At 44.0% G+C, this 72,089-nt stretch overlaps 2 protein-coding genes and 2 long non-coding RNA genes across 5 annotated transcripts; 1 reads left to right on the top strand and 3 right to left on the bottom strand.

The window, feature by feature from the left end:
- Window positions 1-11,575: 11,575 nt before the first annotated feature.
- LOC148095926 (uncharacterized) lies at window positions 11,576-16,281 on the bottom strand. 2 transcript variants are annotated; one of them, XR_015717377.1, is made up of 4 exons: window positions 16,082-16,281; window positions 13,095-14,631; window positions 12,582-12,704; window positions 11,576-12,427 (listed from the first exon to the last, which is right to left on the bottom strand). It is a non-coding gene; the product is annotated as an uncharacterized LOC148095926 (long non-coding RNA). The 2 variants fall into 2 exon arrangements; XR_015717376.1 differs by lacking the exon at window positions 16,082-16,281 and having other exon boundaries at window positions 13,095-15,318.
- Window positions 16,282-22,677: 6,396 nt separating this feature from the next.
- LOC148095927 (SCAN domain-containing protein 3-like) lies at window positions 22,678-24,561 on the bottom strand. The gene is made up of 2 exons (XM_087837026.1): window positions 23,437-24,561; window positions 22,678-23,280 (listed from the first exon to the last, which is right to left on the bottom strand). Exons 1-2 carry the CDS (start codon window positions 24,559-24,561, stop codon window positions 22,678-22,680), a joined length of 1,728 nt encoding a protein of 575 aa, XP_087693152.1.
- A 2,203-nt stretch (window positions 24,562-26,764) lies between these two features.
- LOC148095928 (sterile alpha motif domain-containing protein 3-like) lies at window positions 26,765-35,344 on the top strand. The gene is made up of 10 exons (XM_087837027.1): window positions 26,765-26,836; window positions 27,123-27,132; window positions 28,359-28,473; window positions 28,811-28,999; window positions 29,084-29,171; window positions 30,091-30,255; window positions 30,363-30,572; window positions 31,044-31,209; window positions 34,815-34,894; window positions 35,042-35,344. Exons 1-10 carry the CDS (start codon window positions 26,765-26,767, stop codon window positions 35,342-35,344), a joined length of 1,398 nt encoding a protein of 465 aa, XP_087693153.1.
- Window positions 35,345-38,210: 2,866 nt separating this feature from the next.
- Window positions 38,211-38,774, bottom strand: LOC148095929 (uncharacterized). The gene is made up of 3 exons (XR_015717374.1): window positions 38,564-38,774; window positions 38,432-38,479; window positions 38,211-38,336 (listed from the first exon to the last, which is right to left on the bottom strand). It is a non-coding gene; the product is annotated as an uncharacterized LOC148095929 (long non-coding RNA).
- Between the last annotated feature and the right edge of the window lie 33,315 nt (window positions 38,775-72,089).

A 72,089-nucleotide genomic window follows, 5' to 3' on the forward strand; every position in this document is an offset into this window, starting at 1 on the left:
GGAAGACACAAAGGAGAACTGTTTGCCTTTCCTGGACTGCACTGTGCACATTGAAGAGAATGGCAACTTCAACATCGAAGTTTACCGGAAGCCCACACACGGACCAGTACCTCCTGTTTGACTCCCATCACCCTCTGGAACACAAACTTGGAGTAATTAGGACCCTACACCACCGGGCAGAACATGTTCCCTCTAAGCCTGAAGGGAAAAAGAAGGAACACACACGTGTAAAGGAAGCACTCAAAACGTGCGGCTATCCTAAATGGGCGTTCTTAAAGTCAGCAAAGAGGCACAGAAAAGAAGATCAGACACCAGCGAGGGAGGATAAGAAGGACAGACGCAACAACATTGTCATCCCCTATGTAGCCGGTGTATCAGAAAAACTCAGGAGAGTTTTCTCCAAGCATGACATCCCGGTGTACTTCAGACCCAGCAACACGCTCAGACACAAACTGGTTCACCCGAAAGACAAAACTCAAAACACAGACTTAACAATGTGGTGTACGCTGTACAGTGCAGCGAGGAATGCCAAGACCTCTACATTGGAGAGACAAACAGCCACTTCACAAGCGCATGGCACAACACAGAAGAGCCACTCCACAGGACAAGACTCAGCTGTCCATCTGCATCTTAAGGATAAAGGACACTCTTTCGAGGATGCCAATGTTCACATTTTGGACAGAGAGGACAGATGGTTTGAAAGAGAAGTGAAAGAAGCCATCTATGTCCACTGTGAGCGACCATGTTTGAACAGAGGCGGTGGTTTATGACACTAACTCTCTGTCATCTATAATCCAGTTTTGACATCCCTTCCCAGACGCCTTAACGCCCACTCAAGTCCTGGGCCATCTGACCTCAGGAATTTGCATGATAAGGTGGGGCCAGGTTTCACAATGAGCTCACCTGAAACTCTGGCTGATTGGGACCCACACCCAGTTTCACACCTTGGCTCAGGCGATTAGAGGATCATCAGGGGGTCCTTTTGTCCCTCCGTGGGGGGATACTCCCACTAGGTTTATATCTGGGACTCTCCACCATTTGACCTTAGAACTGAAGAAGCTTCTCGGATGAGAGGTGAAACGTCTTCAAGCAACTTATAGAAGTCCAGACGCTTTTTCTTTGCAAGCTCCTTTGGCCTATCAAATTGAGTTCTATGTTTCATATCAAGATCACTTTGAATGGAGACACTGATGGTGGTTTTATTCCTAAGTGCACCCACACAAAGTGACCTTGCATATGAGTTTACAACAATTAGACACTTTGAAGCAAACTTTAGATAACATGGTTCACTTACAGAACATTTCAAGTAGAGACCCCTTAAATGGAAACACTTGTGGTTTTCCTCTTTACTTAGTGCTCCAATTTTGGGAATTCTTTATTTTGAATAGTTCAGGGAATCATTAATTTATGTGTTAATAAGATGCCTCTGATTGAAATCGCACGAAACCTTCAACAGCTACTGGAGACAAAAGAGGAAACCAAAATACAATGGGCCATTACTAAAGTCGTTAGCCAACCATTAGTCTCATGACTGAATGTCATTGACTTAAATGTGGGTGGGACCACAAGAGGAGTCTTGAGTTCATATAAAAGGAGACTCGTGTTCAAGCATCTCTCATGGATTTGGAAACACAGACAACACAGGATATTCCAAAAGAGCTTCGGGACTCACTGGTAAGGAAGAGCATTCATTACAAGTCTGTATTATTGGTCCAACTCATGCAAGAACTTGTCTCTTGAATTCAGTAAGTGCATCTGCTTGGACCAGTTGTACACAACAACTGGTACAAATTCTACCTGACACTTCAAGTTATGTCTATCAAATTGAGTTCTATGTTTCATATCAAGATCACTTTGAATGGAGACACTGATGTGGTTTTATTCTTAAGTGCACCCACTCAAAGTGACCTTGCATATGAGTTTACAACAATTATACACTTTGAAGCAAACTTTAGATAACACGGTTCACTTACAGAACATCTCAAATAGAAACCCCTCAAATGGAAAGACTTGTGGTTTTCCTTTTGCCTTAGTGCTCCTATTTGGGGAAGTCTTTATTTTAAATAGTTCAGGGAATCGTTGATTTATGTGTTAATAAGATGCCTCTGATTGAAGCAAGAACTGAAGAACTTCAGGACTCACTGGTAAGGAAGAGCATTCATTACAAGTCTGTATTATTGGTCCAATTCATGCAAGAACTTGAATCTTAAAAGAAGAGTATGATGTCATGTAGGCATTCAGTAGGATGTCATATAGGCATACAGTATGATGTCATATAAGGCATACACTATGATGTCATATAGGCATCCAGTATGATGTCATATAGGCATACAGTATTTTAGCCGAGTGGTAAATTAATAATAATATTTTCCATTTCAGTTAACCAAATGTCCATTTAAGGTTCAAAAATGGGTCTTAAAATGTTGTGTCTTTGTTTCCATGTAAGGTAAGACAAGAATGTTATTGGGTAATTTCATGTTATTGCTTGTGCTATTTCTTTGGCTATCTGCATGTTGCGTGCACTTGAAGCTGTTAATTTTATAGGTTTGTGTAGTTGCATATTGTGGTCACTTGGGGGGGGGTGCAGTTCTTAAGGGTTAACTGCAGATTTCCAAGAAAAGACTTAACAAGAACTGCATCTCGGGACTTTTCTCTTTGTTGTGGATGTGGAACGGGAATGTTGTGAAGGAGTTAAATTGTTGGTAAGGAATTGTTAAATACGCACATAGTTCATTGAAACATATTGGTATAATTGTAGTGCAGTGGCAAAACGTCAGTATTTTAACAAGATGATGTATTTCTGAAATGTATGATGCAAAGGACCTGTATGTGCAGCGTGGAGTGGCCATTTTCTCCATGCAAGGGATGAGTTGCGAGATCGTCTGTGTGCTCCAGTATCCGAGTGAGCTGAGATTTCTGTGGAATGTAAGTGTTTATAAAAATGTGTGTAACACTTCCACAGTTTTTAAAGGAGCCTTGTGTGATTTAGCTCTTTGTATTTTGTTCTGCACAGACAGAGGTCACTGCCGTATTTTTGTGTTTTGTATTTCATTTCCTTTATTCCTCGTATTGTATTGGCGCAACTTTTTTTAGTCGGTTATTCTTTTACTTTGCCACGTTACCTCTCGTGCTGTCGATGTTCAGTACAAGTCCATATGGCTGCTGTTTGACAAAAGTAAAGGTCAAAGGACATTTTTTTTGTTTATTCAGTCGGCATTGACAATAAAACTGCACATTAAGAACCCAGTAATTGTGTCCTGTGTGGCTAACCATTTCCCAGGCTACAGTATGATGTCATATAGGCATACAGTATGATGTCATATAAAGGCATAAAGTATGATGTCATGTATGACATGCAACCTTGATACGTTTGTATCTCAAACCTATTCACTAGAACTTTCAAGACAATTTAACTACACAGCAAAGCAAGACACGAGTAGGCAAAGTTCTTCATGTTTCTTGTGCACGGGAGAGAACTGGACAAACGCCGTTCCTTCGCTTGACCCCAGTCACTCTCTCATCCGCTCCCTCGTAACACTGCTCTTTTATTTTATTTATTTATGTGTGTGAAGACTTCCCTAAACCTGCTGGTCTGGAAGTCCAGCAGTTCATCTAAACAAAAGGCACTTAGACTAAAACAGATATAGATACGTTCATCCTACCACAAAACAATAAGAGCAGGTACGACCTCTCCCATGCTCCCAGGATGTGGGTGTGAATGCCAGAACACTCTGGAATGCACACAAAGTCTTTGCAGACTCCTAAGGATCAACCCTCTACCAACATGACATTGACTATAAAACTCTAAGCATATATGACAATCAACAATATAACCCTGACAAGCTTCATGTCTTATAAGTCTTACAGATTAATGTCATTTGTGTCATACAGCCTGATCTCATGTATGCCCTCAGCTTGAAGTCCTGGATCGAGACAGCTTGATGTCATAAGTCTTAAAGTATGATGTCATGTCTGCATACAGCTTCATGTCATGTATGGTATCCAGCTTGATGTTGTCATGGTCTGGGTGCGTACCTGTAGGTTTCCAACAGCGGTCCTCCTCCTTTGGGCCCCACCTGTCCCCTTCACCTGAAACCAATGCCCTGGTCTCTTCACAGTATTTTTCCCAGCCCAGCTTCCACCTCCCCACTGCCACAGCTGTCCCGCTGTATTCTAGAGCTGTCTAGTTTTCATTTAGCTGCCTTAGTTTTGACAGCGCACCCACTAGTGTAATGGCTTCGTTTAAATTTGGCTTGTGTGTTTAATTTGTGGGGGAAGAAATGAACCTTCTTGATCACTCACTGTCTTGCTTCCGGTTTGGATCTTGCACTTGTGTCCATCCCATTTACCTCGTGCCGCTGGGCTGTGACAGATGTCATATAAGCATACAGTATGATGTCATATGGGCATACAGTATGATGTCATATAGGCATACAGTATGATGTCATATAGGCATACAGTATGATGTCATCCTGTGTCCTCTGACCTGTTTGCCACTGAAAGGCAGTGTTAGAGGGACACTTTGTGAAGTAGCGTGACATAAGCAGCATGGAAGGTGATAGGAAGACAGCATCTGCAGACTGTTCAAGTTTCTTTTAAGTATTCTTTATTTTCTGGCGTCGCCTTTCAACAATTATTTCACAAAACATAAGAACCTCTCAGTCAAAATCTCACCTGCTTTATATAAAATTCTACTCACACCTGGATCTCATTAACCTCCACCATGTTTTCTGGATACACTGCTGCTTTTTCAGCGCCCAGAGATTGATGGCTGTGTGTCAGAGCTGGCTATGAATTTCAGAAGGATCAGGCCTTAACTTTAAAAGTTATCAGTAGTTCTTTCCACCTTTTTACCCACAGCTACATCCACTTCTGTCGGGCCTAGGCTGCTCACTACGGCTGGGTATCATCACTGATTTCTGTAATCCATTCGATTCACGAGGTCCTGATTCCATTCAATTTGATTTTGCCTCAGACAGTCAGAAATATTATAATTCTGATGATTTATCAGCACTGACACATGTGAGACTTCATCAGAGGTGTGAGCATCACAGCAGAGGCCTTTGTGTCAAAGTAACTGAGGATAAAACAGAAAAACATGAAGGAGATTTTCCTGCCCTGTTTTCTGTAGCAGATACACTTTATTGCATCGTTTTAAAAAGTTTACATTTCTTCAGTATTGAACAGCAGAAATTAGGCTTTCTTGTCCGAGCGGCCGACAGCGCTGTAAACAACGGTAGACTGGTGGGTGATAAGCGAATGAATGATGCAGGAAACAGAGATTTGAGACGGGAAACTGTTCTTGAAGTACAGAGAGAGAGAGCTGTGCAGGAAGTGTGATTTTATCGTGCTGAAGCAAAAGTCAGAGGGCATTAATGACGACATTGATCAAATGTGGAGCGTAGTTTGGATCTTCTGCTGCTGCTTCAGTGAATTTTGGTTAGAGAGAGATAAAACCTGCAGCTCAGAATCGAGCGCAAAAAAGACGGAAACACAAAGCGCCGACGCGCCGACGTATCAGAGTCAGCGAGCTGTCGGCTTTCAGCCGCGACGGCGTGTCCGTGTGAGAAAGTCGAGAAAGCTGATTGTGATGCGTCGGCTCTGTGTTTACGTTTTTGAACAGCTGGTCACACCGGTGCGACCAAAGATCTTTTTTAGTCGCATCATTGAAAAATATGCGACTAAAATGATGGTCGCACTCTAGAGCCCTGAATACCATTATATTACAACGTTGTGACTCATTGGGATTTGGCTTTTACACTGATGTTATTTTGACAAACAACACCTAAACATGAGCCAAAGAAAGTAAAGGCAGTCGTGCCTCTCTCAGAGCTTCAGCGTAGGAACTCATGTCAGTGAGGATGACCAGCACATGTTTCTCACACTGGTAGGCCAGGTACTCTGCTGTAGTCAGCGCCAGGCGGGGAGTGATGATACGGGAGTGATACGGAGACTTTCAGATCGCAGAGACTTCTTTTTAATGTACTGAACGGCTGGTCGCTGGTGCGATCTAGGATTTTATTAGTCGCACCAGTGAGAAATTTGGCCGCAAATGTGACCAAATTGGTCAGACTCTAGAGCCCAGAGATCAGCTGCTGTCTGAACTGCACACTTACACTTGGGTTTTGTATTTTTTGGCTTTTTCTCTGCTCTTTTTTGAAATATAACTTTGAGAGGATTTGGATTTCAACTGAATCCCTGGAGTGTTGAAGTTGCAGGGATGCAAAACAGAGATAAGGGCCTCTTCAGGCATGGATGTGCCCGTTCTCTCCTCAATCTCTCTCCTCAAAAGATCAACATTAGCTAAGAGTGGGTTAATTAGATGAGTATTAAGTGATTTCATTATGTGATCATAGTATGTGAGCTGGCTTTTCCCCCTCCTGCTAAATTGCTTTAATAAAATATCCTGCATTCAAAAGGTTTAAATAGTGGACATTCATTTTTTAACTCTTTCTAAAACAGCAACAAGGCATAAAGCTGTGTATAAGTTTACACCTATATAAATATCACTTACACATTTAATTTACAGTTACAAGTTACAAAGTCACTTTCATCTACGCAGGACTGTAAGCTGTCGTCTGTGAGGCGTCAGCTGTGTTTGTTTGTAACACAGTTCATGGTGGAGAACAGCTGCTCACATACGTATGTGGATCTGAAGATCGTCAGGACTCCAAATGCATATTTCTTCATGTTTATGTGTCGGGATGGCATTCCATGTTTCAAACAAGGTTCTCAGTATCACCTGAAAATCCAGTCACATTTAACAGGGATGGATCGATGGTCAGGGCAGTGATGGGGAAGGATAATGTGGGTTTTTCCTCTCTGAACTCGTGGAATTATTTCCCAAATAACTGTGGCGATTGCAGACTGCAAATGCTCTGAATTTATTAACTGTCAGTTTGCACTCAAACGCTAACACCTCCTCCAGCATGTGTAACGCTGTGCCTCCTCTCCCCTGAAGACTTGTATTCAGCTTCTTCTGGTTCGCTGTAATGTCCACAAAGTGCAGCTTTTTCAGCCACTCTGGCTGTTCCAGCGCAGAAAAGGCGAGCCCTTTGCTGCTCATGAAAACTTTCACCTCTCCCAGACATTTTCCAATTTCATTGTACTACTGTACTATGTATGACTGTGCAATGACAATAAAGAGTTATCTTATCTTACATGGAGCAAAGCGTTTCAGCACCTCTCCTCTGGACAGCAGGACTCTGTCATACAGCAGGAGATCAGGGTAAATGCTCTCCACCTCATCCAGTAATGAGGTGGAGAGCATTTAAACCTTTTGCCATTATTTTATTGATGATCTGAATGACAACATTTATGACCTCTGTGCATTCTACAGGAAAGGTTTGCGCACACAATGCCTCTTGGTGCAGGATGCAGTGAAACGTCAGCAGCTTTCTATCCAGTGACTTCTGCAGCCAGGCCACAAAGCCCCTGTGCAGTCATACTTACCATACTTTTATTTTTATATTTCAATATCACAATAATCTTCTAATTTAGAACTACAAGTTAAAAAAGAACTAATATAAATAAAATACACTTCAGCTAAATACTTTTCCCAAACCACGTGGAGCCGCACTATAAGTCTAAAGAGCTGCATGTTATCTTGCCACTCGCTGACCTTAACCTCCCTCTCGTGCACAAAGGTTCTTCTGTTTGCCAGGTAGGCTTCCAAGTCTATGTTTTTTTGGCCTTTCAAAGACCATAATGACTTCGTCTTCCAAGTCATACCAGTCGTTTTATGCGGGCGTCACATTGCTGCTCGTAGCCTCTGGTCCTGCCCCCACTTTTATTAGCATTGCCACCTCCTTGGGAATCTCGGTCATTCTACCATTAAGAAGCAGAACATCAAGGTCAGTGTTCAAACATTAGGCTGTTTGAGGAACACGTTGGGGGAAAACAACAGAAAAAGACAAACATTTCTTACCACTGGTAGGTAGCTGACTAAAAACTGAGCAACATGCTTAATCACCACCTGCATTACAGAGAAAATGTGTTTTAGAAAAAGAGAACAGGAGGAACTAGAAGAATTGTAAAGTGCACACATAAGAAGCCATACTGGGAAATTGTCTTCTCTGCGTTTTCCAACTACTACAATTTAAGGTCCTGCATAAGCTCCATCTGTCTAAATTGAAGGTTTCAAGGATGCTTCCAGGTGCGGACTCAAGATGTGATCAATGTGGCCAGAATTCTGCCTCATTGTCACATATGTTTTGGACATGTCCTAATATCACTACTTACTGGTCTAAAATATTTAAAACTTGGTCTGATATTTTTAAAGAACAGCCCCCCCCCCCCCCCCCCCCCACCCCCCAGACCCAGTAATGGCACTATTTGGTGTAGCTACAGTTAAACGCTTAAATAATAAACAAATTCGTGCTCTGAGTTTTATAACATTGCTTGCAAGACGCCTTATACCCCCAACTCATTCTGCTTTGTTAAGACACACAATGTATCATTTACAGTTGGAAAAAATTAAATTTTCACTGAGAGATAATGTCAAACAGTTTTACCTAATTTGGCAACCCTTTATAGATGGGATGGATGGCCTCCTCCCATATCTGCTCCAAGATTATACACATTGGCAGGTGTATTGTTTTTTTTTTTTTTTTCTTGGGAGGGGGGGGGGGGGGGGGTTGTTTGTTCTGGGTTTTTTTTTCTCCTTTCCCCCTCCTTTGTATATACTTATCTAGGTATATAAATGTGTATGTATAGACATAGATATATGATCGTTTATATAATGGTAATTATATTTTATGTAAAAAGGAGGGGGAGAGGAAGGAAGGGAAGGGGAAAAAAGGGAAAGAAAAAACTATGTCACTGTAAAAGAGATACTTTGTTGCCTGATTTGAATAAAAAAAAGGGAAAGAAATTGGACTAAACTCACTTGAACTCTGACTTTGTCTGCACTTAGAACTATCACAAGACATTAAAACAAAACATCGGGCATTGATGACATCACAGGAATCTAACATTCTAATCTATGCAAACTGTCTCCATGGCTACATAATATCAAATTAAATCATAGCAAAGGAGTAAAAAGCAGGATCAGTCTTAGGGTGTATGTTACATGTTTGCCAGTTTGGATGAGTGAGTGCAATACTTCATCGGCCTGTGTTGTAGCAACCTGTTGAACCTGCTGAGAAACTTTTCTTTGTCCACTCTGCCCCAAACTTCACATGCTCCATAAAAGTCGAGGCCTAGAGACCTCTGCATAGTTATTAGCATTAGGTTATCAGTATCATCTGATATATATGACATTTACAGTACAGTACTCACACATGACATAGGAGGAATAAATATGAACTTTTTGACATAAATTTGATCATATGAAATTGGATTTTTTTAAAATATGAAACTTTTTCCTTCCGTCATGCGTCAGAAATATAATATATTAAGTTTTGAACATTTTAAAACATTTAAGTTTGCTCGTTGTATTTATAAGATCCTACATGGACGTGCTCCACAATCATTGGTCAGTCATGTTAAAATCCATTATCAGTGGAAAACAAACCTGATCCTCTACTAGAGGCGATTGTGCAATACCTTTTAGACATAACACTCAGCAAACAGTTATTATCAGTTAAAGTCAGTGAGATTTGGAGTGATACATGACACATGACGGAATAAGACACGCAGACTTAGCATGACGAACCGACGAGGAACACGTACACTGTGAATACATACAGAGGGAAAAGAGGACTAGAGATGAGACATGGACATAACTAAGCACAAACAGAACATGATGGCTGGGGGGAAAACACACGTGACAGAAGGAATGGGTCACAAGGGCAAAACATGTAAACGAGAGGAGGAGACGGGAGAAAAAGACATTACTGAAATACATGAAGGGCCAGGGCTGGGGCAGCCAACCAGTCACAGACAAACAGCCACATTTTTTACTGTGTCACCGCAAAGAGCCACATCATACACCTGGGCACACATGAACATCACCCATCCCTTCCTCTGTCCTGCGTTCAGTTTAGGGTATCAAACTCAGGACCCTAACCCCATCAGGCCGGGGTCTTTGTGTGGAGTCTGCATGTTCTCTCCAGCTTCCTCACACAGTCTAACGACATGCAGTCAGTGGGGGTCTTCTCGCCCCGTTCACATTCACACAGAGATGCATTGAAGATCACCTTGTGGTTAGTGCCTTCTATTCGATGTACAGACTGAATAATAACACCTTCTAATTAGTTCTGTCTCCTATTGGTGCTCTTCTACGAGTAATCAGTGCTTGATGGCTTACTAAGCTTAACTTTTTTTACAACATTGATAACAAACACACACAAAACAACAACAACATATATTATCTAAAAAAAAATTGATTGGACCACATTTTGATGTTCATCCTACATGTTTATTGGGATTGTCTAATGTCTGCGACGGTATCTTCTCCCACGTCTGCGGACACCCGAGGCCTTGTGGGCTCTCCTGAGTCTGCGAACGGGGCGAGAAGCACGTTTGCGTCTATAGCTGCGTCGTGGCATCGTCCAAAACGGCGGTACCTGCTCCACGTCACGGGTTCTATTTATGGACTCACCTGGCAACTTTAGTGATGTCACTGCTGATGTTGTCACTGTTGGTGTGACCTCATGACTCATTCATGCCATCTGAACTGTGGTGTAATTATGAGGTCACAGGGGGACGTGAATTTATTCACAAAGTTGAAAGAGAGTTTGGGTCATAACTCAAAGACACAATGATGCAGTCAAATCATTGGAATTAAATATCTGTAAATTACACGATTTAGAGGGGTCTGACATCACATCCAGTCTCTCTGCTGTGATGTCAAATATCAACGCCCAAACCACACGACCGACAAATAACACAGAACACGCAGCCAGTGACGCACCAAACACACACCACGTTTAGTGACCAATAAATCAAGCGCCACAGGTGGTGTAAATGACAGCTCAGGGATGTGTAATGATGTTGACTTTTTCTGTTCTTGTTCCTTTTTACCAAGCCGGGTTTGTTGGTCCTTGTTTCCCTCTCCTGCTGAGTTCCTCCTGACGGAGTTCATAAGCCAGTCAAAGATCTGCACGTCACAATGGACTGAGATGTCAACTTCCTCCCACCAAAAAAAGAAAAAAGTAAAGTCGTCATGCAGCAGGAGAACAAAAAGTCATACTACAGCTACTGCACCCCTCTAATTTATTAGATTCTTTCAATCATGTGTTTCATAGGGGCCTCGGAGCACTTCTGCACACTAAATGAGCTGTGCTGGAACTTACACCATCACGTAACCCATAAAGGAAATCTCTTATTCATAAAAAGAAACAAATGTTTGCTTTGATTCCTCCTTGAGAAACTGAATGTCACGGTCCTGGGTCGCTGGCTCAGTGTTTTCTGTTTTGTTTTATTAATCTTTGATTTCTTGATGTGTCTTTGTTAGTTCTTAGGTTTTGGTTCTGTGTCCCCGCTGTTCTGTGTTGGTACTGTGCCTCTACATAAATAGCATCATAATTTCATATTTTGTCAGCACTTCCTAGCAGTATGTAACTACACAATAAATGTCAGGGTTTGCGTGTTGAGATATGAATGGAGGACCCAAGATGCAGGCACTGCTGATGTGAGTGAGCTTTATTTATGGAGAGTGACATACAAACAAAGGCGAGGGAGGCGAGAAACAAAACTAGGAAAACCTAAACTGGGAAAGCTGAGAACCAAATAAGAAACCTGGACACGAGGGAATGGAGTTAAAACACGATGACAAGCAGGAAAAACAGCATGGAGGAACACAGACGGACCAGTAACGCACACAAGAGGACGAATGCTATAAATTAGTGATGGCCCGCTTGAAGCTGACGCTCCGGCGCGTGTGTCAAAAAAACCAACACACCGCTTCAGAAGCACTCTGTCGATGCTCGATTCGTTTGGCCACAGTCACGTGATCAGTGACGTCCAATTGTGAATTGTGAATTCCACTCTGCAGAGTGGGCAATCATAATGAAGCAGTTCAGTTTTTTTGTAGATTCAAGCTGCTCTTCATATTTTTGACCAGCAGATGTCACCACAGAGGACTGTGTTAAAAAGCTTCCAGTAATGAATCGTTTTTAAACACAAGCTTCAGAAAGCTTTGTTTGGCCATCACTACTATAAATACACACAGAGGGAAACGAGGAAACTCAGGAGGGGGACACAGCTGAGCCTAATGAATCTGACGAGACGGGTCATTCATGTACTGTACATGATGCGGGTAGATGCTGTACGTTTATGGGCTGCAGGAGAGACACAGATTTGTGCAGCTGAGGTTGTTTGGGGTGCCTGCGTGTTCGCCTGCTGGGCCTGAGCGAGCCTCTCCACATCTGTGGCCCGGCGGTCTCTTCTCTTGCTGAGGATCTTAACGTAGTTTGCTGGGACGAGCCGGTGGTCTCACCGTCCACGCTGGCCAGGAACCAGCCACGCACACGGGGCTGTAGCTCTAAACACGAGGGAGATAGTTGTAAACATGGGGCACGCTCAAACAAAAGAAGAGCCCTCATCTGTTATTTCTAAGATAAGGAAAACAAAAACAGAAGGTTTTGGGTCAAAGCACTCAGAATCAAATGTCCCGCAGCCAGTAAAAAGCTCATCACCTTTAGGAGCGAGGTTGAGCATCTCTCCAGCTTGCATAGAAAGCTCCTCCTGAGAAGCAGCTGTAAAGTCATATTCTCCTCTGGCCACCACGTGGTCGTCCTCCTCGCTCGCCCAGTTAGTGTCTAAACCAAGCAAGGAAACTGAATGAAAGACATTCATCATTTTAACTGGTCTGAACCAAAAACAAGTCCTTCTGCTTTTCCTTACACTTGTAAAGTAACTAATGGCATATGGAGCTATGGTACCCAATTTATTTGCCACTGAGTTACACAAAGGCACATATGATGTCATACAAGCAGACTCATCTTTACACGTGTACTGCAGCCCTGAACATTACCAGCTTCAGATTCTATTATCAAACTTTGCAACAGCAGCCTTAATTACTTTGAACTCAAAACAATTAGCACCTGCAGCCACTGTCCTGTGTTGAGTACACCTCTCAAAACAACTAAATGTACTCATATGAATATGTGAGTGCTTGCTGTTCCATCTCTTCAGCCTGCTGCACAAACCTGCTGGGGGGACGTCCTCAAGGTGAGGTGTGTGTCTGTATCCTCCCAGGCTGTAGCCGCCACCGTAGCTGTAGCTGTAAGGCCTGTAGCCACCACAGATGGAGCTCCCATAGGGGCTGTAAGAGGGGAGAAGGAGCTGTTGGATGGACAGTAGGACTGCTGGACCTTATGAGGGGGCACCAGGGGCGCCATCCTGGGCAGGACAGAAGGGCTAGCAGGGGTAGAGGAGCCTGTAGCTAATCCTAAATCTGTAGATGTGTTTGGTGACAACATAAAGATAGAATATCAGTAAAATCCACCCATAATTCATTGCAACATTAACTGAGCAAAGCATTAGTTCAGAAACGTCATGGAGTCGAGCTAAACCACAAACTGAATGAACAGCTCATAGAGTGGCTCTCTTCCACAGCGTGTCCTTTGTCCTTTCTCCCTCCCCTCAACCCCAACCAGTCCTCAGAGGCTGCCCCTCCCTATACCTGCTTCTACTGGAAGTTTCTTCCAGTTAAAATGGTGTTTTTCCTTCCCACAGTCACCAAGTGCTCGCTCAAAGGGCTTGTTTTGATCATTTAGTTTCCTCTGTATTACAATAGGGCCTCCACCTTGCAGTATAAAGTGTCTTGAGGTGACTGTTGTTGTGATTAACGCTATATAAATAAACTGAAATTGAATTGAGTCAACTTTTCCTCCTGCCTCATCTCCAGCTCTGCTACTCTTCATCTGTACAGACGGTGGAAACACACAATAAATTCACCATCAACCAGCAGCTAGCGGCAACTTTTAGCATGGGATGTTTTCTCACATGAGCTGACGTTATGAACCAGTCAACACACCTTAAATATCCTTAAATATCATTATCACAGCTCTGATTGTTCAGCTTCTCCAATCTGATGACCATATTCTCTTAACCTTAAAAAGATATGTTGATATGTCCAAAAAAGATAAAGATGTGTCAGATTTAATTCCATTTCCTCACTTAAAGTGGAAAAAAGTGTCAGGGTGGGGGGACTGATTGAACTGTGATTGTGGAATTTGCCTCACACAGGTGCGTTCACTGTTGCTTGTTTGAGAATACTGCTGTATATATACAAATGCTGACTGCATAAACAAACTGTTGTACAGATATTTTTAGAATGATCTGAATATATTAAGAAAAAGACAATAAAAAACAATGACTTGCAGCATCAAGCGGAGGACTTTAATCTTCTCTTGTTTACGAGTTTGGGGACAGGTGAGCAGAGGACTGACAGATGAAAAACACGAGCTTTCTCTAAGGGTGTTGCCTCTCCCTTAAAGACAGGCTGAGGAGTTCAGTTACTCAAAAGGGGCTCAGAGTAGAGCTGCTATTCCTACACGTTGAAGAGAGGCTGATGAGAAAAGGAGAAAGAGGCCCAGGGCAGACCTAGGACACTCTGGAGAGGCTATATCTCTCAGCTGGCCTGAGGATGTCTTGGTGTTATCCCAGAAGAAGTGGAGGAGGTGGCTGGGGAGAGGGAGATGTGGGCTTCTCTGCTTAGGCTGCTGCCCGGGTAAACCAGTCCTTGATAAGCAGAAGAAAATGGATGGATAACAATAATAAGCAGAAGAAGCTAAAAGACACAAATTTAAAATAAAACATTATTAGTTATTAATTGAAAGATATAATTATTCAGCTATATAATAACTCAGCTTATAAATATATATGTAGGCATTTTTTGGAAGGAAATTATCGGGCAAAGGAACTGAGTTTGTTGGCAAACAGCAGCTACATTTTCTTCTGAACTGACAGTTAGCAAGTACAGAACAAACAGAAATGCAATGAAAATATTTCTGCGGCTTTTATTAATTTCACTTATTAACCAGAACTGCACAAAACAAACAAAAATGCTCAATTAACAGAAGAGAGAGAAATCTAGCGAGACACACTGACTAGGACACGGCCTCAGAGGACCAAACTAGCAGTCAGCCACTTGTACGGCTGTGCAGATAAATAATTAGTTGCTTTTGTATTCCTGGGACTTCTGATCCTCTCCAAATACACAGGGAAGTACCTGATGCAGCTAGTTTTGGGTACTACCATCACCAAGCATTTAAAAAATCTATTAGAGGATAATAAAGTGTTTTCACCAACCAGAAGAAAAACATATTTTAGCGTATAAAATAGCAGTCTCTTCCAAACAAGTCCTTTAGCATGCTGATGTTAAAAAAGATCATGTAGAGTAAGACAGGCATAGAGAACAGCACTGATTGGGAGAGGCTTTGAACAGATGACATACTCAGATCAATTCAACATATAAGACTTTAACAATGCACAAGCATCTATCAAAAACCTATTTAATCTATCATCTGTGATATTATTATATACAATTATAATGTATTGTTCATCTCCCTTAAATAAACAGGCAGCCTTAAGGTATGAAATATTCATTTGTCTACTGTTTCAGTGGCTGATAGTGCCCCACAGGCCTCAATGTGAGTTTGAAGCCATTATAATCTTCAAGTTGTTTAACGATAAACAGATTTTGAATGAAAGCCACGGAACTTCGGTAGCACAAAAAAGTCTATATTCTTTGTGTCCATATGGATCAGTCATATTACCATTATTTCCCCCTAAGGTTGCCAAAAGCACCAAGTTAATACTTGAAAAAAACTGCAGCAATACACCAAAATAGAATCAATATTCTGTTTACTTGGTGACAACAATGCTTTTAGCCTTCAATCAGAAAGCTTGAGTTGGCTAGTTAAGCATCGGGCTAACGTTTAAAGCTTTCACTTTGGGGAAGTAACTCGCATTACTGCTACTGCTGTGTAATCTTGGTTAAATTCACAGCATATTCCAGAAATTACCCTGCAATAACTAACTGTTAGAATAGCGGCACCGTATTGCATCACACTGAGTGCATTTCAATCATTTATCCCGCGAGTTTGCTAGCTAGCAAAATAATAAAAACGATTTTAAAAATTAGCATGTGTAACGTCCACACTGAAGAAAATGATTTACTAGGACTTACGCAAACTCCTCCACAGTGAAAACGTACAAATCCTTCTTGCAGACTCCTTCTTGTATTTTTCGTTTTCCAGCAAACACTCATTAAAACGGCCTCCAGGCACGTTAGTGCGCTCACCCCCGACTGTTCGGGGAGGGGGGGTCACACATTGAAACAGACTGACGTGCAGAGGTACAAGGCAGCCCAGGCAGAGAAATGTTGCTTTTAGACTTTGCCATTTTATTTCTCTATCTGATAAGAAAACTATTCAGTCAGATAGTTATTTGTGGTGAATGAAATACAGTTTCAAGACGTTTTAAGCACCAAATCCGAAATAGAAGCACTACAATATATCCAAGATTTTTCAAGGATTTCAAGCACCCGTACGAAACCTGCATATGCAGTTGATGATTGTTAAAATAAAATAGAACATTTTCATCAATTTCTTGTTTGCTTCGGAATCTACGACATGGCTATATACAGAAAAGCTCGACATGTTATGCAAAAGAAAAAAAATACACGAACAAAAATTCTCGTAATTGTCATTTTCGTAATTTCAAAATTCTCCAAAACTAACATTTTCTTTGATTGACTCATATTAAATTGCCTACGGTCAAATTTAGTGTGAACAATATTACACAAACAAACATGTGTGTGTGCGCCTGCGCATACATTAGAATCACTTTGATCCCTTGTGACGCGGTAGCTTTGCTTCGATCCTTCATGACGTGGTAGCTTTGCTTTGATCCCAAAACCCATAATACGAGCACTCACCCATTATACTTTATGGCATAACGGACGTTGACCTGACACCAACCCAAACCCTTTCCAGATGTTTTCAGAGCATTTTACAAAAGAAACCAAAACAAGTTCAGTTTTGTTTCTAACCAATTCACAGAGCAAACAGACAGATCGTGGCTATTAAAGTCAACAAGAGCGACCCTGAAATTCTGCAACAGGCAAAACTGACCAAAGAACAATTTCAATACGAGACAGATTATCAATCCAAGGAACATGGATATATAAAACCTAAGCGTTTCAATGACCTCGAACAACTACTGAAGGTTAGGCGAGCACCTGAAAATGGTCAACCATTATTTGTTAGTCTAATCAAACAGATGTTGGCCATGTTTCTGAGGTCGGTTTTCTCCTTTTTTATGTTGTTCTTTCAGTTTTTCTCCTGAGATGAGGTATGAAGTGTCTGTGGTGCAGCTGATCTGGTCTGTCTCGAGACAGTCCAGGCTGCACTCACCTGCAACAGGTGGAGACTCACCAGAACATTCAGACCTCACAAATTGTGTCTTTCTCAACTCTTCTATAAAGGGTTTCTCTCAGGAGGGGAAGGCAGTGAGGCCTGGAGGAGGTCCACCCCATCACGAGGGCTGGCTAGGCTTTCGCAGCCTGTGTGAGTGTATGTGTCTGCACGACCGTGTTTATTGTTTTATATATTTCAAAAAGACGCATGTCCTCACATCTGCAGTTTCTTTGGTGGATCTGGTCTCGTCTGTCTTGAGACAGTCCAGGTTGCATCCACCTGTAACAGGTGGAGACTCACCAGTACATTATGAACTCTGAATGTGTGTGCAGTGTGCGCAAAAGTTTCCATGTTCGGATTTCTTTGGGGGAGTTTATCTCTGGATGTGTGTAAATGTATGTGCATTCATATGTGCCTGCATGGAGATCTGAGGTTGGCTGGTAGGATGGACCTCTGCGCATAATCACATGTGTGTGCAAGCATTTCCGTGTTTGGATTTCTTTGGGGCGGTCCATTAATGTAAAGAGCGGTGAGGCGGCCCGCTCCCGGTTTTTCCTGCTTTCTTTCCCGCACCTGGATGGCGTCTCAACCTCCTCATGAGGGCTGGCTAGTTTTTGGGAGTTTGTGTATGTGTCTGTACAACTGTGCTTATTGTTTTGTGTATTCCAAACTAACAGGATTATGACATCACATATATTTAGAGTCTTACCACCAATTTGATCCTTTGATCCTTGAATCCATAAATAGGGGTGAGAAGCGATGACTTTTAGTCCATTAATCACAGCATTTATGTTCGCAGAATTGAAACGTTCGCCAGAGAAGTATTTTGAAACATCTGGATCCTTTTCGGAGTAACTGTTTACAGATTCCAACATGTCTCAGAGAAAACAACCCTACAGATTTTTAAGGTAAGTTTTCTTTCTTTTTTCTTTTTTTCTGTTGTTCACTAAAAGAAAACGGACTCACACAGGCTCACCTCTACATGGCTGCCGTCTCCTCTAACCCTGCATGTTTCTAATGCAAGTTTTCTCCTTGTTTATGTTGTTCTTTTAGTTTTTGTCCTGAAATGAGGTTTGAAGTGTTTGTGGTGCACCTGGTCTGGTCTGTCTTGAGACAGTCCAGGCAGCACCCACCTGTAACAGGTGGAGACTCACCAGGACATTCAGATCTCACAAGTTTTGTGTTTCTCAACTCTTCTGTTGAGTGTTTCTCTGAGAAGAGGAGTGCAGTGAGGCCTGGTGGAGGTCCACCGATATAAAGGGTGGCCATGTGTGTGTATCTGTTAATGTCTGGATGTGTGCAGACTTATGTGCCTTAGTTTGTGTATGCGTGGAGATCTGAGGTTGGCTGGTAGGGTGGACCTCTGCACATAATGACAACTGTGTGCAAACATTTCCGTTATTGGATTTCTAGGAATTTGGTTTCTTTGGGGGACAACTGCTTAGTGCGTGTCAGAGTATGTCAACTGCTCAGCGCGTGTGAGAGTATGTCAACTGCTCAGTGCGTTTGAGACTATGTCAACTGCTCAATGCATGTGAGAGTATGACAACTGCTTAATGCGTGTCAGAGTATGTCAACTGCTCAATGCGTGTGAGAGTATGTCAACTGCTCAATGCGTGTCAGAGTATGTCAACTGCTCAGCGCGTGTGAGAGTATGTCAACTGCTCAATGCATGTGAGAGTATGACAACTGCTTAATGCGTATCAGAGTTTGTCAACTGCTCAGTGCGTGTGAGAGTATGACAACTGCTCAGTGCGTGTCAGAGTATGACAACTGCTCAGTGCGTTTGAGAGTATGACAACTGCTCAGTGCATTTGAGAGTATGACAACTGCTCAGTGCGTTTGAGAGTATGACAACTGCTCAGTGCGTGTCAGAGTATGTCAACTGCTCAGTGCGTGTGAGAGTATGTCAACTGCTCAGCGCGTGTCAGAGTATGACAACTGCTCAATGCGTGTCAGAGTATGTCAACTGCTCAGTGCGTGTCAGAGTATGACAACTGCTCAATGCGTGTCAGAGTATGTCAACTGCTCAGTGCGTGTCAGAGTATGTCAACTGCTCAGTGCGTGTCAGAGTATGACAACTGCTCAATGCGTGTCAGAGTATGACAACTGCTCAGTGCGTGTGAGAGTATGACAACTGCTCAGTGCGTGTGAGAGTATGACAACTGCTCAGTGCGTGTGAGAGTATGACAACTGCTCAGTGCGTGTGAGAGTATGACAATTGCTTAATGCGTGTCAGAGTATGTCAACTGCTCAGTGCATGTGAGAGTATGACAATTGCTTAATGCGTGTCAGAGTATGTCAACTGCTCAGTGCATGTGAGAGTATGTCAACTGCTCAGTGCATGTGAGAGTATGACAACTGCTTAATGCGTGTCAGAGTATGTCAACTGCTCAGTGCGTGTGAGAGTATGACAATTGCTTAATGCGTGTCAGAGTATGTCAACTGCTCAGTGCATGTGAGAGTATGTCAACTGCTCAGTGCATGTGAGAGTATGACAACTGCTTAATGCGTGTCAGAGTATGACAACTGTTCAGTGCGTGTCCGAGTATGTCAACTGCTCAGTGCATGTGAGAGTATGTCAACTGCTCAGTGCATGTGAGAGTATGACAACTGCTCAATGCGTGTCAGAGTATGTCAACTGTTCAGTGCATGTGAGAGTATGTCAACTGTTCAGTGCATGTGAGAGTATGACAACTGCTTAATGCGTGTCAGAGTATGACAACTGTTCAGTGCGTGTCCGAGTATGTCAACTGCTCAGTGCATGTGAGAGTATGTCAACTGCTCAGTGCATGTGAGAGTATGTCAACTGCTCAGTGCGTGTGAGAGTATGTCAACTGCTCAGTACATGTGAGAGTATGTCAACTGCTCAGTGCATGTGAGAGTATGACAACTGTTCAGTGCGTGTCCGAGTATGTCAACTGCTTAGTGCGTGTGAGAGTATGTAAACTTGTTGCGGGGTCCTCTCCGAAACTTCTCCCGAACAAATGCAGGCGTAGTCAGGAAGCATTCAGTGTGGATAGTTTATTCTGCCGGCCTCCCAGGTGCACAAAAGATTTTTTACAAAAAAAATAGAAAACTGACTTAAGTCAACACAAAACAAACATCTATATAAAAAACACAGTCTGCATGTTACCCTCTCTGTAACATCTCACCGAAAAAACCCAGGTAGGCCCTGACAGCCTTCTTTTATACCCCATGGCCCCTCCCACTAGGCATAATCGTCATCTCTTTATTATTTCTTCTCCTCAGCTTATTTCCAGCTGTATTCCTACAATACATATATAAGTAAATACAGACATTTATGGCCAATTCCAGGCAGCCTACAGTGTTTCACAATAACCAAAAAAACAAACAAAAATAATGCAGTTCACGTGACCTTTCAAGCGCGCCCGAACCCACTATTTGAACCCCGGAACACCATACCATCGGCTTGCATAACCACTCGTACAATCGGCAATCACAGCGAGTCTACGCGACCGACTTTATTAAAGGTAAGTGGGAAAAATATGTTGGCCACCCTCTGCGCCGCTCAAAATATACCTCTCACCCCTTTTTGTTTATCTGCCCGGTCGACGAAAAGACACGCAGCCACCGTAATTGTAGAAACTAATGGTGGTGGTGCGTGTATGCGCCCAGATCAGCTGTCTGTGGCCCGGGACGGTGTAACTCCGTTACATCATCCCCTTCCACCTGAAGGTTGGCGTTGTGCGGCAACCTGGAGAGATAATCTGCCACTACAGTGAGCTTGCCTGGTCTTTGACGGATGGTGAATCTGAACGGCTGCAGTGAAAGGTACCAGCGTGTCAGTCGGCTGTTATGGTCCTTCATGGAATGGATCCAGGTGAGCGCTCGGTGATCAGTTTCCAACTCAAACTCCCTTCCAAGTAAATAATTCCTGAGTTTCTCCAGTGCCCACTTAATGGCCAAGGCCTCCTTCTCCACAGTTGAGTAGTTGGTCTCTCGTGGCAGCAGCTTTTGGCTTAGGTATAGGACCGGAAGCTCTTCTCCAGGGTCCCCTTGGGCCAGCACTGCTCCCAGGCCGCTTTTGGAGGCATCCACCTGGACCAGAAATTTCTTCCTGAAGTCTGGGCTCCTGAGAACTGGGGTCGTACACAGGCAGGTTTTCAGCCTTTTGAAAGCTTGTTCACATTCCGCTGTCCATGTGACAGGATTCCGTTGGTCCTTGCTGGTCATAGCAGTAAGAGGGGCCGCAATAGTTGCAAACTGGGGCACAAATCTTTGGTACCAGCCAACCAGCCCCAGGAAGGGGCTGGTGCGAGGCCGAGGGCAGTTCTGGATAAAATCCACTTTATCCATCTGCGGGCGCACCACACCTCTGCCCACTTGGTAGCCAAGGTAGCGGGTCTCCTGCCGTGCCCACTCACATTTAGAGGGGTTGAGGGTCAACCCTGCCTTATGGATTCTTCCCAGGACTTCGGACAGGTGCTGCTGATGCTCTTCCCAGGTGTTGCTGAAGATCACTACATCATCCAGGTAGGCGGCACTATAGGGGTCACACCCCTGTAGTAATTTGTCCATCAGCCTTTGGAAGGTGGCCGGAGCCCCATGTAGCCCAAATGGCATCACCGTGAACTGGAACAGGCCGGCAGGTGTCCTGAAGGCGTTGTACGGTCGAGAAGACTCCTCCAGTGGCACTTGCCAGTAACCTTTGCACAGATCCAGGGTGGTGATGTACCTGGCCGCTCCAATCTTCTCCAGCAAACCCTCGATTCGAGGCATGGGGTAGGCATCAAACTCTGAAATGGAATTAAGCTTCCGGAAATCAATGCAGATGCGTAGGGAGCCATCTTTCTTGAAGATGATGACCACCGGGCTACACCACTCTGAGCAGGACGGCTCTATCACCCCAAGACCAGCATCTTCTCCTGTCGCAATTTATCCACTAAGTGTTGTGGAACCCGGTATGGACGTTGGGATGTCCATCCTTTAGGCATATCACATGTTCGACAAGGGTGGTCCTGCCGGGGTTAACTGAACACAGAGATGGAGTCTACCGAAGGATTTGGAGTAGCTCAGCAGCCTGCTGTGGGGTAAGATGAGTCAGCACCGGAGACATTGGATCGGCTCCCTGCTCGGGTTCTGTCTTCCCTTCTCTTGGCACTTCTCTTGCCATCAGAGCTTTCGCAGGGGCCTGGTGGGCACGCTCTTCCCATTCTTTCAGGAGATTCACATGGTAAGTCTGCTTCGGTTTCCTCTTTTCAGGAAGATGAATCTCATAGGTCACTGGCCCCATTCTGCGAAGAACCTTGTATGGCCCTTGCCATTTCGCCAGAAGTTTACTGTTGGCTGAGGGGAGAAGTAACAACACCTTTTGACCAGATTGAAATTCACGTTGCCGGGCCTATTGGTCATACCAGGTCTTCTGGCTTCGTTGAGCGTCTCGCAGGTTGACCTCGGCCTCTTCATGGTATCTCCCCAACCGATCTCTCATTTCCAGCACAAATTGCACCACTCCTTTATCATTTGGAGCAGAAGCAGGAGACTCCCGACCCTTCCGGAGGAGATCCAACGGCCCCTGCACATCCCAACCATAGAGTAGCTCGAATGGTGAGAAACCAGTGGAAGCCTGGGGAACTTCTCTGTACGCAAACAGCAGGAAGGGTAGCCACTGGTCCCAGTCTTTCCCAGTGTCTGACACAAACTTCTGCAGCATCCTCTTCAGAGTTTGGTTGAACCTCTCCACCAACCCATCTGTCTGTGGATGGTAGGGTGACGTCCTGATGGCAGAGATGCCTAGCTGGTTGTGGAAGAGCTGCATCAACCTAGAGGTAAAGTTAGTCCCTTGGTCGGTCAAAATCTCATCTGGTATCCCCACCCGGGAGAACAGCTGTACCAGTGCACGCAGAACATTGGGTGCCGTGAGCGCACGCAGAGGGAAAGCTTCTGGGAAACGAGTCGCATAATCACACACCACCAAAATGTACTGATGACAAGCTGTCACAAGCTGTTGGTGGTCACCGTCAACAGCATACAACACATTTTTGTCAACAATGAACTTCTCTTTCCCTCCCCATTTTCCAGTTTCCCCTTCAGTCACATTAGCAAACAAAACTTTCAACGTTTCATCCTCCCTTTGCAACAAAGGGATATTTTCTGGTACATCGCATTTCATGCTCTTTGTGTCCGGCCCCTTTGACCATAGCTGCTTCTCAAAGCGGCGTTGGCAGCGGGATTTTCTTGGCCCATTAGTGCCACCCTCACACAGACTACTGTCAAAGTCTGGCAAGGGTTGGCATCCAGCCTTCGCCTGGGCTCTAGTGACCACTGGGCCAGACACATTTAATTTAGCATTCCCCTTATCCCCCACATCAGTCTCTGTCCACTGTTCTTCTTTTTCTTGCAGCAAGTCTATGAGTACAGGCAAGTCCATCCCCAGAATAACCTCTACAGGCAAGTTCTTTACCACCCCAACTGACAACAGGTAGGGCTGTTCATTAATAGTCACTGTTACCTCCACTTTTGGGTATGGATGTTGATCACCATGCGCACATAAAACTTCTTCCTGTCTGCTATAGTCCACACTGTTCACTGGTACCAAACTATGCTTAATTAAAGACATAAAACTACCAGTGTCCAGCAAAGCAGTAGCCTGCTGACCATTGACCTTTACTTTTTTATAGCGTTGCACATCCACTGGCTGGACCCTTGTGGGCTCCATCTCCAGCCGGGGTGCATAGCAGGCACCAGTGACTTTAGCCTTCCGGATAGGGCATACCGAGGCTTTATGACCTGGCTGCTGGCAATAATAACAAAGACAGTCCTTACCCGCTGCTCGTAAGTTTGATGCCTTGGGGTTTTCTGGTGGCTTTGGGTTGCTCTCCCTCTTCAGAAGACCCGATGATGGGAGTGGTGGTCGCTGTGGCGTCCCAGATGAGCATGCAGGTGGTGCTCCTTTACGCGCATTGAAGTACTGTGACACCAGCTTAGCAGCAGTCAGTCCATCTGCTGGCTCATGCTCCCTCACCCTGGTCCTCACCTCCCCTGGAAGTACCCGGATTAACTGCTCCAAGATGATAGCTTCTCCCATCTCTTCTTTAATATGCTGCTCTGGTCGGATCCAGCGCCGATAGAGGCCCTTCAGGCGATAATAGGTCTCAGTGGGGCTCTCACCAGGTGGAACTGTATTGGACCTTAACTTCTGCCGATACGTCTCAGAGGAAATGTCAAATTTGGTTAGCAACGCAGCTTTTAAATCTTCATAACGATTGGCTCTTTCTTCATCCATTGCAGTGTAGGCCTCCAACGCCTTCCCCGATAGCAGTGGAACCAGACGACCGGCTCATTCACTCTCTGGCCATTTCCAGGTTTTGGCAACTCGCTCAAAACTCCACAAATAGTTCTCAATGTCTTCCCCCATCTGAAAGGGTGGAATTTTCGGCCCAGCAGATCGCATCCACTTTGAGACTGACTGGATGAGGCTGTTGGTCACTGCTTTTGACTGAAGAGAGGGAACCTCCTCTGGGGGATCCCGGTATCCTCTTTGGTGTGCAGGTGTAGGCAGTACCATTCTGGGGCTGCTTGCTGTTGCGGTGCTTGGCGTGGCCGTTGCTGCTGTGGTGCTTGCTCCGGCTGGTGCTTGGGCTGGGCTTTCCTGACCAGCAAAATCTGAATGCAGCTGAGCGTTGGGAGGGGAAACAGTCCTCAGCCCCCTGAGTTCTGCCAACAAAACCTCCTCTCTCCTTTGCTGTCCCGCCAGGAAGTCCCTCATCATCGCATTTCAGCTCTCCGTTTGGGTCACGTGCTGAGGTTGAAGCTGTAGGCAATGCTGGACCAATCCTGCCAGAAACCTCCTCCTCCTCCTCTGCTGAAGAAGACGACGCCGGTACTGTGTCCCATGCCAGGTCCTCTGCTGTCTTCTCCACTGGAAGCTCATGCTGCTGGGACCGCAGCCCTGTGCGCTTAACTGGGAGGCGCGTTTTCCTCTTCCGACTAGCCATCCCACTCCTGACACCATATGTCGCGGGGTCCTCTCTGAAACTTCTCCCGAACAAATGCAGGCGTAGTCAGGAAGCATTCAGTGTGGATAGTTTATTCTGCCGGCCTCCCAGGTGCACAAAAGATTATTTACAAAGAAAATAGAAAACTAACTTAAGTCAACACAAAACAAACATCTATATACAAAACACAGTCTGCATGTTACCCTCTCTGTAACATCTCACCGAAAAACAGCCTTCTTTTTTACCCCATGGCCCCTCCCACTAGGCATAATCGTCATCTCTTTATTATTTCTTTTACCAAACACTCTTTTCTCCTCAGCTTATTTCCAGCTGTATTCCTACAATACATATATATGTAAATACAGACATTTATGGCCAATTCCAGGCAGCCTACAGTGTTTCACAATAACAAAAAAAACAAACAAAAATAATGCAGTTCTCGTGACCTTTCAAGCGTGCCCGAACCCACTATTTGAACCCCGGAACACCATACCATCGGCTTGCATAACCACTCGTACAATCGGTGATCACAGCGAGTCTACGCGACCGACTTTATTAAAGGTAAGTGGGAAAAATATGTTGGCCACCCTCTGTGCCGCTCAAAATATACCTCTCACCCCTTTTTGTTTATCTGCCCGGTCGACGAAAAGACACGCAGCCACCGTAATTGTAGAAACTAATGGTGGTGGTGTGTGTATGCGCCCAGATCAGCTGTCTGTGGCCCGGGACGGTGTAACTCCGTCACTTACGCTTAGTGTGTGTGAGAGTATGACAACTGCTTAGTGCGTGTCAGAGTATGACAACTGCTTACTGCGTTTGAGAGTTTGACAACTGCTTAGTGCGTGTGAGAGGCAAAGAAGCCCCCCAGCCAGGCTGAGAGGACCCCCAGAGCCCCAGCAGCCACGGTCGATTACAGCGCCGGTGCAGAGAGCGCCCGCCGAGGAAACACTGGAGATATGACACAACAGGATATATACAGGGTAAAAAGATAAAATAAATAAGAAGGGATACAATATAAATGTAAATAGAGTAAGAAGATAAAAAATGAATAAGAATAAAATCGATAAATATTAGGTAAAACCTAAATTAATAAATAGAATAACAGGATAGAATAAATAAGCATAAAATAAATAAACGTCAAGTAAAAGCTAAATTAAAAAGTTGGATCTTGAGCCTGTTCTTAAAAACATGTACGTTCTCTGCGGCCCTGAGCTCCTCCGGCAGGCTGTTCCACAGATGAGGACCACACCACTGAAACGCTGCCTCTCCGTGAGTATGTGTCCTGACTTTGGGAACAGTCAAAAGGCCATGGACTGGCAGCCTGTCCAGGGTCTACCCCGCCTAAAAAAACAGCTGGGATAGGCTCCTGCACCCCTCCGATCCTTATGATGATAAAGTGGCTTGGAAAATGATTGAACAAAAAATAAATAAATAAGTTTTTGATGTCACAGAATAACAATGTAATGGCATTTTGTTTTGTTTTAACAGATCATGGCTCAGCAGTGGACTGTTGGAGAAGTATCTCTTTGGCTTGGGGAAAATGAATTGGCAGATTATCAACAGGTAAATGGACTGGTTCTTATATAGCGCTTTTCTACTCTGTCCGAGCACTCAAAGCGCTTTATACAGCTAATTCATTCACCCAATCACACAAGCACTTCTAAGCTTTAGTGCTAAGTATCTAACATTCATACACATTCACACTCCGATGGATGCATCGGAGAGCAACATGGGGTTAGTATCTTGCCCAAGGATATTTGGCATGCAGACTTGAGCAGCCTGGGATTGAGCCACCGACCTTCTGGTTAGTGGCTGATCCGCTCTGCCACCTGAGCTACAGCCACCCCAGGTCTTTGTAGGTGAGCATTTCTATGGATGTGCCATATCAGTGTCCACGGTGCTCCACAAGAAAACCAACATATGAAAAACTGCTGAAACATCAACAGATATACCATGAAAGTAAATGAGGATTCTTCATTGTCTGCAGACTAGAAGACTGTCCCAGAAAGTTTTTGTCTGTGAAATCTTTGAAAAATCACATAAGGAAGAAACATAAATATCAGAAACAAGGATTAGAGTCTGCCCCAGACTGTGACCCTGTCATCCAAGAAACTGTTGAATTTCCCCAATCATCTGAACGAGCTCTGAGTGAACTTATAGAGAACTTTACATGGGCCAGTTACACCATACACTGGTGTGTTTATACCCAAGCTGCATTTTCTGCTACATTATCCTCGGCTCATCCTTGATTATGGGTCACTCCGCTCTCATTGGTGCATGAGGTTTGAAGCCAGACATCAATTTTTCAAGACAGTAGCAAGAATCACCAATAACTATATTAATATTTGTCAGACTTTGGCAAAGAGGAATCAGCTTCGTCAATGCTGGGAGTGGCAGCCTGAATGGATCATCAGGAGCGATCATACACAAGCAGCAGTTAATAACTTATCACTTCAAGAACTTCCAGTGAACTTGCAGATTTGTTTGCAGAACTTGGAGACAGCCATTACTGTGGATGAGAAACTCTGGACGAGTAAATGCATCATTTTAAACTCTGTAAAATATGCAGTTGGAGATTTCTTCATTTTGGAACTTGTGCATGCAGAGCAAATTCCACTGTTTGTAAAAAAAATAGTCCTGATTGTGTATATCAGGGCAAAATGGTTTCTTGTTGGAAGACTTTTTACAACACTGGAGTTTATAAGACACCTTCAATCATACCACATCAGAGAGACTGATGATCTGTTGATATTCAAGCCTGGGGATGAGGTAGACTTTCATGCTTTGGACGCATACAGATGTGATGGTCAAGACTTCATTACACTGATCCACCGACCTTTTAAGGCAGTTCATACCAAAGTTAGGTAAGATACATCCTAAACCATGACTTTTTAGTTAGGAATTGTCAACCACTGTTAAAATGATTTTAACCACTTTTTGGCTATTCCACATGTCTGTCATCATCTACAGTCACTAATGAACGCATAGCTGTCTTTTTAGTAATGTTTTATGATATTTTTATTCTTTATCTTCGAACATGCTCATTTCTGTTTTGATCGTGTCTTATTGTTTTTCTGTGACACAGACAATGAAATCGATGGATCGACTCTTCTGCAGATGACTGAAAGAATGAGTGAGCGTCTTTTTCCAAAAGTGAAAGACCAAGTGAAATTTTTGTCTGCTGTAGAGAAGCTGAAAGAGTGAGTCTTAAGTTGACTGGACATGATTCACTGAATTGTACATTCATACAATTCAGTGTTTCCCCTCCCCTAGGTTTACGGTGTTGGAGGGTGGGGGGCAAGGGGTTGACGCAAGCCCTGTACTGTTTCTCCAGCGTTGATGTGCATCACACACCCATTTACTTTCAAAATTGAAATGTCACAGCCACTCTTACTCTCTGTTATGATTCTGTTTCTGTAGTTCAGCAGCTGTTATTGTACGTTTTAAATATGCGGATATTCCTGATGCAGGACACAAGGACACGCATATTCATGTCTTGTAACAAACTCTAAACATACTTCTTACTTCTTCTTGCAGTGGAAGGCAACACAAAGAAAAGCATACTGTGTCAGCACTCCAACCTATGTTTAACTGCAAAGTGCAGTTTCCTCCAGCTGTGCTCACTGCGTTGACCAATAAAGATGCAGCACTAAAGTCACCCACCAAGAACAGACTCAAAAACATGCTTGTTCAAGCTCTGTTTGACCACTTGAGTAATGAGACAATGTAAGTCTATATATAATTAAGATTTGATTCATTTAAAATACAGTATGTACATCAGAATTTAAGTTCATCATTCAAAATTTGCAGGTATCCCTCTCATGTGCAGTATGTAGAGCTTCTGAGGACTGTCCTTCTGAGTTTTCCTTTCTTGAAGGAGAGTTATGGCTCTGGATATGTAAGTATTCCTGAAAAGCAAACATTGATAAAATTGTCCAACAAATTGTCTTTGAATTGCCTAATTATTGGCTAACGAGTGTAACATGCTAACATTTTCATTGTTACATATTCAGAGGTTATCTGTTCCCTTGTGGCCACTACAATACAAGTATTAGTATTGTGATTTTTGAGGCAGATCTCGTCCAGTATGGTCAAACAATAAATAAAATATCAATTGCTCTTTTAAATTAATTAATGTTTCATTTCTCTGTGAATTCTCAAGTGAATGGTGTGAAATTCAGCATTATATTAGCTCTGTTTGCCTTTGTATCAGGATAGTGTAGTTTTTGTATTTAAAAAATTAAATTTGAAAATAGGGCAGGGATAGCTCAGTAGGTAGTGTGGTTGCCCCATGATCGGAAGGTCAGGGGTTTGAATCAACTGAACGGCTACCCTGAGGTACCCTTGAGCAAGGTACTGTCCCTACACACTGCTCCCCGGGTGCCTGATTAGTGGCTGCCCACTGCTTCACTGAGTGAATGGGTTAAATGCAAAGAGAGAAATTTCCCTGTGGGGATCAATAAAGTATACATTATTATTTTTATTATTAAAAGGTAGAGGTATTAACATATAGACTGAAAGATCATGATGAGTATGCTTGTAGGACATAATGCCATTGATACTTTATCTAATCTTTATCTACCTTTTATAGTGTATGTAGCCAATCTAAGGTGCTCCAAACCTTTATATCATGTGTTCGATCAACTCCTAAGAGTTAAAGAAGAGATCTGTAAATAGGAACTAATTAGGTTATGACATGATTACAGCAAACCTACCAGCTTTATGTCACTCAAAGTTTTCTGGTAAATGTCTTGTATAAAGGGAGGACCTAGTTGCACCTATTTATGAATAATTAGTTACATTTTTATCGTTTGTAGGATGTTCTGCATGAGTCTCTCAGGAACAAGTTTAAAAAGGAAAGAAGACCACTAGTAGACGTAGAGGAAATTGAAAAAATGAGACAGAAATACTCAGTTCCAAATTCAGGAAGAAAAAGATCATCAGATATCCAGCCCTGTATCCTTTTGAAAAAACCAAGGCAAGTTAAATATGCTCAATGTTTGTTTGCCATTTTAAATTGTACATAAAAGTTAAAAGTATTGTTTTGGGTTTTTTTCTCTCAATATTTGCTAAACTTTTTAATAACCAGGATATCAATCCTCTTGACGATGGGGAGGATGAAAGTAGCACCGACCAACATGTATCAGTGATTAAGCAAGAGTGCCAAAAAACTAGGCCAAATGTGGATGTCATTCGAACGCACCTCAGGAAAATACAGAAGTACAGAACACACTACGTTCTTCAGCATACTACTGAAGAGGTTCTACGAGAATTCCCATGTCTCACTATCCCTGTTGTGGTGAGTGTTTTATCAAAAACTGCAGCAAAAAACAACAATAACAATAGTGCACGGCAAAAACACGAATATGTACTGATGTGCTGCACATTTATATAGACTTCTAATAATCACGTACCTACAGGACAGGCAAAGTGACTGAATCAGCAGATTTATTTCATGAGTAATAAAAGTACACTAACAGAACACTAACAGAAATTGCAACATTGACTATGTCTTTCTCTTTGGTTTTATTTTCATGCTACAGGATAATTTTGGACCAATCTGATGCCAATGATAGTTTTTTGGGAAGAATAGTCTAAACATCCCTTTTGCACAGCAATGTGTACTTGAGAATTAAAGTAAACAAATGCAAAATTATAATTTGTTCTCTAATGATAATTGATGTGTGAAATAATGATTGTTCTGGTTTGCTATATAATGGTATATATTATGGTACAAAGCTAATATGTATATGTTTATCCTTTATTTTAGCTTCTTGAAGAGGCTTCCATGTTACTTAAAACTGATGTGGACAAAAAAGTAATCCGAGGATTCAGTAAGTTGGCAGCGAAGCTTGTGTCAATAGCCCCAGACAGCAACCTTAAAAGCCTCTGCTTAAAATCTGTTGATGAGAGCCAGACAGACACTGAAAGAAAAGGTGAGGGCACTTGGCAATAATGAGCAAAAACATTTTTAACTCCTATCTCAGATACCACTTTTTAAGGTTTCACATACAGCACATTAGTAAACACAGTGTCCCTTACAATATCCACGGACGGACGGAAGGACGGACGGACTGAGTGGCTGGCTGGCTGGCTGGCTGGCGGAAACGACAACATAACATCAATGACACGACAAAGAACTGGTGAAACCGAGGAACTTAAATACACAGGTTGAATGATGACAATGATTGGAAACAGGTGAGTACAGGGCTGAACATAATCTGACTAATGACACAAGCTGACACGGTGAACAAACAGGAAGTGAAACAGGCAGTGGCAAAATAAACTGAACATGAACAAAACTGAAAGCACTGGGTCGATGACCCAGGAACCCTGACAGTACCCCCCCCCCCCAAAGGCCGGCACCCGACGGCCAAAAGAAAGAAAAACCAGAACAGGGCGGGTGGAGGGGGCCCAGGACGGAGGGACGGAGTCCAAAACAGAAACAGTTCAGGTGGGCGGCCACGTGGCCGGCGGCCGAGACGAGACGGTTCAGGAAGACGGCGGCGGCCGCTGAGCTGGTCCGGTGGGCGGCCGCGAGGAAGGCGGCGGCGGCCGCGAGGAAGGCGGCGGCGGCCGCTGAGCAGGTCCGGTGGGCGGCCGCGAGGAAGGCGGCGGCGGCCGCTGAGCAGGTCCGGTGGGCGGCCGCGCCGGCGATGACGTCCAGAACGTGGCTGGGGCGACGGCGCGGCAGCCGCAGGACCAGGCAAAGCAGAGGCTGACGCCAAGGCTGAGGCTGGCCCAGGCGAAGTGGAAGCTGAGGCTGGACCAGGGGAAGCAGACGCTGAAGCTGAGGCTGAGTCTGGACCAGGCGAAGCAGAAGCTAAAGCTGAGGCTGGCCCAGGCGAAGCAGAAGCTGAGGCTGAGTCTGAGGCTGGCCCAGGCGAAGCAGAAGCTGAGGCTGAGTCTGAGTCTGGACCAGGCGACGGCACGGGAGCCGGGGGTGACAGAGCCACAGCTTTAGGGCCAGCGGGCGCGGAAGCCCCTGGCTGGAGACAGGCAGGGCCAGCGGGCGCGGAAGCCCCTGGCTGGAGAGCGGCCGGGCCAGCGGGCGCGGAGGCCCCTGGCTGGAGAGCAGGAGGGCTCACAGCTGGCTCTGGGTGCTGTGGCTGCAGGTCCGGGAACTGAACAGGGTGGTGGATGAGTGACTGAACTGATTGGACTGACTGGACGGGAGGCGACTGGACTGACTGGACGGGAGGCGACTGGAGAACAGGACACTGAGCTACAGGGGACGACTGGACTGACTGGACTACAGACTGGACAGACTGGAGGACGGGAGGAGACTGGAGGACAGGGAACTGGAGGACAGGAGGAGACTGGACTACAGGGGACAGGAGGACAGGAGGAGACTGGACGACAGGGGACAGGAGGGAAGGCTGAACAGCAGGTGAGGGAACTGACTGGAGTGGAAGCTGAACAGCAGGTGAGGGAACTGACTGGAGTGGGGAAGCTAAGGGATGAACAGAGGTTGGCGATGCTAATGGCTGAGCTAACGACAGAGTTACCGAGGGGGATAAAACTGCAGCCTGGGCTAATAAGGCTGGTGCCTGAGCAGGGGACACCTCAGCTAGCCTAACCAGTGATAGTGCCAGGGCGTGGAAAGCTGAGTGAGGAGGTGGAGGAAGTGGTGAAGTAGCAGGTGGACTGGTTAGCTCTTTCAAGCCTCTAGGGAGGTCAGGCTGGGTTGAGGCTGCCCTCAGCCTGGGCGCTGGGACAGGCACGGGAGGTGGCTGGACACCAGTTACCCCCCACCCGGGAAACAAGAGCGGATGTGGAGGTAGACTGCGTCGCAGCTGCCTTCTTCCTAGGAGCTGGCACAGGTGTGGGTGTAGGCTGGGCCCTAGCCATCTGAGGTGGTGAAACGGCTGAAGGGGAAGGCCGAATCTGGGCCGCCGTGCTGGTGGGAAATGGCTGAGTAATGGGTGTGAAAATAGTGACTGGGTGTGTGATACAGGCAGGTTTATCTGGGATTGTTCTGGTCCTTCTGCCACCACCATTTATAGTCTTTGGAGGAGCAGAGCAGAAAAACTCTTCCCAGTCTACAGAATCCTCCAGGAGGGAAACATCCCATGAATCAGAGATGAGTCTATTAGTTAATCTGGGTGAAGAGTCAAATGAGGAGGGTGGAAAACAGTTACCGGAACTCACCACCGGGAGTTGCTGAAAATAGTCCGTGTTATGGCGGCGTGTGCCCCGCTTTCTCCGGGAAGAGGAAGCGGGCGGGGTACACAGCCGAGCCTCTGGCGCGGGAGCCTCTGTTGAGCCGAGGTGGGAGGCATAGCCGCTGTGCCGTGGCGAAGTGGAGGATCCGGCAAATGAGGCAGGTGACGTGTGAGCGAGGAGCGGATCCGCGAGAGGGGGAGCCGCCGAAGCGCGGCGCGAAACGCCCACTCTCCGCGGCAGATGCTCCGGTGCATGGGAGGTAGCAGGTGGGTGAACGCGGCGTCTCCGAGGCCCGCCCAGAGCCAAGCGAGTGCCCTCGAAGACGTGCTCTCGCTCCGCGAAGAGCCGCTGTCTCTCCTTGAGCTTTTCCGCCCACAAGGAGAGCGCTGCCTCCTGCCGCTCAAAAAGGTCCGAGTCCGCTGGGTTCCAGTCGTGTCTTCGTGGCACGGGTCATGTCATTCTGTCAGGCGTGGTGTGGAGGCGAGGAAGAAGGAACCCAAACGCAGGACTCACAGGTAGGTGAAGACTGGTGTTTATTGTGATGGCGTGAGCAAACAGAACAGAGGTAGGAAATGGCTGGCTGGCTGGACGACTGACTGAATGAATGAATGAAGGAAGGAAGGACGGACGGACTGAGTGGCTGGCTGGCTGGCTGGCTGGACGACTGACTGAATGAATGAATGAATGAAGGAAGGACGGACGGACGGACGGACGGACTGAGTGGCTGGCTGGCTGGCTGGCGGAAACGACAACATAACATCAATGACACGACAAAGAACTGGTGAAACCGAGGAACTTAAATACACAGGTTGAATGATGACAATGATTGGAAACAGGTGAGTACAGGGCTGAACATAATCTGACTAATGACACAAGCTGACACGGGGAACAAACAGGAAGTGAAACAGGCAGTGGCAAAATAAACTGAACATGAACAAAACTGAAAGCACTGGGTCGATGACCCAGGAACCCTGACAGACATTTCTCCTTTCTCGTCTCTGCACTGATGTACTTTAAGATTTAACTGATACACCCTCGATGCTATATATATCTCTATGAGGATTTTCAGTCATTCACACAATGTTTATCCCAAAAAATGTTCAGTGGCAGCTAGACTTGCTCTGCAAGTTCTTTAGGACTCAAATTATTTAAAGCTAGCAACTTACAGAACTGAACAACATTTTGGGGGTTTTGTATAAATGCTTAACATTTACACTGAATCACACTGAAAAGTTAATTAGGTATACATTTACTGCACTAATGCTTATGTTCTGCAAGACATTCAACTCCTGATGAAGGTACTCATATGGCCTTTACTGCTTTGTATTAACAAAATTGGCCAGAAAATATTTACATATTTCTCTTTATTTTCCAGGTCAGATAGTAAACACAGCTGTTCTTCTCCTGCCATCTATTTTCAAAGAAAATGCCGCTCATCTCTCCGTCATAAATAAGGTAAATTTAGATTTTTTTTGGTATGGTGAGGGGGGGTCTAAAACTAATCCAGTATTTTACAGGAGTTTCATACTTTCATTGGGACACCTGTTGTTTATGCTTATTTAAACTATACTCCTCATTTCAAGAATTTAATTTCTGTTTCAGGATCCACACAGCCCAATACCTACAATCGTACTCAGCAGCAGTGACGGCAAGCCCTTGAGTGATTCAACTGAGGGCAATGTCCAGATGGATGGACAAAAAATGATTCTGGACAGTGGGGAAATTGACATTTCATTGGCGATGGGTATTGTCTTCTCCCTGTACCATAACTACAATGTTGCCTATCCAAGTGAACTAAAAAAGACATTTTGCTTTTTGGAGGCATTTGTTCTCAACTTGGGAACTCTGACTACACCTGTACCAGTAGCTGTGCAAAGAGTGGCAAATGCATTAAATATCTCCTAGATTGCCAGCATAGTGCAGATGAGAGACTGAAATTGTCCCAATGTGGACTAACAAAGGACCATGAGTCCCACATTAAACTTAACTTACATAACTTAAGGCTGCAGTTCATTGATAATTTAAATAAAAAGATTGTTCTTGAAATAGTTTTACTGAAAATGCAAACATGCTGATGAAAATGTGTTGTTTAATTGTCTGTTATGAAAGTATTGCTATTTCTAATGTAATGATTGTTGTTTTATCTATAGTATAATATTTATATGTATTTATTTATAGTATAGTAAAGATATTCAATTATTACTGTTTAAATGACTTATATGCTATTATTAGTAGTGGTGTTGTGCTTAGCGTTAAAATGCCTTTTTGTCTTTTTCTGTAATACAAAGTGCCAATAAACTATTAATATATGTCTATGTGCTTGTATTTATTTTACCCTACTCTAGTTAATTCAATTTAAGATGCATTTTTTTTTTAAAGATTTAAAATGGTTCTTTAAAGAACCACTCAGAAAATAGTTCTTCAAAGAACCATTAAAAAAAAAGGTTTTTTGAAAAACCTTTAAAGGTTCTTTAAAGGGGATTTTTTCAAGTTTTTGTAATGCGACAGGTTAAAGAATTAACATTCAGCTTACCCTCTGAAATGTCAGTGTGCATCTCAGATGTGTTGTTGTCATCAAGGATGATGTGACGTACCAGCCAATCCATCACCGCACCCAGCTGCAAAACTGTGACTCAATCTGCTGTGGTGGCATTAAAGTCCTGCCAGTTTACAGCGGCTGATTTGGTCCCTAAAATCCAGAGAGTAATTATTCATGGTAAGGAATTCATGTGGACACTAAGCGTGTGGGCAGGCAAGGACATTTAAACAGTGAGGCTGACGACCTCTCCTTCATTTCTGTCAAACAAAATTGTATGACATGTTTCCAGCGGTTAGTATCATGGTTGCTAGGCAACCTGGGCAGCGCGACGGAGACTAGACCGTCCCATACAGCCCATGTGTTTGCAACAAACTTGCCGTTTATTTTGCAATTCGAGCTCAACACTGCCCCTAGCGTCCTGGAGCACTTCTGTTGTGTTTTGGAGTTTGCATGTGTTTTGAATTTTGTAAGTGTTTTGGAGTTTGTAAGTGTTTTGGAGTTTGTAAATGCTTTGTCTCTAGGGGCCACCGTACTACACCTCGTAAAAGACCTACCTGTTGACCACTGGGGGACCACTTCCACGTCGAGGGAACCAAAAGAAAAGAAGTGATCGTGTTGGGAGACGTGACTGGATGGAGACACCTGAAAGCAGTGACTGTGAAAACTCTGAAACAGCCAGAGTACAGTACTGACTTGGAGTATCACCACAAGCTCAGCATCAAACATTTTCATTTCTTTGGCTCTCGGAGGAGGCGGACGCACTTTTTCTCCTCTCCCTTGTCTTCCCTGCTAGTTCTTATGTCCTTGTCTAGTCTCGTGTCTTTTTTGGATTACTTTCCCTGGAACACTCTCTCACAGCCTGTGTCTAAAACCTAAAAGAGAATTATGGATTTGATCAACTGGTCTCTTCTGGACTTCTCAGAAAGGGCTCACTGAAGGTGGCATGGTTAAGAGCTTGGAGGCGCTTACGACTGCAGTGAATGCTCAGAATAACACCTCTGAGCGTATGTATGTTGGATTACATCAGGAAAGAATCAACTCAGAACAACATCTCTGGGCGGAAGCTGGATTACATCTCGGATCAGTTGGCTGCGGTCGTGAGGTCTCAGAATCTGCTATGTGAGCAAAAGAGTGACAAGACCACGGAATCGACGGCTAATAACATCATGGAGAAACTCGCAGCTATTAACGGGAGATTGAGAGACCAGTGTCGGAGTGTTAAAAACAGCTTGAAATTTTCATGAGTTGTTTGCAAAAGAAAACCATCATAATGCGGCTACCCCTTTGGCGCCAGCTGTGGGCTCAAGGCTGGAGCCGAACAAAAACTCCCTGATAACGACTGTGTTGAGTCTGTTCCTTCCCATTCCCTACAAGGCCACCTGGGTTGGCTGGAAGACTGTTTACTTAGCCTGGCGGGTCGAAGGACACTGTCTCAGCTGAACTCTGGACACGCACACACATACATATACTGATACTGATAAGCACTCACTGACGCATCACCCTCACTTTCCAATGCCACCTCCAACGCTTACCTCCCCCATGATGTGGACATCGGGTCAGCTGGAGGCGCAGTCGAAGATTGCAGCGGTCCCAGATCAGATGTACACACTGGAACACTTTCACATGTTGCCTAGGGGACTGGCGACACTTTTAAGGCAAGTGATTACTTGCCAGGTAGCTGCAAAACTGTGACGCAATCTGCTGTGGTGGCATTAAAGTCCTGCCAGTTTACAGCGGCTGATTTGGTCCCTAAAGTCCAGAGAGTAATTATTCATGGTAAGGAATTCCTGTGGACACTGAGCGCGTGGACACTAAGCCTGTGGGCAGGCAATGACATTTAAACAGTGAGGCTGATGACCTACCATTTCTTCGTGTGACTGCTTCTGGTCTAAAAGGGACTCCAATACCAAAATCGATGAATTTGACACATAGAAATGCTGGATGATCAGGCGATGTGTCAAACACAATGTTTTCTGGCTTAATGTCTCGATGGTAGACACCCTTGGATTGCATTTCAGTGGCTGCATGTACCAGCTGTCTCATTATGACCAGACAGACAAATGAAAAATACGTTCAAATAATCAGATTTACATTGTCCATTAAAGTTTGCCATATATGTTATCTTGCCACTCGCTGACCTTAACCTCCCTCTCGTGCACAAAGGTTCTTCTGTTTGCCAGGTAGACTTCCAAGTCTATGTTTTTTTGGCCTTTCAAAGACCATGATGAGTTCGTCTTCCAAGTCATACCAGTCGTTTTAAGCGGGCGTCACATTGCTGTTCGTAGCCTCTGGTCCTGCCCCCACTATTATTAGCAATGCCACCTCCTTGGGAATCTCGGTCATTTTACCATTAAGAAGCTTGAGAAACAGAACATCGAGGTCAGTGTTCAAACATTAGGCTGTTTGAGGAACACGTTGGGGGAAAACAACAGAAAAAGACAAACATTTCTTACCACTGGTAGGTAGCTGACTAAAAACTGAGCAACATGCTTAATCACCACCTGCATTACAGAGAAAATGTGTTTTAGAAAAAGAGAACAGGAGGAACTAGAAGAATTGTAAAGTGCACACATAAGAAGCCATACTGGGAAATTGTCTTCTCTGCGTTTTCCAAAGAAGACAGTCCCAAAGCCTCCTTCACCCAGCTTATCCTGCTCTTCGTATTTTTCTTCAAAGTCCTCTACAGAGAGACAAAACAAATTGAATTTAACAGGTAAAGGAGACTTTACTCACCTAGATATTTACGCACACCCACAGCACGTGGTGTGGTAAAGGTCGGCCAAGATTTTGACCACATGTCAGAAACTGGATCAAAATTGGACTAAACTCACTTGAACTCTGACTTTGTCTGCACTTAGAACTATCACAAGACATTAAAACAAAACATCGGGCATTGATGACATCACAGGAATCTAACATTCTAATCTATGCAAACTGTCTCCATGGCTACATAATATCAAATTAAATCATAGCAAAGGAGTAAAAAGCAGGATCAGTCTTAGGGTGTATGTTACATGTTTGCCAGTTTGGATGAGTGAGTGCAATACTTCATCGGCCTGTGTTGTAGCAACCTGTTGAACCTGCTGAGAAACTTTTCTTTGTCCACTCTGCCCCAAACTTCACATGCTCCATAAAAGTCGAGGCCCAGAGACCTCTGCATAGTTATTAGCATTAGGTTATCAGTATCATCTGATATATATGACATTTACAGTACAGTACTCACACATGACATAGGAGGAATAAATATGAACTTTTTGACATAAATTTGATCATATGAAATTGGATTTTTTTTAAATATGAAACTTTTTCCTTCCGTCATACTTCAGAAATATAATATATTAAGTTTTGAACATTTTAAAACATTTAGGTTTGCTCGTTGCATTTATAAGATCCTACATGGACGTGCTCCACAATCATTGGTCAGTCATGTTATCAGTGGAAAACAAACCTGATCCTCTACTAGAGGCGATTGTGCAATACCTTTTAGACATAACACTCAGCAAACAGTTATTATCAGTTAAAGTCAGTGAGATTTGGAGTGATACATGACACATGACGGAATAAGACACGCAGACTTAGCATGACGAACCGACGAGGAACACGTACACTGTGAATACATACAGAGGGAAAAGAGGACTAGAGATGAGACATGGACATAACTAAGCACAAACAGAACATGATGGCTGGAGGGGAAAACACACGTGACAGAAGGAATGGGTCACAAGGGCAAAACATGTAAACGAGAGGAGGAGACGGGAGAAAAAGACATTACTGAAATACATGAAGGGCCAGGGCTGGGGCAGCCAACCAGTCACAGACAAACAGCCACATTTTTTTACTGTATCACCGCAAAGAGCCACATCATACACCTGGGCACACATGAACATCACCCATCCCTTCCTCTGTCCTCAGTTTGGGGTATCAAACTCAGGACCCTAACCCCATCAGGCCGGGGTCTTTGTGTGGAGTCTGCATGTTCTCTCCAGCTTCCTCCCACAGTCTAAAGACATGCAGTCAGTGGCGACTGGTGTGAATGGTTGTCTGTGTGTTAGCCCTGCCACGGGCTGGCGACCTGTCCAGGGTTGACCCCGCCTCTCGCACTATGACAGCTGTGATAGGCTCCAGCCCCCCACGACCCTGATAAGTGGAAGAAGATGGACGGACTTTGATGACCTCAGTGGACGCCAGGCAACTTCTGAATGGATTGTTAACACTGGGCCACTCTACATGCCTGTTTCCAGTTATCATGTTTACAGACACAGTGACACCAACGCTACCAAACACAGAAGCTGCTTGGCAGAAGTTTTGTCACATTATTGTAACTGAGAAACGTCACAGCATTGCTCACAATGTGAGGGCGGGGCTGCAATAACCCTGCTGTGCTTTCTAATGTTTCATATTAAGACTAATCTGTGTTGACCTTTCTCTGATTATTGTTTCATAATGAAGAAAGGTCAGATATTACCAAACACATATGAAAAACTCATCTAAACAACATGTAGTGTAAAAATAAATGTCTTGGAGACAGCAGCTAATCAGATATTTTAATTGTCGGGTTTGGATTCAGCACATTAAAATAATAAGAAACAGCACTTTATATGTGAAACAGTCGACTTCTGAAAAGTCCAGCAGAGTAAGACAAGCAGGTGAACAGCAGCAGTATATCATGAAGCCTTTTATGGGCATGTTGGATGACAACAGCCATTTTTATGTTTCCTGTTCTTGTATAATTTACCAAGAAACAGTTGCACAAATGAACCAGAGAAACCCACACAGTGTTTTGAAATTGAGCTGCAAACATGTTTTCTTTTATTAGCACGTCAAGCTTCACCCTGAAGACGAGCACGAGCTGCGTCTGCTCACAGAGACTCGGAGATGTGATTGAAAGCAGCTGAAGGATGGTTTTGGTTTATTTTTTTACAAATGAGATGTTTTTCTTTTTTCTAATTCTCCATGTAACTTTGCACTGTCCACCGCTGTAACAAAACAAATTTCCCACGTGTGGGACTAATAAAGGTTATCTTATCTTATGTAATTTGACATATTTTGTTGTTTTGTGTGTGTGTTTTTCTGTGTGAAGTTTTGATGTGTATCTGAAAAACACAATTTTGAAAACACTGGAAAACCTCAAGACATTTTTTCCTTGACTTTCCATGCAAACAAAAATTCCCACCAAGGCTTTTCAGTGTGAAATTTAGTGTGTATAGAAAATACCTGTGCCAGGTTGTCACCATCTAGTGGTGAACATGGCCTTACCACTACATCAGGTGAGTTTTTCACTGTGCACAGTGACACAAAACTCATTTAACAACACAAACTATTTAAAAATGCATTTTAAAATGACGTAGGCAGATCAAGGCAATGTTACAGATTCAGTAAGAACTGAAGTTTATTGTAATCCTTCAATTATGCAGGGCGTCACACTAACACAGTTGTTTATGTTCAGTATAGCTCTGTTATTATCAATTGGATTCAAAACGCGACCAGTTTGATGTCTTAAACTAAACTGGCATTAAAGTTTCAATGAACTAAAGTGGTCCCCCTGAGTCAGCACCAGTGGCGGTCCTAGCCTGTTTGGCACCCCGGGCGAACACTCCCTCTGGCGCCCTCCACACACACACACACACACACACACACACGCACACACACACACACACACACACACACAAAACATATTAAGGATTGTACATTAACATAAAGCTGTTGTACACACACACACACACACACACACAAACTTGACCAACACTGGTGGGTCCTGTGTCACATACCCCGAGTCCTAAAGTTTATATTTATTTTCTAACTCTTCTTATATTTATTGTCTGTTTACTTGCACTGCTGTAACTGGAGCCTCGTCGTCTCGTCTCTCTATATACTGGACTGTATGTAGTGGGGATGACAATAAAGTTTACTTTGACTTCAGCAGCGAGCAGGCGCACCGAGGGCTCTCGCGCTCACTTTTCGCATACAGAATTTCGAAAAAACATCGGTGCAAATTATATGTCTGTATCATGATGTCTGGTGTTTTCGTGTTTGTTTGTTTTGTTTTTATTTTGTTTTATTTTGCGAGTTGGTTATTAGATGCTGCTCCAGCCACATGAGAATCCCCCGCCGCCCCGCCCTCTCCTCCCTGTGCTGCAAGCAGCAGGCGCACCTCGCAAGCGGAGGGCGCCCTTACTCCCAGCAAATGGGCGATAGAAAACCGATCGGTGCCTGTGACATTCCCACTATGTCACAGGCTGGCCGTGATGCCGCCCCCCACCACGATGCCGCCCGTTGCATTAATTAACATCCATTTAACGCTGCGACCCAGGGGTAGACAGGGGTAGAGTTTCCAGGAACAGAGTTCGTACTATATGCGGTAAGCTGCGCAGCAAAACAGGGTTCCTGCTGCGATGAGGCATTGCTTTCCATGCTTTTAGGTGGGAGCTTGGGTGGTAAACACAGTGGGTTGTGGGGATTAATCCAGCTCCGACAAGTCTCAGGCGGATCTTACCACTAGCAGCCCAGGAATAAAGCCCCCGAAGACGACGGAGCAGGACAAGAAAGCCGGCTCTCTTCCCCCGCTTCCTCCGACGAGGCCTCTGAAGCAAAATTGAGCTGACCGGCAAGAGTGCAGGTGAACCGGGTGCTGCGTCACGCTCAAGCGGCGGTGGGAAAACAACGTCGTATTGTTGACTCTGAAAGTTATCCATAGCAGATTTGATCGCCAGTAACGCATGGCGATCATAAATCCGAAGGGAGATGACACCGGACAAAACTAGCAAGAACACTTGCATAACATATAAAGTAAACAAACACATGGACGGAGGCAGCGGCACAGCCAAACACAGGCGCCATCTTGCTTCTCCAATACGTGGCACTGTCAATGTCAATGTGTTGAGTTTTGCCTCCCCTTGTCTTGTCATGTCTGATGAGTCCCAGCTGTGCTCTCCTCCTGTTTCACATTCCCTAATCACCTCAGTATGTATTTAAGCCCTGTGTTTTTCCCTGCTAGTTGTTGCGTCCTCCACGTTTGTTGTGTGCGTATTCTTCGTCGTCTACCTTCAGGTCAAAGGCAAAGTCATATGCATCTCCAGTCTAGTTAGTTTAAGTTGTTGTTTATGTATTGCCAAGTGAGTCTCACCACCAAATTAAGCTGCCGTTTAAGTTAATGTTTTGTCTCCGAGTCCTGCACTTGGGTCCAGCCACTGACAGCCACACAGCTCATCGTGACAGAAGGACGCAACCATAACATGGACCCAGCGGACTCACCTCACCGAGAAAGAGAGGTGGACCTTGCTCGCATCCTCGGACTGATGACTCGCATTAGCCACGCCTCAGATTTGCAGACATTCTCAGTCGGGCTGAATGCAATACAAGCCATATTCGACGGAAATCCTCACCTGCGCCAGCTCTCTATAGCTTCGGAGTTCAGCCGTTCGCTGACCCAGGCTAAGGAGGCAGCCAAAACCCGGGAGCTGGCCCAATTCACCCTCATCTCCTCGTCCACTCCGCCTCAGTCACAGCGAGCAAGCCCTCTCACACCGCCGCAGCGGACGGAGATTTCTTCAGCTCCGCTGCAGCAGCTGCAGTCGCAGCATCAGACTCTTTCCTCCCTCACGTCTGGTCCCGACCACCCCTCACCTGCCTCATGCCTGGCAGGAATGTGGTCGGAGGATGAGGGCCTGGTCACCGTTGCTCCAACACCTTCCGTTTCCTCTGCTGCTCCCGTTTCCAAAAGAAAGCAGCGTTCTCGTCGTCACCGTCCCTCACCGAGTCCAGTTCATGCTTTGAACAGCTGGACGTGGTGAGTGAACAGATCAATTTTCACCCGGCTTCTTCCACGCGGGGAACTTTAAGCTCAGAGGCAGTGAATCCAGAGTCAGTTAACTTTTTGACTGTTAACTCTGAGTCTGTAAGGATAGAAACTGATGATCCCAAGATGGCTGACTCTGAGGTTGCTTTTTGGGACTCTGAGCATTCTAATGATCCATTTTTTGTTTCCTCCAATTTTGAGAAAATTCAGGAGTCAAATGACCTTATTTCACCAGAGTTGAATGAAGTTTTGTGTTCTGTAAATAAGAGTGTAGTTTCTGGATGTAACTCTGAAAAAACTGGAGTTTCTGTTTTCACTTCTGTGCCAAGTTATGTTGATCCTGAGCCACGTGTTTTTGGATCAGTTAATAGTACAAGGAAGGCTTCGGTAGTGCTAATTAATAGTGAGCTTTCAGATGTAGATTACATGTGTGAATATGTAATGGAATTTTCTGACTTGGACAATCATAATCTCACTCAGGACATTAAAAATGCTGTTTAAAAGACTATTTGCTGCTCTGCTCAAAAGACAATGTCTCCTACTGCTAAACTAAACAGGGACAGTTCAATTTCCCAGCCAAATTCCATCTATGCTGTTCAGGCAACACCTCGTGAGACTGTTGTTGTTGTTGCTTCACCCATGTGTTACGCGGCTCACCAGCCAGTTCATTCTGAGGCTGCCTGTGATAAACCTCATGTTTCCATAACCTCTCCTGACTTAAATTTCACAAGCCCAGAGTATGCTCATTCAAAGACTGTTTGTGTTGCTCATTGAGAACTCTTCAAGACTGTGCGTTCTGTGATTGTCCAGGTTAAGAGCAACAAGGTGTCACCTGCTGTTAACAAGCTGGCAAAAATACTTGGCTTGAACACTGCAGAGTTGGTTGCTCAAGTTAGAGTTTCGGTTCCACGATCATGTCTGTATAACTCTGTGCGCCATGCTTTTCAGCCAGTAGCCCTGGAAACTTTGTGTGCAACTTCCCAGGCTGCGTTTTGTAAGACTGTGTTTAATGTTGCTTCGCACCCAGTTTATTCAGACACGGCTTGTATGATTTCTCCAGCACCTGTGACTGCCCCTGAACTCACCTTTCCTAAGACTGCTAATGTCAACCTGGATGACTTAAGAGTAGCAGTTTTACCAAGGTCAGCCTGCACTAAGTCTCGGTTTTCTAGAATCATGTCTGGTACCATAAACCTGGTTTTCCCCGTGACTGTTACAGCTCCTCTGCTCTGCTCTCCGCCTCCAGTTCCAGTTCCCAGGGCAGCTCGGGCCCAGCTTTCCCTTGCATCCATACCAGCTCATTGGGTGGGGGTGGCTGAGGTCCAGCTGATCTGTCCTTCATTTCCCAGGCAAACCATGGCTCTGTTCATCCCTGCACCCGTACCTGTTCCTTGGGTGGGGATGGCGCCGGTCGCCGGTCGTTGCCTGTGCCTGTTCTGGTTCCCCGTGTGAGGGCAACTGAGACCCTGCTCACTCCTGCACCCGTTTCAGTTCCTCGGGTGGGAGCAGCGGCGGTCCAGTTAGCTCCTGCACCCACACCTGCCTTTACTGCCTTTACCCTGGCTGCCTTTACCCCAGGGTAAAGGCAGCCAGAACACAGCTCTTCCCTGGACCTGTATCTGTTGTTCAGGTGGGGATGGCTGGTTTTCGGCCAGGCCCAGTACCCATCCCTGTTCCCCGGATAAGAGATGCTGAGAGTCGGTTACCAGCTCTGTTGCAAGCTCCAACCATCACTACCACCAGCACAACCATCATCACAACCACCACTACAACTTCTGTTTCAGTCAACTGCCCAGCCGGTAACTCAGCAATTAGTGCAAGCACCAATTCAGCTACCTATGCAGCCAGGGGTCCCACTTGCCTCTGGCCCTGCATCTGCTCCAGCTGGAGGGCCCGAGGAGCCTGTCCAGCCTCAAGTCACATTGGCTGGGGGTTCAGGAGAACCCAGCCAGCTTCCTGCTATGTCGGCTGGAGGGCCCGAGGAGCCCGTCCAGCACCACGCCTCGTCAGCTGGGGGTTCGGGAGAACCTAGCCAGCATCAAGTCTTGTCTGCTGACGGTCCAGGGAGGTCCGTTCAGCCACCGCCTGCAGCATCACCGCCTGCAGCATCACCGCCTGCAGCATCACCGCCTGCAGCATCACCGCCTGCAGCATCACCGCCTGCAGCATCACCGCCTGCAGCATCACCGCCTGCAGCATCACCGCCTGCAGCATCCGCATCACTCAGTAACAGCACCTTTTTAATATTATTGACTATATTTTATAGTCACATTTACATGAAATGTCAAACAATCACAGAGTAACACTGAACTAAACAATCAATGGAATTTGAGTTGTTCTTCTTTGTTCTTTATATTTGATTTATTGCAAGCAGCGGGAGTAAAAGCTAAAGAAAAAATACGAAAGATATGAACGAATCTCTGCTCTTACAGTTTTTATTGTGCCATAATGTCTCCTTTGAAACTGTCCTCTTGCTCGTCTTTTGGATGCTCACCTCTTCTTCACCTTTCCTGTTCCTTTCACCAAACTGCTGCACTCTTGTTCTCTGCTCTCGCCTCCTGTTCTGGTTATAGTTAGAATGCAGTCAGCATGTGCCAAACAAACTCCCCCCAAATCTATCATGTTTGATATGATGACATGATGATGATTTTAACATCTTATTTATGCACTTATTTAATGCACTGAGCAAGTTCATGCCATAAGAGCTAAATAGCCATCAAAGAAAATCCTGAATGCCTAATACAGGACAGGCCAACATTATCACGTGTTGACAATATGTGATTAGAAAATGAATTAAGAATAATTGAAAGTGCTGTTACATTGGGGAATCGATCCGGGCCCTCCAGCTCCCGAACTGGAAATACTAAACACTAAACTCTTAAACATCCCAGGGAGGTGAGGCAATGTCCATGGCAGGCACACACACCGTCCTCTTCTACTCAGTCTGCGACTCACTCAGTCCAATCCAGAATGGTTCTGCGTGATCTCTGTCAAACAACCCCTGCATAAAATCCATAAAGTGTCTCTCCATCTCAGGGCGTTTGTTTAATGTACAGCGCAGCGACTCTAAGCGACTTAGTGCTTGGTGTCTGTTGTTTGGGAGGCGGGTCGTCGGTATACGGAAAGGAAGTGGAGCTGTCCAGCTATTTGCATCGTCTAGGTAAAAGTCTCTTTCCATTATTTCCAGAAAGACTTGGTCCTCAAGGGAAGGGGCTAGCTCTTCGTCCTTTTCCCTTTGCTGGAATATGTGTGTCCCTATTTGACATGAACTGCGAGTGTCCCAGGATTTGTTGTGTGACTGCTCTTTGACATGAAAGCTGTTCTGACAGGGTGTTAGGAGACTTGGACGCCCGTTCTCTAGAACACTCGTTCTGTATGTGCCTATGATGGCTGGCTTATGGGCTCCTCCTGAGAATACATCACCTACAATAACCCACCCAAGTGCAAGTCTCTGGGCAAATGGAGCTTTGACTGGTCCATTCACTCGTTCATACACTTTGTGCACTTGTATTATGTCTCGGCCTAACAGCAACATAATCTTGGCCTCAGGGTCTAGGGGCTGCATATGATCTGCTAGGTGTTTGAGGTGCGGATGGGCTAGAGCAATCTCTTGCATTGGGATTTCATTCTTGTTGTCTGGGAGTGAGTCACACTCGAGCAAAGAAGGCGGAGGAGAGCTGAACTGGCCATCAACGGACTGAGGTTCTCAGCTAAGCGGCCATTTGTGACTTCGCTAATGACCTATTGCTCTGGTCATCTATGATAGCGTAAACCTTGACTTTTTTGTCTGGATGCCCCTTTGGATAAATGTAGGCTTGACATATTTTTGAGCAGGAACGCCCCCCACATAAGTCCCCACAAACTTGAGTGCATGCTGAGCTAGTCTCCAAGTCTAGGCTACTCTCACCACCATGCTCCTCCCTGTCCTGGTCTGGGGCAATGTTTTGAGCTTTTGTGTTTTGTGTCCATGGAGCTGGACCTGCATGCAGCGCTGCAACGTGTTTGTTGCTGTTGCACTCTTGGCAAGTAATCTCTTCCTTACAGTCTTTAGCTTGGTGAGCTGAGGAATCGCAGCACCTAAAACAGATGCTGTGTTCTCTGAGGTATGCCTTACGCTCATCTAGTGTCTTTTCACTGAAACCTCTACACTTACTTAACGGGTGCGATTTCTTGTGGATGGGACACAGTTTGTTCGTGAACTCACTTGTGCTGCCTAAGCTTGGTTTGTGAGTTTTGTTTACCTCTGTTTTGTGGATGGCAACAGGCGGTCTTGACTTGACAAATCTGGTATAGTGGTTGTCGTGAGTTATTGGATAGGATGTGGGACCTGATACAGTAGACTTAAAACCAGGGTCATTTCTCATTTTCGCTTCATCTTGTATGAAGCGACAGAAGAATGAGAATGGAGGGAAATATACATAATGTCTCTGCTTGTATTTAGTCCCCTCTGACATCCACCTGTGTTGAAGATTTGTTGGCAACTTATCAACTATTGGGGCAATGCCATGTGATGTGTCCAAATACACTAGCCCAGGTAAAGAGCCGTCTGGTTTGGCTGAATCAATTTCAGAAAGTAGGTTGCCAAGTTCTCTGAGATTCTGTGGGTCTTTGTTTGACACTCTAGGAAAGCGTTCAAGTCTGTCAAGGAGCGACTTCTCAATAGCCTCTAGAGTTCCATAACATTCTTGTAGCCGTGTCCAAACTCGACGTAGGCCCTCTGCTGGATTGTTGAGATGGACAGAGCGTATACGTTTGGCATGCTTAGACGACTCTTCTCCCAGCCACCGGGTGAGCAAATCTAACTGTTCGCTATATATGTGATGCAATAATACAGATTACTATTAGGAGAAGAATGAAACATTTCATAGTGCAGTTGTTGGGTGTTAATAGGTATTAACAGGTATTGCACACTGATATATGTAAAGACCCCAGTTTGTGCATATGTGGTGTACATTCACTGCTGTTGTGCAGTGTACAGGCTGTCAGCAGCTGGAGGGAAAGGCCTCCAAAATCTCCCCTTTGCACACTGTGGGTGCAGCAGCCTATCACTGGAGGGAAAACAGTGTGTTAGTGTTGTCAGGGTGGCCTGTATGGGGTGGGAGCTGTTAACTCAGAAACTAGTCTTACTTGTTATCATCTATCGTCCACCTGGGCCTTACACAGAGTTTCTGTCTGATTTCTCAGACTTTATATCTAATTTAGTTGTGAGCTCAGATAAAATAATTATTGTGGGTGATTTTAACATCCATGTAGATGCTAAAAATGACAGCCTCAACATGGCATTTAACCTGTTATTAGACTCAATTGGTTTCTCTTAAACTGTAAAAAAATCCACCCACCACTTTAATCACACTCTAGATCTTGTTTTAACATATGGCATAGAAACTGAACATTTAACAGTGTTTCCTGAAAACCCTCTCCTGTCTGATCATTTCCTGATAACATTTACATTTACAATAATTGATTACACAGCAGTGGAGAGTAGACTTTATCAAAGTAGATGTCTTTCTGAAAGCGCTGTAACTAAGTTTAAGAATATAATCCACCCACTGTTATCATCGTCAATGCCCTGTACCAACACAGAGCAGAGTAGCTATCTGAACGCTACCCCAACAGAGGTCGATTATCTGGTTAATAATTTCACCTCCTCACTACGTACGACTCTGGATACTGTAGCTCCAGTGAAAACTAAGGTCTCTAATCAGAAGTACCTGACTCCGTGGTATAATTCTCAAACACGTACCCTAAAGCAGATGACTCGTAATCTGGAGAGGAAATGGCGTGTCACAAATTTAGAGGATCATCATTTAGCCTGGAGAAATAGTTTGTTGCTTTATAAGAAAGCCCTCCGCAAAGCCAGAACATCTTACTATTCGTCACTGATTGAAGAAAATAAGAACAACCCCAGGTTTCTCTTCAGCACTGTAGCCAGGCTGACAAAAAGTCAGAGCTCTTTTGAGCCAACCATCCCTTTAACGTTAACTAGTAATGACTTCATGAACTTCTTCACAAATAAAATTTTTATCATTAGAGAAAAAATGACCAATAATCATCCCACAGATGTAATATTATCTACAGCTACTCTTAGTACCATTGATGTTAAGTTAGACTCTTTTTCTCCAATTGATCTTTCTGAGTTAACTTCAATAATTACTTCCTCCAAACCATCAACGTGTCTTTTAGACCCCATTCCTACAAAACTGCTCAAAGAAGTCCTGCCATTGATTAATTCTTCGATCTTATACATGATCAACCTATCTCTAATAATCGGCTATGTACCACAGGCCTTCAAGGTGGCTGCAGTTAAACCTTTACTCAAAAAGCCATCTCTAGACCCAGCAGTCTTAGCTAATTATAGGCCAATCTCCAACCTTCCTTTCATATCAAAAATCCTTGAAAGAGTAGTTGTCAAACAGCTAACAGACCATCTGCAGAGGAATGGCTTATTTGAAGAGTTTCAGACAGGTTTCAGAGCTCATCACAGCACAGAAACAGCTTTAGTAAAGGTTACAAATGATCTTCTTATGGCCTCTGACAGTGGACTCATCTCTGTGCTTGTCCTAGTAGACCTTAGTGCAGCATTCGATACTGTTGACCATAATATCCTTTTAGAGCGATTAGAACATGCTGTGGGTATTACAGGTACTGCACTGCAGTGGTTTGTATCATATCTATCTAATAGACTCCAATTTGTGCATGTAAATGGAGAGTCCTCTTCACACACTGAGGTTAATTATGGAGTTCCACAGGGTTCAGTGCTAGGACCAATTCTGTTTACATTATACATGCTTCCCTTAGGCAGCATCATTGGAAGACATAGCATACATTTTCACTGCTATGCAGATGACACCCAGCTCTATCTGTCCATGAAGCCAGATAACACACACCAATTAGTTAAACTGCAGGAATGTCTTAAAGACATAAAGACCTGGATGGCCGCTAACTTTCTGCTTATCAATTCAGATAAAACTGAGGTTATTGTACTCGGCGCTGAAAAGCTTAGAAATATGGTATCTAACCAGATTCTTACTCTGGATGGCATTACCTTGGCCTCCAGTAACACTGTGAGGAACCTTGGAGTCATTTTTGACCAGGATATGTCCTTCAACGCAGATATATAACAAATATGTAAGACTGCGTTCTTCCATTTGCGCAACATCTCTAAAATTAGAAATATCCTGTCTCAGAGTGACGCTGAAAAACTAGTTCATGCATTTATTACTTCCAGGCTGGACTACTGCAATTCATTATTATCAGGATGTCCAAAAAACTCACTGAAAAGCCTTCAGCTAATCCAAAATGCTGCAGCAAGAGTACTGACAGGGACTAGAAAGAGAGAGCATATTTCTCCTGTTTTGGCTTCCCTTCATTGGCTTCCTGTTAAATCCAGAATTGAATTCAAAATCCTGCTCCTCACATACAAGGTCTTAAATAATCAGGCCCCATCTTATCTTAATGACCTTGTAGTACCATATCACCCTATTAGAGCACTTCGCTCTCGCTCTGCAGGCCTACTTGTTGTTCCTAGAGTATTTAAAAGTAGAATGGGAGGGAGAGCCTTCAGTTTTCAGGCCCCTCTTCTGTGGAACCAGCTTCCAGTTTGGATTCGGGAGACAGACACTATCTCTACTTTTAAGATTAGGCTTAAAACTTTCCTTTTTGCTAAAGCATATAGTTAGGGCTGGACCAGGTGACCCTGAATCCTCCCTTAGTTATGCTGCAATAGATGTAGGCTGCCGGGGGATTCCCATGATGCATTGAGTTTTTCCTTTTTCCTTTCCAGTCACCTTTCTCGCTCACTATGTATTAATAGACTTCTCTGCATTGAATCATATATGTTATTAACCTCTGTCTCTCTTCCACAGCATGTCTTTTATCCTGTCTTCCTTCTCTCACCCCAACCGGTGGCAGCAGATGGCCCCGCCCCTCCCTGAGCCTGGTTCTGCCGGAGGTTTCTTCCTGTTAAAAGGGAGTTTTTCCTTCCCACTGTCGCCAAAGTGCTTGCTCATAGGGGGTCATATGATTGTTGGGTTTTTCTCTGTATCTATGAAGCGCCTTGAGGCAACTTTTGTTGTGATTTGGCGCTATATAAATAAAATTGAAATTGATAAATAAATTGAAACACAAGCACTTATTTGAATTCTGAATATAGTAAGTGCTCATTATTGCTGTATTGTTGATGTCTTCTACAGCCAACAATCACTGTAAAATTTCAGTGATACATTAAATTATGCATTATGCACTGAGCAGTTGACATACTCTGACACGCATTAAGCAGTTATAATACTCTGAATCGCAGAAAAACAGAAAAAAGAAAGAAAACTTATCTTAAAAATCTGTAGGGTTGTTTTCTCTGAGACATGTTGGAATCTGTAAGCAGTTACTCCGAAAAGGATCCAGATGTTTCAAAATACTTCTTTGGCGAACGTTTCAATTCTGTGAACATAAATGCTGTGATTAATGGACTAAAAGTCATCGCTTCTCACCCCTATTTATGGATTCAAGGATCAAAGGATCAAATTGGTGGTAAAATTCTAAATATATGTGATGTCATAATCCTGTTAAATAGCCCCAATTTCAGACCTCATGTGAGTGCAAAAACCACAAGAACAACATAAAAAAGGAGAAAACGTACCTTAGAAACATGCCGGGATGCAGGAGACGGCAGCACTGCAGAGATGAGGACACGAATCAGTTTGGAATACACAAAACAATAAGCACAGTTGTACAGACACATACACACACTCCCAAAAACTAGCCAGCCCTCATGAGGAGGTGGCGACGCCCTCCAGGTGCGGGAAAGAAAGCAGGATAAATCAGGAGCGGGCTGCCTCACCGCTCTTTACAGTAGTGGACCGCCCCAAAGAAATCCAAACACATTAAAGTACATTTAGTTGTTTTGAGAGGTGTACTCAACACAGGACAGTGGCTGCAGGTGCTAATTGTTTTGAGTTCAAAGTAATTAAGGCTGCTGTTGCAAAGTTTGATAATAGAATCTGAAGCTGGTAATGTTCAGGGCTGCAGTACACGTGTAAAGATGAGTCTGCTTGTATGACATCATATGTGCCTTTGTGTAACTCAGTGGCAAATAAATTGGGTACCATAGCTCCATATGCCATTAGTTACTTTACAAGTGTAAGGAAAAGCAGAAGGACTTGTTTTTGGTTAAGACCAGTTAAAATGATGAATGTCTTTCATTCAGTTTCCTTGCTTGGTTTAGACACTAACTGGGCGAGCGAGGAGGACGACCACGTGGTGGCCAGAGGAGAATATGACTTTACAGCTGCTTCTCAGGAGGAGCTTTCTATGCAAGCTGGAGAGATGCTCAACCTCGCTCCTAAAGGTGATGAGCTTTTTACTGGCTGCGGGACATTTGATTCTGAGTGCTTTGACCCAAAACCTTCTATTTTTGTTTTCCTTATCTTAGAAATAACAGATGAGGGCTCTTCTTTTATGTGAGCGTGCCCCATGTTTACAACTATCTCCCTCGTGTTTAGAGCTACAGCCCCGTGTGCGTGGCTGGCTCCTGGCCAGCGTGGACGGTGAGACCACCGGCTCGTCCCAGCAAACTACGTTAAGATCCTCAGCAAGAGAAGAGACCGCCGGGCCACAGATGTGGAGAGGCTCGCTCAGGCCCAGCAGGCGAACACGCAGGCACCCCAAACAACCTCAGCTGCACAAATCTGTGTCTCTCCTGCAGCCCATAAACGTACAGCATCTACCCGCATCATGTACAGTACATGAATGACCCGTCTCGTCAGATTCATTAGGCTCAGCTGTGTCCCCCTCCTGTGTTTCCTCGTTTCCCTCTGTGTGTATTTATAGTAGTGATGGCCAAACAAAGCTTTCTGAAGCTTGTGTTGAAAAACGATTCATTACTGGAAGCTTTTTAACACAGTCCTCTGTGGTGACATCTGCTGGTCAAAAATATGAAGAGCAGCTTGAATCTACAGAAAAACTGAACTGCTTCATTATGATTGCCCACTCTGCAGAGTGGAATTCACAATTCACAATTCACAATTGGACGTCACTGATCACGTGACTGTGGCCAAACGAATCGAGCATCGACAGAGTGCTTCTGAAGCGGTGTGTTGGTGTTTTTGACACACGCGCCGGAGCGTCAGCTTCAAGCGGGCCATCACTAATTTATAGCATTCGTCCTCTTGTGTGTGTTACTGGTCCGTCTGTGTTCCTCCATGCTGTTTTTCCTGCTTGTCATCCTTCGTGTTTTAACTCCATTCCCTCGTGTCCAGGTTTCTTATTTGGTTCTCAGCTTTCCCAGTTTAGGTTTTCCTAGTTTTGTTTCTCGCCTCCCTCGCCTTTGTTTGTATGTCACTCTCCATAAATAAAGCTCACTCACATCAGCAGTGCCTGCATCTTGGGTCCTCCATTCATAACTCAACACGCAAACCCTGACATTTATTGTGTAGTTACATACTGCTAGGAAGTGCTGACAAAATATGAAATTATGATGCTATTTATGTAGAGGCACAGTACCAACACAGAACAGCGGGGACACAGAACCAAAACCTAAGAACTAACAAAGACACATCAAGAAATCAAAGATTAATAAAACAAAACAGAAAACACTGAGCCAGCGACCCAGGACCGTGACATTCAGTTTCTCAAGGAGGAATCAAAGCAAACATTTGTTTCTTTTTATGAATAAGAGATTTCCTTTATGGGTTACGTGATGGTGTAAGTTCCAGCACAGCTCATTTAGTGTGCAGAAGTGCTCCGAGGCCCCTATGAAACACATGATTGAAAGAATCTAATAAATTAGAGGGGTGCAGTAGCTGTAGTATGACTTTTTGTTCTCCTGCTGCATGATGACTTTTCTTTTTTCTTTTTTTTTGGTGGGAGGAAGTTGACATCTCAGTCCATTGTGACGTGCAGATCTTTGACTGGCTTATGAACTCCGTCAGGAGGAACTCAGCAGGAGAGGGAAACAAGGACCAACAAACCCGGCTTGGTAAAAAGGAACAAGAACAGAAAAAGTCAACATCATTACACATCCCTGAGCTGTCATTTACACCACCTGTGGCGCTTGATTTATTGGTCACTGAACGTGGTGTGTGTTTGGTGCGTCACTGGCTGCGTGTTCTGTGTTATTTGTCGGTCGTGTGGTTTGGGCGTTGATATTTGACATCACAGCAGAGAGACTGGATGTGATGTCAGACCCCTCTAAATCGTGTAATTTACAGATATTTAACTCCAATGATTTGACTGCATCATTGTGTCTTTGAGTTATGACCCAAACTCTCTTTCAACTTTGTGAATAAATTCACGTGCCCCTGTGACCTCATAATTACACCACAGTTCAGATGGGATGAATGAGTCATGAGGTCACACCAACAGTGACAACATCAGCAGTGACATCACTAAAGTTGAGTCCATAAATAGAACCCGTGACGTGGAGCAGGTACCGCCGTTTTGGACGATGCCACGACACAGGTATAGACGCAAACGTGCTTCTCGCCCCGTTCGCAGACGCAGGAGAGCCCACAAGGCCTCGGGTGTCCGCAGACGTGGGAGAAGATACCGTCGCAGACATTAGACAATCTCAATAAACATGTAGGATGAACATCAAAACTGTGGTCCAATCAAGTTTTTTTAGATAATATATGTTGTTGTTGTTTTGTGTGTGTTTGTTATCAATGTTGTGAAAAAAGTTAAGCTTAGTAAGCCATCAAGCACTGATTACTCGTAGAAGAGCACCAATAGGAGACAGAACTAATTAGAAGGTGTTATTATTCAGTCTGTACATCGAATAGAAGGCACTAACCACAAGGTGATCTTCAATGCATCTCTGTGTGAATGTGAACGGGGCGAGAAGACCCCCACTGACTGCATGTCTTTAGACTGTGTGAGGAAGCTGGAGAGAACATGCAGACTCCACACAAAGACCCCGGCCTGATGGGGTTAGGGTCCTGAGTTTGATACCCTAAACTGAACGCAGGACAGAGGAAGGGATGGGTGATGTTCATGTGTGCCCAGGTGTATGATGTGGCTCTTTGCGGTGACACAGTAAAAAATGTGGCTGTTTGTCTGTGACTGGTTGGCTGCCCCAGCCCTGGCCCTTCATGTATTTCAGTAATGTCTTTTTCTCCCGTCTCCTCCTCTCGTTTACATGTTTTGCCCTTGTGACCCATTCCTTCTGTCACGTGTGTTTTCCCCCCAGCCATCATGTTCTGTTTGTGCTTAGTTATGTCCATGTCTCATCTCTAGTCCTCTTTTCCCTCTGTATGTATTCACAGTGTACGTGTTCCTCGTCGGTTCGTCATGCTAAGTCTGCGTGTCTTATTCCGTCATGTGTCATGTATCACTCCAAATCTCACTGACTTTAACTGATAATAACTGTTTGCTGAGTGTTATGTCTAAAAGGTATTGCACAATCGCCTCTAGTAGAGGATCAGGTTTGTTTTCCACTGATAATGGATTTTAACATGACTGACCAATGATTGTGGAGCACGTCCATGTAGGATCTTATAAATACAACGAGCAAACTTAAATGTTTTAAAATGTTCAAAACTTAATATATTATATTTCTGAAGTATGACGGAAGGAAAAAGTTTCATATTTAAAAAAAATCCAATTTCATATGATCAAATTTATGTCAAAAAGTTCATATTTATTCCTCCTATGTCATGTGTGAGTACTGTACTGTAAATGTCATATATATCAGATGATACTGATAACCTAATGCTAATAACTATGCAGAGGTCTCTAGGCCTCGACTTTTATGGAGCATGTGAAGTTTGGGGCAGAGTGGACAAAGAAAAGTTTCTCAGCAGGTTCAACAGGTTGCTACAACACAGGCCGATGAAGTATTGCACTCACTCATCCAAACTGGCAAACATGTAACATACACCCTAAGACTGATCCTGCTTTTTACTCCTTTGCTATGATTTAATTTGATATTATGTAGCCATGGAGACAGTTTGCATAGATTAGAATGTTAGATTCCTGTGATGTCATCAATGCCCGATGTTTTGTTTTAATGTCTTGTGATAGTTCTAAGTGCAGACAAAGTCAGAGTTCAAGTGAGTTTAGTCCAATTTCTTTCCCTTTTTTTTATTCAAATCAGGCAACAAAGTATCTCTTTTACAGTGACATAGTTTTTTCTTTCCCTTTTTTCCCCTTCCCTTCCTTCCTCTCCCCCTCCTTTTTACATAAAATATAATTACCATTATATAAACGATCATATATCTATGTCTATACATACACATTTATATACCTAGATAAGTATATACAAAGGAGGGGGAAAGGAGAAAAAAAACCCCAGAACAAACAACCCCCCCCCCCCCCCCCCCCCAAGAAAAAAAAACAAAAAAAACAATACACCTGCCAATGTGTATAATCTTGGAGCAGATATGGGAGGAGGCCATCCATCCCATCTATAAAGGGTTGCCAAATTAGGTAAAACTGTTTGACATTATCTCTCAGTGAAAATTTAATTTTTTCCAACTGCAAATGATACATTGTGTGTCTTAACAAAGCAGAATGAGTTGGGGGTATAAGGCGTCTTGCAAGCAATGTTATAAAACTCAGAGCACGAATTTGTTTATTATTTAAGTGTTTAACTGTAGCTACACCAAATAGTGCCATTACTGGGTCTTGGGGGGGGGGGGGGGGGGGGGCTGTTTTTTAAAAATATCAGACAAAGTTTTAAATATTTTAGACCAGTAAGTAGTGATATTAGGACATGTCCAAAACATATGTGACAATGAGGCAGAATTCTGGCCACATTGATCACATCTTGAGTCCGCACCTGGAAGCATCCTTGAAACCTTCAATTTAGACAGACGGAGCTTATGCAGGACCTTAAATTGTAGTAGTTGGAAAACGCAGAGAAGACAATTTCCCAGTATGGCTTCTTATGTGTGCACTCTACAATTCTTCTAGTTCCTCCTGTTCTCTTTTTCTAAAACACATTTTCTCTGTAATGCAGGTGGTGATTAAGCATGTTGCTCAGTTTTTAGTCAGCTACCTACCAGTGGTAAGAAATGTTTGTCTTTTTCTGTTGTTTTCCCCCAACGTGTTCCTCAAACAGCCTAATGTTTGAACACTGACCTTGATGTTCTGCTTCTTAATGGTAAAATGACCGAGATTCCCAAGGAGGTGGCAATGCTAATAAAAGTGGGGGCAGGACCAGAGGCTACGAGCAGCAATGTGACGCCCGCATAAAACGACTGGTATGACTTGGAAGACGAACTCATTATGGTCTTTGAAAGGCCAAAAAAACATAGACTTGGAAGCCTACCTGGCAAACAGAAGAACCTTTGTGCACGAGAGGGAGGTTAAGGTCAGCGAGTGGCAAGATAACATGCAGCTCTTTAGACTTATAGTGCGGCTCCACGTGGTTTGGGAAAAGTATTTAGCTGAAGTGTATTTTATTTATATTAGTTCTTTTTTAACTTGTAGTTCTAAATTAGAAGATTATTGTGATATTGAAATATAAAAATAAAAGTATGGTAAGTATGACTGCACAGGGGCTTTGTGGCCTGGCTGCAGAAGTCACTGGATAGAAAGCTGCTGACGTTTCACTGCATCCTGCACCAAGAGGCATTGTGTGCGCAAACCTTTCCTGTAGAATGCACAGAGGTCATAAATGTTGTCATTCAGATCATCAATAAAATAATGGCAAAAGGTTTAAATGCTCTCCACCTCATTACTGGATGAGGTGGAGAGCATTTAGCCTGATCTCCTGCTGTATGACAGAGTCCTGCTGTCCAGAGGAGAGGTGCTGAAACGCTTTGCTCCATGTAAGATAAGATAAGATAACTCTTTATTGTCATTGCACAGTCATACATAGTACAGTAGTACAATGAAATTGGAAAATGTCTGGGAGAGGTGAAAGTTTTCATGAGCAGCAAAGGGCTCGCCTTTTCTGCGCTGGAACAGCCAGAGTGGCTGAAAAAGCTGCACTTTGTGGACATTACAGCGAACCAGAAGAAGCTGAATACAAGTCTTCAGGGGAGAGGAGGCACAGCGTTACACATGCTGGAGGAGGTGTTAGCGTTTGAGTGCAAACTGACAGTTAATAAATTCAGAGCATTTGCAGTCTGCAATCACCACAGTTATTTGGGAAATAATTCCACGAGTTCAGAGAGGAAAAACCCACATTATCCTTCCCCATCACTGCCCTGACCATCGATCCATCCCTGTTAAATGTGACTGGATTTTCAGGTGATACTGAGAACCTTGTTTGAAACATGGAATGCCATCCCGACACATAAACATGAAGAAATATGCATTTGGAGTCCTGACGATCTTCAGATCCACATACGTATGTGAGCAGCTGTTCTCCACCATGAACTGTGTTACAAACAAACACAGCTGACGCCTCACAGACGACAGCTTACAGTCCTGCGTAGATGAAAGTGACTTTGTAACTTGTAACTGTAAATTAAATGTGTAAGTGATATTTATATAGGTGTAAACTTATACACAGCTTCATGCCTTGTTGCTGTTTTAGAAAGAGTTAAAAAATGAATGTCCACTATTTAAACCTTTTGAATGCAGGATATTTTATTAAAGCAATTTAGCAGGAGGGGGAAAAGCCAGCTCACATACTATGATCACATAATGAAATCACTTAATACTCATCTAATTAACCCACTCTTAGCTAATGTTGATCTTTTGAGGAGAGAGATTGAGGAGAGAACGGGCACATCCATGCCTGAAGAGGCCCTTATCTCTGTTTTGCATCCCTGCAACTTCAACACTCCAGGGATTCAGTTGAAATCCAAATCCTCTCAAAGTTATATTTCAAAAAAGAGCAGAGAAAAAGCCAAAAAATACAAAACCCAAGTGTAAGTGTGCAGTTCAGACAGCAGCTGATCTCTGGGCTCTAGAGTCTGACCAATTTGGTCACATTTGCGGCCAAATTTCTCACTGGTGCGACTAATAAAATCCTAGATCGCACCAGCGACCAGCCGTTCAGTACATTAAAAAAAAGTCTCTGCGATCTGAAAGTCTCCGTATCACTCCCGTATCATCACTCCCCGCCTGGCGCTGACTACAGCAGAGTACCTGGCCTACCAGTGTGAGAAACATGTGCTGGTCATCCTCACTGACATGAGTTCCTACGCTGAAGCTCTGAGAGAGGCACGACTGCCTTTACTTTCTTTGGCTCATGTTTAGGTGTTGTTTGTCAAAATAACATCAGTGTAAAAGCCAAATCCCAATGAGTCACAACGTTGTAATATAATGGTATTCAGGGCTCTAGAGTGCGACCATATTTTTCAATGATGCGACTAAAAAAGATCTTTGGTCGCACCGGTGTGACCAGCTGTTCAAAAACGTAAACACAGAGCCGACGCATCACAATCAGCTTTCTCGACTTTCTCACACGGACACGCCGTCGCGGCTGAAAGCCGACAGCTCGCTGACTCTGATACGTCGGCGCGTCGGCGCTTTGTGTTTCCGTCTTTTTTGCGCTCGATTCTGAGCTGCAGGTTTTATCTCTCTAACCAAAATTCACTGAAGCAGCAGCAGAAGATCCAAACTACGCTCCACATTTGATCAATGTCGTCATTAATGCCCTCTGACTTTTGCTTCAGCACGATAAAATCACACTTCCTGCACAGCTCTCTCTCTCTCTCTCTGTACTTCAAGAACAGTTTCCCGTCTCAAATCTCTGTTTCCTGCATCATTCATTCGCTTATCACCCACCAGTCTACCGTTGTTTACAGCGCTGTCGGCCGCTCGGACAAGAAAGCCTAATTTCTGCTGTTCAATACTGAAGAAATGTAAACTTTTTAAAACGATGCAATAAAGTGTATCTGCTACAGAAAACAGGGCAGGAAAATCTCCTTCATGTTTTTCTGTTTTATCCTCAGTTACTTTGACACAAAGGCCTCTGCTGTGATGCTCACACCTCTGATGAAGTCTCACATGTGTCAGTGCTGATAAATCATCAGAATTATAATATTTCTGACTGTCTGAGGCAAAATCAAATTGAATGGAATCAGGACCTCGTGAATCGAATGGATTACAGAAATCAGTGATGATACCCAGCCGTAGTGAGCAGCCTAGGCCCGACAGAAGTGGATGTAGCTGTGGGTAAAAAGGTGGAAAGAACTACTGATAACTTTTAAAGTTAAGGCCTGATCCTTCTGAAATTCATAGCCAGCTCTGACACACAGCCATCAATCTCTGGGCGCTGAAAAAGCAGCAGTGTATCCAGAAAACACATTATATGCTGCGATAAATGCCCAAGTGTGTGACAAAGTGGCTAGGAGAGAAGTCATTTGCCATTTGTCACTTGTGTATGTTGTTATTCTGTGTTCTGTTATCTTATAGTTTATCATAATGCTTTAATGTAAACACAGCACATGTAGCCTTGGCTCTACATACTATCCCGGGTCTGTTTGTGGTAGCATTGGTTATATTCATTTCATCTGTGCAAATGTACTTAAAGCTAAATGTCACTTCGTCATTAATTGATTTGAATCTTTCATTTGTTTATGTAGTTTGGTTATAGTTACCATTGTGTGTTCCTCTGGACAGGTCCTATGTGTAAAACGGGTATGTGGGAATGGCTGCCCCAGTACTTCCTGGTTTTATAGGATATGATGTCACTGATCATGTCAATTGGGTGTAACCAAATGAAGGGGTGTTTCTTTTGTGTAAAATTGTTTATTTCATTTAAAATAACCTCATGAGTCTGTAAGTGAAGAGATTGACTTTTCAAACTGTTTAGTTGGGTGAATGAGTTTGTTAAGTGGAAAAATGATTTTATTCCTGTTTCTTTGGACTAGACTGTGTTATTTAGTCTACCCTGTTTTCCCAATGGTGGAGGTTAATGAGATCCAGGTGTGAGTAGAATTTTATATAAAGCAGGTGAGATTTTGACTGAGAGGTTCTTATGTTTTGTGAAATAATTGTTGAAAGGCGACGCCAGAAAATAAAGAATACTTAAAAGAAACTTGAACAGTCTGCAGATGCTGTCTTCCTATCACCTTCCATGCTGCTTATGTCACGCTACTTCACAAAGTGTCCCTCTAACACTGCCTTTCAGTGGCAAACAGGTCAGAGGACACAGGATGACATCATACTGTATGCCTATATGACATCATACTGTATGCCTATATGACATCATACTGTATGCCCATATGACATCATACTGTATGCTTATATGACATCTGTCACAGCCCAGCGGCACGAGGTAAATGGGATGGACACAAGTGCAAGATCCAAACCGGAAGCAAGACAGTGAGTGATCAAGAAGGTTCATTTCTTCCCCCACAAATTAAACACACAAGCCAAATTTAAACGAAGCCACTACACTAGTGGGTGCGCTGTCAAAACTAAGGCAGCTAAATGAAAACTAGACAGCTCTAGAATACAGCGGGACAGCTGTGGCAGTGGGGAGGTGGAAGCTGGGCTGGGAAAAATACTGTGAAGAGACCAGGGCATTGGTTTCAGGTGAAGGGGACAGGTGGGGCCCAAAGGAGGAGGACCGCTGTTGGAAACCTACAGGTACGCACCCAGACCATGACAACATCAAGCTGGATACCATACATGACATGAAGCTGTATGCAGGCATGACATCATACTCTAAGACTTATGACATCAAGCTGTCTCGATCCAGGACTTCAAGCTGAGGGCATACATGAGATCAGGCTGTATGACACAAATGACATTAATCTGTAAGACTTATAAGACATGAAGCTTGTCAGGGTTATATTGTTGATTGTCATATATGCTTAGAGTTTTATAGTCAATGTCATGTTGGTAGAGGGTTGATCCTTAGGAGTCTGCAAAGACTTTGTGTGCATTCCAGAGTGTTCTGGCATTCACACCCACATCCTGGGAGCATGGGAGAGGTCGTACCTGCTCTTATTGTTTTGTGGTAGGATGAACGTATCTATATCTGTTTTAGTCTAAGTGCCTTTTGTTTAGATGAACTGCTGGACTTCCAGACCAGCAGGTTTAGGGAAGTCTTCACACACACACACACACACATGCTTACACAACGCACAGGCAAGGTACTCTTTGTTTGCATGTATACGTCATATGTTAATGAATATTCATGTAACCTCAATAAAAGAGCAGTGTTACGAGGGAGCGGATGAGAGCGACTGGGGTCAAGCGAAGGAACGGCGTTTGTCCAGTTCTCTCCCGTGCACGAGAAACATGAAGAACTTTGCCTACTCGTGTCTTGCTTTGCTGTGTAGTTAAATTGTCTTGAAAGTTCCAGCGAATAGGTTTGAGCTACAAACCTATCAAGATTGCATGTCATACATGACATCATACTTTATGCCTTTATATGACATCATACTTTATGCCTATATGACATCATACTGTATGCCTATATGACATCATACTGTAGCCTGGGAAATGGTTAGCCGTCCTGGAACGACGCAAGGTCCTGTTCCCAGTCCGACGTAGCTTCATCCTGAAAGGCTCCCGTGCTGTCGCTCTACGTGGACGGACAGCTCTACCGCGACCCCGGCACCACACCGTGGTTATATTGACTGCACTCCAGATAAGAACCCGCTACATTTTTTTCTTATTCATTCACACTTTCTCCTTTAACATGGGTTTAACCTAGTAATATCAGTATGATGTCATAGCAGATATAACACCGTCACCCTCCGTCTTTACTTTAATTGGAATGTTTCCGTTTCTTTTCTTTTTTGTGTTGTCGCTTACAGTTTATGTGGTTTCTTTCTTTCTCTTGTCTTTCACTGCTGTGATCACCTACTTCCCCACTCACCTACAAACAACACCCTCTATTTCTCCATATTTTCACACCACGATCACGCAAACACATGCGCTCAACGGCAGCACATTTACAACAGCCTCACAGCAAGCACAGACTTACAGGACACATACACAAGCCACGCTTGTTCATATTAGTGAATAGTCACACACATAGTCAGACTTATGGAGCCTATCACCACACTTTTTTCTCTTTCTATTTACAAACAAGTGATGTTTCCACATTCTCTCCACCCGTCTAAACGAAACACCCAGCTTACATCATTAGACATACACACACAATTATGGGCATGCTGAGGTTTGTCACATGGAATGTAAATGGGGCTGGCACCAGAGGAAAGAGGTTAAAGATATTTAACCAGCTTAAAAAACTACAGGCAGATGTTGTTTTATTACAAGAAACTCACAGACCTGTTACAGGTTTAAACGAACTTAAAACACCTGAGTTTCCTAATGTGTTTGCAGCTTGTTATAATTCTAGACAAAGAGGAGTAGCAATTTTAATACATAAAAATGTTAATTTTACAGTACTCGATACAGTTATAGATCCAGAGGGTAGATTTCTAATTATTAAACTATCAATATTGAACAAAAAACTATGTATTGTAAGTATATATGGTCCAAATGTTGATGAACCCTCATTCTTCCACGGATTTTTTAGTGCACTCTCTGAACAACTTGATTGCACACTCATTCTTGGAGGCGACCTCAACCTTGGACTAAATGAAGAAATGGATAGGCTCAACACAACAGGAACTCAGCGCAATTGGCAATCCACAAATATAATCAAACAGTATATGAGCGACTATGGCCTTTGCGATGCATGGCGCTCCCTTCACCCCAACAGTAAGGAATATACTTTCTTCTCACATGTTCATCACTCCTACTCTCGTCTGGATTATTTTTTGGTCAGCAGCTCACTGCTGAGTGACATTTCAGACACTGAGATTCACCCTATAGCTGTCAGCGATCATGCTCCGGTATCTTTAACACTAATGCACAAGAATAATACTACGCCAAGTAAAAACTGGAGATTTAACACATCACTACTTAAAGATGAAGACTTTATTAAATATTTTAAAAAGGAATGGATTTCATATTTAGAATTTAATGACACTCCCGGAACATCTGCTTCTGTTCTATGGGAAGCAGGAAAAGCTGTGATGAGAGGTAAAATAATTTCTTTCTCATCACACAAAAAGAAAGAAGAAAACAAAAATATTCAGGAATTAGAAAAAACCATCAAATCCTTAGAAGAAGCCTACGCGTTCCACCAAGATCAAGAAATAATGAACAAAATATGCAAAACAAAACTAGAATTAAATGAAATTATTAATAGAAAAACACAATTCCTTGTACAAAGACTTCGCTTGCAGAATTTTGAACACAGTAACAAATCAGGTCGATTTCTAGCAAACCAGTTAAAAATAAATAAAGAAAAAACAACTATATGTGCTACTAAAGATTTATCGGGGAAAACAATATATGACCCTGTAAGAATAAACAACATTTTTAGGGATTTCTATGAAACTTTATATTCACCACAAATAAACCCGTCTAAAAATGAAATTGATTTGTTTCTTGACAACGTAACTCTTCCAAAATTACTAGACAGTCAAGCAATGGCACTGGATTCGCCACTGACGCCAGGTGAACTCCAGGAAGCCCTGATAAGTATGCCCAATAACAAGGCTCCAGGTCCAGACGGCTTTCCTGCAGAATTCTACAAAGAATTCTGGACAATTTTGGCACCAGTATTCCATAGATTGTTGCAGGAAATCAAGAAAAATGGCAGACTACCACCAAATATGAATTCTGCCAACATTAATCTCCTGCTAAAACCAGGAAAAGACCCTTTATTTCCCTCAAGTTATCGTCCAATATCCCTTATAAATGTAGACCTTAAAATAATCTGCAAAGCTCTCTCAAAGAGATTAGAGAAAATAACCCCCCTCTTAATTCATCCTGACCAAACTGGTTTCATAAAAGGTCGGCACTCCTCAACAAACACTCGTAGATTACTTAATTTAATAGACTACTCATACAATAAAAACATTGAAACCATAATATTATCTCTAGATGCAGAAAAAGCATTTGACAGAGTTAACTGGAAATTTTTATTTGCAACTTTACACAAATTTGGTTTTGGAAACTCTTTCATAAATTGGATAAGAATATTATACAATTCCCCAACAGCTCGTATCAGAACAAATGACCAGACATCCTCCAGCTTTTGTCTCATGAGGGGCACCAGACAGGGATGCCCACTCTCCCCTTCACTTTTTGCAATTTTTATCGAACCTCTAGCAGCAGCATTTAGACAGGCTACAACAATTAAGGGCATAAAATGTAAGAACGTAGAACATAAAATCAGTCTCTATGCGGATGATGTGTTGCTTTTTCTGCAAAACTCACAAATCAACCTCTCTGAGGTAATTACTCTAATAAACTGGTTTTCAAGAGTTTCAGATTATTCAATTAATTGGCCAAAATCTACAGTTCTTCCCATTAACTGCTCCTTCCATAATTCATCTTCTGCCCCACTACAATCTGGAAATATTAAATATTTAGGTATTAATGTTTCTCCTAAGCTTTCAGACTTAATTAAATTAAACCACATCCCACTTCTAAAGAAAGTAGAAGGCGATCTGACTAGATGGAAATCTCTACCCATATCACTCATGGGAAGGGTCGCCACTATAAAAATGATGATCTTGCCAAAAATAAATTACTTATTTTTAATGATCCCCAACAAACCATCACAAGATTGGTTCAGATCTCTGGATTCACATATTTCTAAATTCCTTTGGAAAGATAAACCCCCGCGTATCAGCTTAAAAACACTACAAAGAACCAAGGATAGAGGAGGATTAGATCTGCCTAATTTTCACCAATACTTCTTAGCCAACAGGCTTCAGTTCATCTCAGAATGGTTAAAATGTACCCTCTTAGATGAGCCCTGGCTAGATGTTGAACAGGCACTATGCAATGATCTAGAGATTTCAGACCTACCATTTATTAGCTCAAACATCAAAAGACATGAATGCTTTAAAAGCATCAACATCAGCTTTTCTCTGACAGCATGGTGGGAGTTTCTAAAAATAACGGAGTCTTCATTAATCCCATGCAAACGTACACCTATCTGGAATAACCCTGACATATTACAAAACAATAATAAGATTAATTTCCCAGAATGGAGTTGTAAAGGAATTAAATACTTAGAACATATATTAGAGGGAACAGAATTTATTCCATTTGACAGACTAGTTACACAATATGGGATCAACAAGAAAAGATTTTTAGAATATCAACAAATTAAATCCATAGTAAAAAAGAAATTTAACCTCAGTCAAATTGAATTACAAACACCACCAAGTGTGGTTCAATTTCTTACTCTTAAATCCCCCAAACTATTATCTAAAATATACAGAACACTTTCTAAAATAGATGAATCAATATCCCTTCCTATTGCAAAGTGGGAAGCAGATTTATCAGTCAGCTTAGACCAAAACGTCTGGTCTCAGATGTGCTTAAAAACCTTTAAATTGATTAAAAATCCCAATCTGCAATTAATACAATACAAAATACTGCATAGAGTGCACTATACAGGTCATCGAATGTTCAAGATGGGCTTTACATCCGCCAACAACTGCTCACACTGTCAAGGCAATACACCAGACAATTACATCCACGCTCTTTGGTTCTGTCCACCAGTGCAGAAGTTTTGGCACGAGATATGTGAAGACTTATCAAAGTGTCTGAAATGTAAAATTCCAACCTCCCCTTTAGTATGCTTGTTGGGAAATTTGGATGATGTCACTACAGAAACTAATACAGTCCACATGGTTTTTACTGCTCTATGCATCGCCAAGAAAACGGTCCTCATGAACTGGAAAAATAAAAATAATCTTAATTCTTGCCAATATAGAAACTATCTAATAGATCACATTAGTCTCGATATAGCCTCTGCCACCACATTAGATCAATCCCTCTGGGCTCCTTTGATCGGCTCCATCACCTAGCGGGGTTGGGGGGTCGTGGTTTGGTCCCGCCTTGGCTATTGTGGTTGATGTGGAGGTTGGGATGGGCTTAGGGCACCTGGAGGACCCCTAGAGACGTTATCCCTGGAGGGCTTAACCCGGGGGTTGTGTTCATAACCTGGTTAGTGGCTCTGGTCGCTCTCAGAGGTTGTTCTCCTCGTGGCCGCGTGCAGCGGGGCTAGAGGATGGTCTGTGCTGGCGGACGGAGGTTACTGGCCTGGTGGCCTGGCTGCCCCTGAGTGGATCCGGGGCGGGCGTGGGGGTTTGGGGTTCGGGGGTGCTTCGCCTCCGTGCTGGGGCTCTGGCTGGGCCTTGGGGGCTTCGGTCCTCGTCGGTGTGTCGCCGAGGTTGTGGGCGGGTGGGTGCACAGGGGCTCAGCCCTGGCGCAGGGGGCCTCTTGTGCATCGGCCTAACCGGGGGGCTCTTCAACTGGCAGGGAGGTTGTTCCATCTTTGCAGGAGTCCACTCTGCAGGTGGGGGAGAGACATAGGAGAGGTGGAGAATAAACTTAACCTGGGTGTCTGTGTCTTGTGTAGTCTGGGAGATGATTGAATGTTGGGGTGGGTACAGTTTCCTCTGCGGTGGGGTAGGGTGGGCTGCCCCGGGTCCTGTGGGGCTTGGCGGTGCTGCTGCCGTAGGCCCCGGTCTGGATGGGCCTGGGCTCCCTTGCTTTGGTGGATACCAGAGGACGGGGGTGCCTATTGGGGTCAGCGGGGGAGCTGGCCCTAGGGAGGGACACCCTCCCCTCCCTTCTTTTCCTCCCCATCCCCGGCTGCCTCCCTCTTCCCGCTCCACCACACCCACCCACACAGGTAGGGCTTTGGGGTGCGGGTGTGTCACCAGGGTGCAGGGGAGACATTCCCCCCCCCCTCTGTCCTCTTCTGGCCACCTGTGCCTCAATTTTATCTCACAACTTAGACATCCACATTACTTACACTCTCATAACACACACACACACATATATATATATATATATAGGGCCTTGAGGGTGGGCACGTTAACGGCGTCCAGTAGACGGTCTGTGTATTCAAACCTACCTCTGGCGCCGGTGCCCACCTCTCAATTTTAAATCCATGTAGACATTGAGGGTTCTCGGGAGGGGCCGTGCTAACACCTGCTGCTCTCTGGCAGCAGCACCATGCTCTCCCTTGTTTTAAACACACTTTAGAGCAACACGCAGCAACACTACACTTGAGCGGGAGGAGGAGGGTATGGGGTCTTAACACACCCCCGTTCTCTGCTAGCCATCGGGGCGGGGGGGCTGGGAAGAGATGCTGGCTGTCCGATTGGCCTCCCTGCTGCTGCGGAGCCTGGGGCGGTCTGCTGGCCTCCACCCCGGAGGGAAGGGTAACATCTCTTGGGTCTGGGTGCCGTTTCCCCCTCTGGGGGCGAGGATACCTGGACCCGGGGTATAGAGTATGTTTGGGGAGTGTGATTGTGTGTACATGTCCATTTACGTTTATTCCTACGTTGGGTGAGTGCTGAGTGTTTGTATATGTGTGCATGAGGGTGGGAATGCATGTCTGTGTCTGTGTGTGCCTGTTTGTCTGTGTCTATATGTCAGGTCGGGTCTTAGACTCCACCTCTCTGGGAACTCCCAGGCCCTCCAAGTGTGGAGGCCTATCTCCCCTCACCACACTCCCTGCCGGTGACTGATGCCCTCAGGGGTCGGTGCATTGTTGGTTCTCGGTGTCCGGGGCTGGGCGCTCAGGTCATGTGCCAGCTCACTCCTGGTGGCTACTTGGCGGGGCCTGGCGCCTGCTGCTCAGTCAGGCCTCTTCCGGGGCGCGGAGGGCCCTCGGGCCTCCGGCCTCTGTGCCTGCGGCTCGGTTCACTCTGGCACAGCTGGCTGCCGGCGGAGCCGACGAGCACGCCGGTGCAGCCCCCTCTGGTTTCTGCCCGGTGGCTACTGGGTGACCCCTCGCCTGGGTATCCTCAGCCCTTCCCATGAAGGTGGCACGGATGCCCCTCCGGTGGTCCTCCTTGGGCTCTTGCACTCTGGGACCTCTGGATGTCTGGGGCCTGGATCTCCTCCATGCCTGCTTCATGCCCTGAGGGACAGGGCTATGGCTCTCTACATCCTCTTGCAGACCATTACATGGGGAAACCATTTGAATACAAGCGCGCCGATCCACACAGGTGTGCACACAGGTGTTCACTGTTTGTAGACTTAAATCACACCTTTCTTGGCTGCTACTTCAAAGCACATTGTGCGCTGTCTGTCCTGCGTGCTGCACAACAACATTCAATATTTAGTATTTACTGCTGTTTACACTTAGGTAGATTAATGCGATGGTGTTGTGTATAGTATGTTGCTTTGTTTTGTTTTGGTTTTTTTGCTTGTTTTCTATTCTTTTTCTCTCAACAGGTGATCCCGGAGATATTTTTTTTTTTTCCCCCCTTTCTCACTGTCCCTCTCCCCTTCTGTTTTTCTTTTCCTTCCTCTTTCTTTCTCCCTTTCCTATCCCTCACTCATGTCTGTCCCGTCTGTAACAACTGAAAATAAAATAAAATAAATAATAAAAACAAAGGTCGATCAAATGGACCAATACGGCAATGCCATGATGATCCATTTGGCAAAATAAATCCATTGGGTATCCTTGTTGGTCTTCAGACAACAATTCTGACGGCTAAAGAACCAAATGGGACAGGCAAAAAAAAAAAAAAAAAAAAAAAAAAAAAAAAAGGAAATGGTTAGCCACACAGGACACAATTACTGGGTTCTTAATGTGCAGTTTTATTGTCAATGCCGACTGAATAAACAAAAAAAATGTCCTTTGACCTTTACTTTTGTCAAACAGCAGCCATATGGACTTGTACTGAACATCGACAGCACGAGAGGTAACGTGGCAAAGTAACAGAATAACCGACTAAACGAAGATGCGCCAATACAATACGAGGAATAAAGGAAATGAAATACAAAACACAAAAATACGGCAGTGACCTCTGTCTGTGCAGAACAAAATACAAAGAGCTAAATCACACAAGGCTCCTTTAAAAACTGTGGAAGTGTTACACACATTTTTATAAACACTTACATTCCACAGAAATCTCAGCTCACTCGGATACTGGAGCACACAGACGATCTCGCAACTCATCCCTTGCATGGAGAAAATGGCCGCTCCACGCTGCACATACAGGTCCTTTGCATCATACATTTCAGAAATACATCATCTTGTTAAAATACTGACGTTTTGCCACTGCACTACAATTATACCAATATGTTTCAATGAATTATGTGCATATTTAACAATTCCTTACCAACAATTTAACTCCTTCACAACATTCCCGTTCCGCATTCACAGCAAAAAGAAAAGTCCCGAGATGCAGTTCTTGTTAAGTCTTTTTTTGGAAAACTGCAGTTAACCCTTAAGAACTGCCCCCCCCCCCCCCCCATCCCCCCAAGTGACCACAATATGCAACTACACAAACCTATAAAATTAACAGCTTCAAGTGCACGCAACATGCAGATAGCCAAAGAAATAGCACAAGAAATAACATGAAATTACCCAATAACATTCTTGTCTTACCTTACATGGAAACAAAGACACAACATTTTAAGACCCATTTTTGAAACTTAAATGGACATTTGATTAACTGAAATGGAAAATATTATTATTAATTTACCACTCGGCTAAAATACTGTATGCCTATATGACATCATACTGGATGCCTATATGACATCATACTGTATGCCTACATGACATCTTACTGTTCTTTTAAGAGTCAAGTTCTTGCATGAATCGGACCAATAATACAGACTTGTAATGAATGCTCTTCCTTACCAGTGAGTCCTGAAGTTCTTCAGTTCTTGCTTCAATCAGAGGCATCTTATTAACACATAAATCAACGATTCCCTGAACTATTTAAAATAAAGACTTCCCCAAATAGGAGCACTAAGGCAAAAGGAAAACCACAAGTTTTTCCATTTGAGGGGTCTCTACTTGAAATGTTCTTTAAGTGAACCATGATATCTAAAGTTTGCTTCAAAGTGTCTAATTGTTGTGAACTCATATGCAAGGTCCCGAAGCTCTTTTGGAATATCCTGTGTTGTCTGTGTTTCCAAATCCATGAGGGTTACCTAGACATGAGTCTCCTTTTACATGAACTCAATATTCCTCTTGCAGTCCCACCCACATTTAAATTAACGAGATTCAATCATGAAACTAATGGATGGCTAACGACTGTTGTAGCACCCCATTGTATTTTGTTGTCATCTTTTGTCTCCAGTAGCTGTTGAAGGATTCCTGCGATTTCAATCAGAGGCATCTTATTAACACATAAATCAACGATTCCCCGAACTATTCAAAATAAAGAATTCCCAAAATTGGAGCACTAAGTAAAGAGGAAAACCACAAGTTTTTCAATTTGAGGGGTCTCTACTTGAAATGTTCTGCAAGTGAACCATGTTAACTAACGTTTGCTTCAAAGTGTCTAATTGTTGTAAACTCATATGCAAGGTTACTTTGAGTGGGTGCACTTAGGAATAAAACCACCATCAGTGCCTCCATTCAAAGTGATCTTGATATGAAACATAGAACTCAA

Source organism: Neolamprologus brichardi, unplaced genomic scaffold, assembly GCF_056152115.1.
Source record: "Neolamprologus brichardi isolate AB-2024 unplaced genomic scaffold, ASM5615211v1 NODE_ptg000039l+_length_168595_cov_1, whole genome shotgun sequence".
NCBI classification, from domain to species: Eukaryota; Metazoa; Chordata; class Actinopteri; order Cichliformes; family Cichlidae; genus Neolamprologus; species Neolamprologus brichardi.

Bases quoted from the DNA above. Each gene is read 5' to 3' on its own strand.
- LOC148095927 (XM_087837026.1), bottom strand. From the start codon at position 24,561: ATGGATGAAGAAAGAGCCAATCGTTATGAAGATTTAAAAGCTGCGTTG. The intron at 23,281-23,436 runs GTACCAGAAAAT...GACCACCAACAG, and splicing joins CAAAGAGCATGAAATGCGAT to CTTGTGACAGCTTGTCATCA.
- LOC148095928 (XM_087837027.1), top strand. From the start codon at position 26,765: ATGGCTCAGCAGTGGACTGTTGGAGAAGTATCTCTTTGGCTTGGGGAA. The intron at 29,000-29,083 runs GTAAGTCTATAT...CAAAATTTGCAG, and splicing joins CACTTGAGTAATGAGACAAT to GTATCCCTCTCATGTGCAGT. The intron at 34,895-35,041 runs GTAAATTTAGAT...TTTCTGTTTCAG, and splicing joins ATCTCTCCGTCATAAATAAG to GATCCACACAGCCCAATACC.